The following is a 72,089-nucleotide window of genomic DNA, read 5'->3' as shown; positions in this document are numbered from 1 at the left end:
TGGAATATTGAGGGAAATGTTCCAGTCACCTGTTGGTAAAGTTCAGCCGTCAGACGCCGTTTCTGTTTGTCTTTCAAGTAGAAAAGAAACAGCTTGGAGATGATAATAAAACAATGAGGCAGTGAAGCTTGAAGAAACTTTCAAACAGATAAATCTTCCCCCAGGTTTCCTTTCCGAAGCAGTCTGGCTAATTTCAGAGCCATTTTTCTCACTTTCTCAGTATGCCTCTCTCTTTCTCTTCCTCCCTCATCTCGTTTCTTCCTGGGAAAGGCTCCAGTTAATCGCCAGGGGCCTGAGGGCCATTTGCTTCCTCCTGCCACTCTGGCCTCCCAGGATGCCCCAGATGGATGCCATTCTGGGTGTTCACTGAAATCCTCCCAGCTGCCCACTTCCTCCGCTCACAGAAAAAGCCCTCGTCGGTCCCTACTCGCGCAGCCTTGGGACTTCATTTATCGAAAGGGCATTTTTCATTTGCAATGAGCTCACGGGTGCAGTGGTCACAGGCGAGTTGAGGTATACTGATTTCTTTTCTCGAGTTGGTGATGAGCAACACAGACAAAGTAACACCAAGTGAACCTCTGCTTCTTTAACGGAGGATTTTTACCACAAAAAAAGAAAAAAGAGGCCAGCAAATGCTAAATGTCTAACTCATCACAACACAACCCTGTTGCTGATGGCTGTGGGTGGTGAGTAATCAGATCAGATGTGGATTGCGTGCATCCAAAATGCGGAATAAGCAAACATTATGCAACATATGTCAACAGCAGCAAAGCAAAAACAGCTGGTCTGGTATTCATGACCCTGTACTCAATATTCAGTGACATTTTAGTAAAAAGGACAAGGAGGTACCCCTGTAGAAAGTAATCAATACAGTTTTAACATGCTTAACAGCCGTGCTCCATAACTCAAGGACAACATGTGAAATACTGGTGAGAATCATTCTTACCATCACATCACAGAACAGCCAATCATGACCGATATGGTCACAATCAATCACACGGAGACCAGGAACATACACAACTGTAGAGATGTACTTCTTCAATTTCAGAGTGAACAATTCAACTGTTTACAATGATCAAAAGCAGGCCACTTGTGTGGCTCGAACTAAAACAGTTCATCATGTCTGTGGGTGGGTGGATCGACCTCTGGAGGAGAACCGAAGCTGAACTGTTTACCCATTAGTGTGATTTTTTTTTTTTTTTTTTTTTTTTAAGAAATAATGTAATTCATATGAAACACAAGGTGTTGAGTGGAATTAATTTTACAGCATAGCAAGGGATACCAATTAGATTGCTTATCAAATACTTGGCTGTTAGCCATCACAGAACAAGATAATGAGGAGTTCGAGCCAAAAAATAAACAGAATGATCATCTCAGCAGCACTTTCTGTAGGTTTTCATTTGATATTAAGACTCTGTCAACATTAAAGAAAAGACTTAATGTTGAATTTATCTGTGTCTAATTAGAAGTCTTGTGGTTCTGTAAATATTCAAAATCAATCAATACTCTGTTATAATTCCCATTTTTTAGTTAAGTTTAATAAGCTCAGCGCTGAAGATTTAAAATCTATTCACATCCGAAATGGAATTTTTAGCTATTGAGATTTTGAATCAATCCCGAATTTCCAAGTATTGATATTTAAGCCACGCCTGCTCTCACCACTCACCTGAGTAGATTTTTGATCGATTCTCTTCATTGTCTGATCCAAACTTCTAGGCAGGAAAACTTCAGTGACTCACATACTGATAGATTGTGAGCAGCCTGAATGTCCCTGATTGCTTTTTTTTATTATTATTATCCTCTCTTCCTCTTATATTGTTATCAGTTCTTATTCAACATATATACAACATATAATAATTCAACATATAGCAGTTTATAGTCACCTACAGTTTCAGGTCATCACTACACTAACTTCTCTGTTTTCAAGTCTGAAATTCTGAAATTCATTCATAAGGTCCTCCAGCCCCGCCCAGTGAAGAAAAGACAATGTCAGTGAGTGAGTTAAATGTAATTTTTTCCTTTTCTTGTAAGAAATCTCAGACATTCATATTTTTTATCTATTGAAGTTACTGGTTGAATCTCAAATGTTAAACTTTTAAGCAACAGAAACTTGAAAATGTTCCCTCTTTGTGAAAAGACTGCCTCTTGTGCTTACCGTTTTAGAATCACTTGGTTAACCTTGCTTTGCTTTAAAGTAATATCACCATTTTTCAGAGCTCTTTCTAGCTTTTATGGGAATGTAATTAATCCTGGAGTTGGCACCCTTTGTTACTAAATAGTAAATGGTGAATCATCACCCCAAAAATTGGGATTGATTTGAATTGTGAGTTGTTCTAAGATTCACAGCCCTTCTGGTCAGGATTGCTTCCGGTTGCATCCTGTTGCAGGCCAGTGGGCCGAGTCCCTGAGGTTAGCTGCGGTCAGAGCAGATGGAAAAGGAGTCTGAGTAATTGTTCTTCAAAGGCACATTTGTACCCAAATTGCCTGAGTGCTTTGATATAGCAAAGGGTTTGAGGATGAAAAAGCCTGTTATTCAAACTCTCAGAGGATCTCAAAGTGAAGCCGACTCAAAGCTTGGTGATATACAGTAGACAAGAATGCATTCAGTTGCTTTTACTGAGGGTTGAAGGCTGAAATGTAATGTTCTGGAATTGCTTATAATACTTGACAGAATACATCTTTCAGGATAATCACAATGGATTTACTGTTTGATTGCAGCATTTTTCTGCAATGGTGGCATTGCATGCAAGTGCCCTGTGCACACAAAACGCAACGTGCTGCACAGGCTTAACACACATTAGCGCTAACTACAGCAAGCAGAGCATAGCTTATTTCAAACTTGATATAAAAAAAAAATCTTGAGTGCCTTCCTTGGGTCTTTTAAGACAGTCTGACTAATAGGCTTTTTGTTAAGATTGTACAAAGATTTTTTTTTCTTTTCTTTTCTTTCTTTGCTCATTATGCCATCAGAGTGGGTGGCTTCAAGTCCGGAAATGTAAATGTACCGGTGCACCGACTGGTCCTGTGATAGCCCCTCTCCATGACCACCACCAGCAGAGAGGGGAGCAAATAAACTGCTTTATTTTCAGTCCAATAAATTTGTGTTCTGTAGAGGGGAATCAGCTGCCCCCGTGGTGTGTGTGGACCATCCGCTCTTTTGCAGTCTCCCTTGATTAGTGGTGTCTTAAAGCCACCCACACACAAACAGCATCATGTGAAGAACTTCGAGGTCCACTTTAATCTTGCAATTGCAGCCCACATTTCAGCTTTTTTTTTTGTATGAATCCAGCTCTGAGAAAATATTGAGACATGAGACTGATAAAAAAAAAAAAAATCTCTGCAAGACAGCTGTTATATTGAAATGAAAAACTTTTGTTTTTAAAGTGTAATCTCAATTAACACACAGTGGTGGCCCGTCAGGGCCTGCAAGGCCTTCTCTGCTGGGCTAAAAAGTATCTGAATTACAGACTGATGTAAATTATATTTTGTCCATAAATACTTATTAAATAATTCCAAACGGTATGTTCCAGTTCCTTTCATAGTTTTCTCGTGGTTGCGCTGCCTCCAGACATGTTTTTTTCAAATAAAATCATTTAACCAATCAGATTTCAGGCACCATCTGTTGCTAGGGTCAAAGAAATCTGCCTGAGGCCTTCACAGTCCGTTCCTGATGGCGCAGTGAAGTCAAGTGAAGCGTCAAACAGACAGTTGCTTTAACCAATCAGATTTCGAGTTGGCGACTCAGCGCCTTCTAGCTAGCGTACACCAGAGGTGGGAGATTGAAGCCTGATCAAGTCATCTCCATGCCATGTTTTTGCCCTCACCATGAACCACAGACAAGCTGAGGAGCAGGGCTGATTAGATCCACCTGGTGTGAGACATGGTCAGAGAAAAAAATATGGCATGGAGATGACTTGATCAGGCTCCAAACTCCCACCTCTGGCGTACACTAATGGTGCGTTCACACCGGACGCGTTGCAAGCGTCACGGGCGTTGCTTTTACATTCAAAGTCTATGGTGGACGAGCTTCAACGGACCTAACGCGCGTCAGGCGATTTTCGAGCGTCGCTTTTGGAGCTTTTCAAGCGTTAGCGACGCGCTTTACACGCGTCACGCGTTGCAGGCGTCAACGCCTGAAGTTGGGAAAAGTGAACTTTGGAAGCGTCAACGCAGAGTGTCATCCAATCACAGACGAGCACTCTGGGGAAGACGTCCCTCCTTGTGACGCACTGATGCGGGCCAGAAGGTCGTCAAACTGGGCCTGGGAGAGGCGGACGTACCGCTGAAAGCGAACCTCATCCTCACACAGCTCCTGGAGCAAATGGTGAAATTCGCCAAATTGCAAACGCCGCTGCAGGATGGGAGGAACCCAAAAACGTCACACAGGTGCCTGACGATGCCGTTTTGTTCGCTTTCTTTATTAAATAAAGCCAAGCCAGTGTCCCGATGGGATCTGCCATTGTCAACATGAAGACAGGACACAGAAGCTCCTCCCACTTCCGCCAGTGAGCTGCCGTGCGTCGCGAGTGTTGCAAGCGTCGTGTGTAGATGAACACACGTCGAATTCCACACTTTACATGCGTCAACAGCATATCCAGGCCTTCTGATTTACATTCACCAAGAGATACAGTAGGTGGCGGTATGCACCTAAGTTGTTGGTCACCACCTGCAATTATTCCAAAGAAGAAGAAGAAGAAGAAGACCAGAAGAGAATAAAAACTTAAGCCAGAAATACCACAGGGCAAGCTTTCAGCCCTGGCTTTGACAGCAATCAAGAAGGATCTGCTGATGGAACTGAAACGCACGGATAATCTACATGACAGAGCAATTGAACTCTTTTTGAGGCAGGAAAGGAGGATGGGTTTTGTTTACAAATAATCGGGATTTTGGTGATTAAAATGTTCCTCTTTTCCTAAATAATATTGCTGTTTTACTAAGTTGTTGATGCTTATTGTATGTGCACAGATGTAGTAGGAGATTTGTACACTTCAGCAAAGGCATTTATTCTGGCTGCACAAGTATGTATCTGCTGTGCAACAGCTCTTTATATGCATATCTGTATAATAAGATTTTTTTTATAGATAAAATAGTTATTGAGAGGTGGGTTGGTTCAGGCGGGTCTGTTCTGAAGGCCTTAGTGTGAAATGCACGGTCCGCCACTGGTAACACATATCTTGATAATCACACTAACCAGTCTTTCTTTGTCACCATCACAGAAAAACACACTTTGTGCTTTAAAACAAAATGAATAGAATAAATGAAAATTTGAAGCTGATCTCCACCTTGATCAAAAACCAATCATAAGCTCACGCAACCTTCACTTGAAGCGTTGATGCCAAATGTGACATTTTCCTCTGCTTACCTGGTAGAAACAAACCCATCATAGACGGTGTTGATCTCCTTGGAAAACTGTAAGCGCAGCACATAGGCTGCTGGGGGGGGCCCGCTGGGAATGACACCATGTCAAGCCAGCTTTCGATTGGAGTTGTCAGTGAGAATGAGCGATGTAAAATGCCGATGTCAGAGAGCCCTGTGTTTAGCTTGTCCGTGCTGACAGGTTAGGAAATAGAGCGTGCTACCTGACCAGCATTAAAGAACGGCTGCCCTCCAGTGCGGCGGCAGTCACATCTGCAGCCTGATGATAAACAAGTTTTAATGCTGTCAATCACCTACTGTACAACCTGCACCCCATTTTTTTTTCCCTCTCCCATCCTCTCTTTCACTAGTTATGGGTTTGTGGCATTCCCTTGACTATTAAAAATACAATTCAGTCACAATGTGCTTATTTGCCTGAGAAGAACTTATTCTTGTACTTGGCGGTCAGAGTACAGGTTGACAAAACACACAGAGGTGTCGTTGGAGGAAAATATTTCCACGTTTGTATGCCATATCTGTTTTAATGTTCAGAAAGAAGTGACATGTAAAATTAAAATGATATTCTCTGATAATATTTTATTTCTATATTATATATTTTATGTCTTTCATATATTTTTTATTTAGGGAGAGTTTATTAGAAGTTGTTAACTGCAGATCAATACTGAAGCTGGCTAAAGGTCCTGATTTCCAAACATATAAAGTTAAAAAGGGGGAAAAAAAAAAGAATTGTACTTGTTTTTTAAAGTTTGTTCTTTCTCAGGGTCTTACAGGTCTTACAGTGAACGTGTGAGGCAAAGTTTGACTTAATAATACTTGAACAGGGTGGTTAAACACTGATCTGGCCACAGTTCTGGGACTCCAGACTCCATCACGTCAAGGTGGGAATTCTTTTTCACCTGGTTTTCTGTACGTCTCAGTAAACATATATTCATTTTATTTACACTATGGAAGGAAAACGTCGAAAACAAGTTCTAATTGCCTCTTAGTTTCCCAAAGGAGACTGCAGAAGGAGTTCCCCCATGTAAAAAGGGAACAAGGCAGACAGGAGGTAAAAAGCAAACAATTGTAGCTACACACTTTTACAAGACGTTGACAAGGAAGAGTTTCCATTAGTCATCTGACAGAATTGGGAAAAATGCCCTTAACTAGTTATCCTAAGTTATCAGTTTTTATATTTGTGTGTATGTGAGAAATCAAATACCATTTTAAGGCATATGTGTCTCCTTTTTCAATCCAGAATGAATGTGAGGAAAATGTGAAATGAAACAAATTAAGCCATAATCTCTGCCAATGAGAAATCACTCCTCTTTTCTGCTTTGATTTTAATATTAATCCTGAACACTTTGACATCCGATCAGCGAGGCTCGTGAATCTGATAGGGAGCTCTCAGTGTGAAGAAAATTCAAGATGAAGTTCTTCAAGAGTTGGAAATATAATATCGCCATAGTTTTGGACCTAACTTTAACCTCCAAGATGACAGTGCTCATCCAGCTGCACTTCTGAGAGAAGCTTTAATCTTTCAATAAGTAAGAAAAATTTGCACCACATGCGACGTTCCCTGATCAATTTATCTAAAGAAAATGTGATGATGTAAGATACCACGTGTAGCTGAATCCAGAATGGAAGTCTGACATTTTGAAGCAACCAGATGCAGTCATTGTGTATTAACTTGTGGTCCAGCTGTTATTTCCATGACTGCATAGCTAATGAGTGGAGCCTGCAGCTCAGTGTGACTGAAGACCAGAGCGCTCACCTGCCACAGTAAAGAAGTGTAAAATTCCACAAGAGCTGTGATGTTTGGATGATCAGTGTGTGATTTTCCAGCATGAAGCATGTCAAGTTCCTTTACCTGGATTGGAGAGCAGCTGAGCTTAAGCAGTTCTTGTAGACCGGGACAGCTTTGTACCAGAGTCATCACTGGATAATCACGTACCTGTATGCAGACAAATGCTCTCTCTCGCATAAAATGTGCACACTTTTATAGTGGCAGCAACGCATCACCCACATGCGGGCGATATGCAGTCTGTCGGCTGAAAAGGAGCAAATCCCAGTGAGCTGCGTCACACTTTCATTTTTAAAGCTTTCAGGTCGGACTTCCTATGAATCATCAAAAAACTCTTTTATGGCCAAATTTTTCACAGCCATCAGAGAGAAAAATGAAAAGCGGCTCATTTGAGGCTGTTGCAGCCCTGGTAGTCAGATTCAGCGGCCGTACTGGAATCTTGATGAGATCAGACACTAAAATGGGTGGTAAGCCAGAATATAGTCAAAATACAGGGGAAGGCTTTAGTGGGTTTTGTTAGGATTATATTCCTTCTTTCCTGAGCTTTGTCTGCTCCATTCTGAGTAGGTTCTGAAAGAATACATAACCCTCCTTTCATAAATCGCTGCTCATAGCTATTATTGTTTAAACCTGCATCAGTTGAAGACTCGAGTCGAATACACAGACTGTGACTCATCTTTTTCAGCACAGTTAGGTTCTGGGATCCCCACATTTAGTGCCATTTGGAAAAATAAAAATGTATCAAGACCACACTGTGGTTCCACATATTTAAAAAAAAAATAAACCCCTCTTTGACCTTGATTCGCAGTTTTTGAAGAATTGCATTTACGCCCCGTAAATTTCACGGCCCGATGCCTCCAAAACATTCACAAACTCATAAATACATTCAGTGGCTATTAAGAAAGCACCATCAAGCAGGCAGAGACAAATGGTTGTTATTAACAGCGCAAAGTCCTCCATATGTTCTGTTGCAAAATTAGAATTCAGACATTATGAAAACACTTTATCTGACTATTCAGATTTAAGCTGACAGCGAGTACGTGGAACGGCGAGAACCCATGAATGGGATGTGAAGGCTTGGCTTCATGTTTGTCAAAGATACGGAAAATGACAATTAAGGTTGACAGGTTGGCCAACAGTGGAAAAGAAGATTAATGACACTGTTTAATTATTGAGCATGAAACGGTTATCAGTGGAATAGCTTCATGATGGGATAAAGGTCGACCTGAGACCTTCAGTGAACTGTTCACCTGAATTCCATTAGTGGTTCTCAGCATCGCTCATGTGATTGTGTCCAGATAGCAGACATTGGTCTGGATTTTCTAGGCAGCAATGGTCTGCCTCAAAAAAAAAAAAAAAAAAAAAAACAGCAAACCCTAATTTTTTTTCCCAAAGTTCACAGTGCATCTGATTCTTCAGTACCTGAAGTAGGCTTTACCCAACGTGGCTAAATGAATGGTTCAGAGGAGCCTATCTGGAAGAATGGCAGATGAAGAGCAGCGATCCAGCCTCACAGGAGGAAGTTAATATTTATGTTCCCGCTTCAAGGAGAAATGCATATTTAGCTCAACATTGTGGCAGTTTGAATATTCAAATGTCTCACATTGCAAATACAGCAAACATACTGTTGATCATAGTTTTCACAAAGAAAAAAAGACATCTTAGTTCTTACATCTGGGATTACAATATTTCTTTCCTGTTATTGTTTAAGCAATATCCCACTGCCATTTTTCCCCCCATCAGTATCCCTCCACTTCCAATTGGCTGTCCCTCCAACCTTTGTCATCCTTGCTACACATCCACAAAAAATATTGGTCTTGGAGTAAAATACAATTGCTGCACTATATCCATTTATATTACTTGACAGTACCTACTATAATATCTCCCAAATCAAATAAATGTCATCATTCATCACACGTGCAAGTCTCTTCTGATTTGCAAGGTACAGGGAAATCCAATTCACTTTGCTTTGACATCCATCTATCAACATCATATTTTCTAATTGGACTTAAAAGGTTAATATTTTTAGTGTGTCCCATGTGCTGTTGTATTTCATTCTTAGCTGGGGACTTTTGATGTGATTTCAGGTCAGGATCAATATGAGGACACTGTCAGGTAGGAAGACACAATGCAGATTTCTCATGGACAAAAACAAAAAGAAACAGAAAACTGAAGACAAAAGCTGTTGGTCAACACCAAGAATCTTTAACTGAATATTGTTTTTAGCCATTAAATATCTCCATCAAACACCAACAGATCGTGATCACTGAGAAGAAAATAAATATTTCAACAATTTATTTAATCTGAAGTTATAGCCAGCAGTCAACACAATTCACAATGACAGGGTTGCAGTGCAGCAGAATTAAGGTGTCAGCTTCCAACTGTCAGTCCCGTGAATGTCCGCGATTGTTCCTCGGTAAAGTTACACTGCTCCCTTGTATCAAGTTAATCAACTGATTGATCAAGTCTTGAGGAAAGTTGTCCCACTCGTCCTCAAGGGCTTGTCAAGCTGTGCACATTCAGATGCCTGGCAGCCGCCCGGGGTTGACACGCCAGCATCAGCATACCAATGGCCCCGTCTCCACTCTCACTGCATCTCGTCTTTCCACCATAAATTTTATTCTTTCTCCCCAAACCCAAGAATCTCTGCGTAATGGCTCTTGGGGCTCGTCTCAGTTAACACTGCTGCTATCCTTTTTATTTCGAAATTGTTGGGGTTGACAATTAGCAGAAATATACCAAAAAACAGGAATGAATTTAAAGCTTAAGACTAATTATAATGTACAAATCAGACTGACTAGATGAGAGTATATACTGGAGAGTTGTTCCTCTGAGGACTGCTATTTAACACTAGACGAAGCGAGTGTGTTATCTTCTTGTTGATGCTCCTCAAATGTATTTGTGTTGATCTCTTTACAGTCACTGCAAGTAAATGAAATCTTATTTAGTAAGTATGTGTTTCACCAAATTAAGTGAGAGCTACCTGGCTGAAGTGAATAGAGAATGTCATCATCACACCGTTCAACCTGCCAATCAATCAGCAGTGACTGGTGGCACTGGATAAAGGGAAGGATCTTCGCATGCTGGCTGACTCCTGAGAGAGCGATTTCAAGGATCTGGACCAGGTGTCTCATTACTGAGGAGGGTCATAAAACCCGGAAATCCTCCTAACTTGATGCTTAACGTAATGATCCAGCATCATTACTGATGATCCTATTGTAATCTATCAAGTTCAGATCTATTCACAACGCTACTTTGAACTGCAGCTGTGTGGTCAAAGGATTAACCACACTGGCTTCCACATTCATTTGGTTCTTTCACCTTTAGTTTAGTGTGAAAGTATATAATCTGAAAGTAGAGAGTGGCAACAGGTTAGAATATGTGGAATATATATTGTAGGCAGTGAAACAAACAGGCCTCATAGGATGCAGAAGCATATTAAATAATAAGATGGGCTGCAGGAGAAGAAGTAGGATCAAATCAGCTTTACTTCTCCCTTTCCACAGTGCATGTCTGCTGTGAGTGACATTTATGCATGCACTGTGATCAGCTGTGTATCCATGTACGGTACATAAATGTGTTAAAGAACACAGTCACGATCTGCATGTCTGAAATCATCAACATCAATATATTTATCAAATTGTGCGTGAAATGCAAACCATATTCTGAAACAGGCAGAGAGAAAATAGCAAAGGACGGATCCATTCTTTTTTGACATTTTGAGTTTTTCTATGTATTTTAAATTCAAGTACATTTTCAAATTGGATTACCCAGTTGGTGCATACAGTGAGTATAAATAGATAAAGGGGAAAAAAGATATAAATAAATAAAAAACTGTGTTGATGGAGTATGGTATGGGGAAGCTAAACTTAATTTCCAGAGATACTGAACGGGTAAAATCATAAAAGGCTTTTCACACACTGTGAAGAGCACAGCGAAGCAGATCAGAAACACTGGTCCCCGGGGACATGCAGTCATTCTCGGTGGAGGTCACCCAGCCTGTTTGTTTTCCCTGCTGCACTGTTCCCAGAGTTCTCCACCATTTTGAATTAAACCTCATACGAGAAAAACATTGCCGATGTTTCATTTTGTGCGTGTTTTTGAGGGCATGCAGGAATCTAATATACATGTTATTAGAGATACTAATAGTTCTAGCCCCTGAAAGGATTGAGTTTTATTAAAAAATAATGAATTAATTAGGCTAATAGATCAACTGGCAGCTTGGAGGGAGCTACAGCAACATCAGAGATAAAGCAGAATTATTATTGCGAGCATGAAGAGGAGGGATTTTGTGGGGTATTTCCTCAAGTCACGTATCAGCTCTGATTATATCAGATATTGAAGGCATTCTCAACGGCGTTTCCTCCCCTGAAAACCTGTTTACCTCTTTGCAACACGAAGGAGGAAAGCACTCTTAAATATTCAGACTTTCACTTTTGAACATCTTGTGAAACTATCACACGTTTCTGTACGACCAACTTTATCTGAGCGGGAGGTTCGAGCAGAGCAGCGCTGAGCGGTGCGATCATCCAGCTCTCATACATCTCTATCTAACTGGGGTGAAGGCAGAGACAGAGATGACAGTTCCACGTGCACAAAATCACCAAACGGGTGTTTTTGGACAGCGAGGGAAATCAGAGTACCTGAAGGAAAACCCCGCAGGAATAGAGAGAACACGCAAACAGGCGAGAACCTGGGCTCTTCCAACAGTTCTGCTCTGGGATATATGTCAACACCACGTTTCAGTGTTACATCTACTATATTCAATATGTTTCAATACCGAGGAGGTGCCCAGCACATCATGATTGATCATAGGCCATTTTGTTCTCCTTATTTTTTTTTTTCCTCTGTACAATCCTGCTCCCTGCTCTGAAGCAGATACACTCACCCCTGCAAGCCCCAAAGGAAAATCAAAGATGTAGGAGCTTGTGGACCAATAAAAATCGGAAAGACAGTCTGAGCAATATGACTTGCTTTTCACTGCATATGAGCAATGTGCCAGTGAACGCATGATGTCCCCTTTAGCCAGTGACAATGATACAGAGAAACGACGTACTCCAGTCAACATCCAGAGCCTGGAAGGACCAAAAGTCTGGAGAACAAGGTAAAAAAAAAAAAAAAAAAAAAAAAAAACTGTCTTACAGAGATGTGCAATGATTCCCAGCCTGCATTTGTTTCTGAGAAACTGTTCGGTTGTGATTCAGCGAGTTCATCATTATTTTACGAGAAGAGTAAAAGCCGACCCTGCAATCTGAAAAGGGACTATTTCCAACCAACGTGTGACTCAGACTGTGTTCAACATTGGCAGAGGTCTCTCATGCCCGCTTCCTCCATCTCCAGAGATTGTAATGTGATTATTGCCGCCTCGTTGGTCATTTGAGTTGCCAGGGGAATTGCAAAGTGATGCACACCTCTCCAGTCAGTACACGGGTACATTTCTAATTAAATATCCTCTCCGAGTATGGCTAACACTGAATAATGTTGCTGGTGTTTTTACAGTTGATTTTTTTTTTTTTTTTTTGCAATATTATTATAGTTCCCTGTGTAAGCATATGCTTAAGTGAATACAGATGGCTGGTGAAGTCTTGGCAGGTGTATGGCCCAGTGCTCTGGGTATTTGTAGTCAAGAATGCTGTTAAAGATGCACACACCTCTGCATATATTCATGATCCGTATTATTCTGCTGCTTTCAAGCTGGCGTGCCTCAACATATACGCAGAGAGAGAGATAGAAAAAAGAGGCGATTAGCAGCATTGGATGACTCTGAGTCACATATATTGAAAGTCCTCAAGGCATTCTGTAAAAGTAGGTAAGGTAAAAGGTAAAAATGTCACTGTCACCCACACGGAAACAAAATGTAGGCCAGGGAGAAAACCCTTTTTTCAGTGACTTAGTCAAGCTTAGTCCTTCGTTTATTTGTGAGCTCCGCGGTCCAGTGAATTCACACAAATTTGACACGATGTATCTTTTTGGGGAGTTCATTTTGGTCCCTTCACCTACTGTGTTCGAGTCAATGAAGTAGAAAGAACAGCCTAAATAGCATTTCTAAAAATAAACCAAGGCTGTAAATTGAGGCATAGCAATTCATGTCTGACGCTCTCAGATAAAAACAAGTAATATTTTGTTTTTGCTTCGTGGGAGAGAAGATAACAGCATGCTTTCATGATAAAGCGTGATCAAGTGCACCATCAAATGAGATGATTATGAAGGATGCAAAACTGCGTCTATTATTTCCTCTCTCCCATTATGCTTTTGATGCTTATCAGCAGCGCATTATTGACTATTGTGAGAGTTCAAAATGGTCTCGGTCGCCATCCAATCAGCAAAAACAACATGGCTTTCAACGCAGTACATTTTCCTGACCGTTGTGCAGCCAAAAATAACTGTATTTCACTGCTATAGGGTGGATGCCACAATCAGCGCGCTGCGGTTCCTCGTGTTGTCACAGGCTCAGACAGAAGAGCCAATGGTGCAGAAAGGTTCTGGGCTGATGAACAAGCACACAACCCTCTGATTACAGCGGCGCTCTCTACTGTTCAAGCCTTTGTGTCACTCTGAGACACAATTAGTCTTGACGAGCAAAGAGTCCTCTTGTGTCTGCCTTTTACCTGCTCCCATTCCTGTCCTCTAATTCAATTTACAAGGAGCAAATATGATTGCCATGTGGATTCAAGACAAAACTGATCGTACTGCTCCTCTGTTGTCTTTTGGTAATTGAGTCACAGACGAGCGACTGTCCGCCTCCGACATATAATAAAGACACACACGAGATACTTTGGTGCTCAGGATATCGCCACACAGCCAAGCATCTGGGCGGGCAAAGGCATGTTGTGTTAATTTTTCATCAGCTTTTGGATGCATCAGTGCTGGATGGCAAATGGGAATCATCCCCAGCCAATGCTGCAGTTTTTGAACAGACATCCTCATCAAACACACATGCAGGCACACACACACACACACACACACACACACACACACACACACACACACACACACACACACACACACACACACACACACACACACACACACTGCATGCCTTCTGGGGACAGTGCATTGGGATACACGGCTTTCCTGCATCCAATCTTTAACTACTAATTGCCAAACTTGTCTCACTGTGAAACATAAAATTTGAATGATTTTCTCACAGGGGGTAGAATTTCATCCCCAAGCCACAAATTCACATAATCTGACTGTGAAAGCAGATTTTAGTAGTCCGAACAGTAACTTTCACCTAAACATGCATGAACACGACCTGGAGCCCTGTTTGAGTGAACATATCATGCACTAAAAAAGCAGAGTATTTTTGGCTGTATTCAAAAACTAGTTCAACCAATTGGAGACAAAAATATTTCTAAGTGGAAATGTGGTTGAACACACACACATGCATATGTACATGCTTTATAATGACAGCAAGCTTAGCAATGACACTGTTCCATACCTCTTTAGAAAGTTATACAATGTTGTACAAGTGATATATTTTGAAATGGTTTGTTCCCAGTCCCTGCTAACCATCAAATTCCAGCTGGAGGGAACCAGTCATGACAGTTCCTCACAGAAACTGTAACCTATAGCAAAAACCCTTTAACCATTGAACAACATTAAAACAGAATGTTCTGTGCTTATTTAAAAAGACACAACCTAATAGATTTCAGTGCATTTAGCAGAACTTCGTTCCACAATAACAGCATTTTTGAAGTTTTGTGTTGAAGAACGAATGAGTGGAAAGTGAAGGGAGGAACTGGCAGACACGGACAATCTAAAAAAAAAAAAAAAAATCCTCTTTTTTTTCCAAGTTAACTCCGCCAGCAAATCTTTGATCTCTTCTCAGTAAGAGAGGACACTTTCAAGGACGACGCTGTGAGGAGGATTCAGTCGGAGCAGCTTCAGTACTATAGATGTGTCAAGTACCACAAAATAACTATATTAAAAAAAACAGTTTTGGTGCGTCACATCTACAAAATATAATTTTGTGTGTCAACCACGCATGATAAACAGCAGAAAAAAAGATAAATCCAATTTTGGGTTTTTTTTAAATTAGCAAGCCATGATGATAAAGACTTGATCTGCAGTGATCTTGGTGTCTAAACAGCCGAAGCTGACATTGAAATATGTTCAGCGTTTTTCATGAAACACACGTTTTTAACACCACTGTAAGGCAACAGTTTTTTAATATGATTTTAGTGAAATCTAAGTGGAGAAAATTCCTCCTTAGAGTACAGTCAAATAATATTAATGTTTCATGAGGGCTCACTTTACTGCATGACAGCTACTTCAAAAGGTCCTGATAACATTTAGAAAGCGAAGCGTTCAGAGACATCAACACAAGTGCTGATGTCGAATCTCTACACTACGTTCAGCCTCGGTGAACCAGATGTCTGTGTGTTGTCCAGTCATTTGTTTTACACTCGGCCTGATTGTTTTGTCCTGCTCGTCCTCTCTCGCTTCTCTCGTTGCAACAGATTGTTGACCTTTACCTTTTTAGAGTGTGCTCTTCATACACAACGTGTTTGGTAAAAATGCCCTTGTAACCGTGTTAAAGATGCCTGATCAGAATTACATTGAAGTGGTGTGAGATAAACATTTTCTCCTCGTTCACTTCACATGGGGCGGGCCAGATTTATTCTCCAGAAGTGATTCTGGCTTTTATGAGGCTTTTCTCTGTCTTATAATCTTAAGAAGGGTGTTGACATTGACCTCAAGTGCAGAAAAAAAACACTGTATTTTATCATTGTTGTGAAAGGCGCAGCTAAAATATGAATACAGCATGGAGGGATTGATGCTGTTTGGCTGCATGTATCAAAAATGATTGACAGTAATGGAAAAGCTGTATAATTTACAGCAATATTAGTTGATGTTTACAGCGTTGCTACTGCGGCTATTTTCTGTGCCACCTACCTCACACAGCACTCCTGTAAATTCTGGGAGGACTGTGTGAGATAGCCGGAGCTTGACTGACATCTCTCTCTCACACCGCCTTGTTAGTATTGTTCCACTTGTTACTACAGGACTGCTTACACATTTATCACACTGGTAGTGTCCATGGACATTAATACATGACGTTTACATTTCTGAGCCTGAGGAGATGTGAAATCAGCTGGTGTAACAGAGAGCGCTGGTGTGAATAAGCCATTCATTTTAACCATAATGCACTATACAAACTGTGTCAGATCTCCAACTTGTGTGGTTAGCAGCAAAGTGATCACTTCAAGCGGTTACGTTGAGTACACACGATAAAACCGCCCACTTGAGGGTCCAGTCTGCTCCGAGGGATGACAATACATGATGTAAAGATTTCAAAGAAGGCCATCACTGGATTTTTTTTTTTTTTTTTAACATTAAAACAGTAACTCGTGTCTATCACTGGGGATCATGCTGTTTCAGTTTAGTCTTGCTTAATGGGATTTCAGGGTAGAAATGGAGGTGCTGTTAGGAGTTTGTGGAGGTAAAAGTGTAATCAGACGCGTAAAAACAATCAAAAAAGGCAATGTAACGCATATTGCCAGATGTGATAGCAGACGACAATAGTACGGTCTGAATGGATAGATCCATGAAAGATGGTTGCCTTGGTGATGAAGTAGTATTACCATGAACATCATATTGTGAATCTGTGATTAAAAAAAAAAAAAAAAACAAAAAACATGCTGAAGGCTGCAAAATGCCACAGATAGACAAAATGCTTTCTGGACAGTTTACTGTACGTTGCAGCAGGATGTATTGTTAACAGTGGCATAGTGTTGAGATTCCACTTGCTCTTTATTGAAATGTAGAACTTGTTAACGATTTGCAAAAAAAAAAACATTAAATGAAATATAAACTCTCAATTTTATTCAAATGGCTTTGATCTGTCACAAAGTGTGAAACCATTTGTAGTTTTTATTCAAAGATTGTTTTGCTGCATTTTGATCATCTGTCGTACCCAAGATCAAACTTGGCTGTACACAGTCCCTGAACTAAAATGAGTTTGACATTCCTGATTTAAGACCCATACTTTCAAAGAAACACATCAAATATTTAAAGGCAACATGGCCGCGAAATGGTTTGATTTCACACACAAAGGATCTATGGCCCAGTTTTTTTTTCCACCACAGTCAATTATGCAAAGTTAATAAATCATTATGAATAGCCTCCAGAAAGGAGAGAATTTGAGAATTATCAGTATTAGACTAATTATTCTGCTTTTCAGGAATCAAAAATCGAGCTTCTCCCCCATACCGTTCATCTCGCATTCAAATATTCAACAAGCGAAGAGCATCACACACCTGACACGGCTCATTTCGGATTATTCTGATACTGCGCCGGTATTGCACTGCCGAGTTTTGATGTCACCATTTCTGAAATGCCAATGAAATGCACACGGAATATTAGGACAAATGCCATATTCCCTTCACGTTCAGAGGAAGCCCGCTCTAAAGCTTTGACGTGGAGCCAAGGTCACCACTGCAAAACAACAGGGACCCGTGGATTTGCTGGCATGTCAAGCAAGATTTAGAAGATTGCACGAAGCAATTACTGCGGGGTCGTGGAGCTCCGTGCACACAGTAAGCCGACACAACCTGATCAGGATTATGATGCCCTAATTTCCATAAATCTGCCATTGCCACGGCGGGAGGCACGGATGACTGATTGTAATCGCAACGAATTTGTGACGATTAACAAACCTGCCAGGTCAAACCGCCAATCAAAATGCACTAACGCGGCAGCCTCTCATTACTCTCACACTTTGCGCTAACTTCTTTGAAATGCAGATGATGTTACTTTACAAGCATTATTTTTCTTAGTGGCCGCGATCTGAACAGTGAGTGCACCTTGTGACGTCTCTCCAAGGACTGCTGCAGTTCCAGAGGAAACGCAGCAGCCCTTTCACAAATGCTTCTTGTCACGCCGTGGAGCTTGATAAATACCTGATCAATCATAATCAAGAGGACAGTCTCCGGGAGACCGACAGGTAGTATTAACCTTGCATTGCAGAGGTGAGGCTTGTTGCAGTAAGGAGTACTTTGTTTGCAGCGGAGACACAGGACAGTGAACATAATAGAAGAATGAAGTGTGGATCCCAGATTGGCACTTGGCACAAATAAGGACAGATGCAACACAATGCAACACGCTATCTCTGGACAAGTGCACTTCTGAGACAGAACCACGTTCCAGGAAGCGCACTCGTACATGCTGCACTATATATAGAACAGTCTTGCAGCCACCGTGTTCCTGCATGGAAAAGGTTACTTGGGAAGATAAATGTGGAACAGTTGGAATGCACTGGACCAACAGTGACCTGGGTGTGTTAATGTGGGCCATCCGTTTCACTGCCAAAGCAAGAGTTCACATCCATCCATTTGTCAGACGAGGAAAACCGCATTCACTGCTTGGGGATCGGCTGCATAGATACATTATATTTTACATGTATCACTTGGAACGCGATCCACCCCGTATTAATTAATTATTAGCTCTAGACAAATGCTATCTCCCTGTGCCAAACCCACAAAAATCTTCTCAGCGCAGTTTTAAATCACCCCTAACTTTTATGTTTCTCTCTCATAAATAATGGCTTCTGCGGGGCCCTGAATGAAATCACAAGTCACGTGCTGTTTTGGTACTAAAACTGTTTGGATATATGAGCTGCCAATGTCTATTATCAACAGTGGCGTCTGTTCCTGTGCACCTGTCTAACGGGAAATTCCCCCGAGTCGAGTCTCTGATCCTTTCCCCAGCAGAAATAATGGGATTGTAGACGGCTGCGTATCAAAGGAAAATGCTTGGTCTGCTTTGTTTCCGTGGCTCAGCCATATATTGTAATATTGGCAGTGCGCATCATTTGAAAACCTCAATGCTAATGTCGTTGCTCTGCAGTGAGACAAAAATATTGATTTAAGAGATAGTTTTTAATCCACTATCATTGTTCCACTGCATTGTAATGTGGCATTAGGAGGGGAAAAAAAAACTAAAGGATATGTTTTTCTGACAATCTGTTAAGCAATCAATCCTGGATGATGACAACGGAAGAAAAATCAAGGTCGGGACACTCGGCATACTAACAGGACAGTGATTTGTCCGTGCACTTAAAAATAATATATCAGGCGTATCCGTCCATCAGACAAGTCGCGAGCAGTTATTGCGCGGTACGTGCATTTTTCACTCGGTCGGCGGCGTAAAATATGGAGCCGTGACACAGAAGAAGACTTATGGAAGTAGATCAGACTAATAAATACTGTCCAGCAGAAGAAAGGAGATGGGTGTATCAATTTAATTCACTTACAGTACATAATGCTGGAGAGGCTGTCACTGCCAAAAGCGATGTCAGTCTGGAGTTTCTGAGACTGAGATACTGAAAAGCCTCGTTGTGAATTTGGAGAGAGCTCAAGCTGTGTTTCAGAGAAATGAATACAACCCCTGGCATAAATCTTCCATCTTTTATTTTCAGTTAAGATGTAGTAACTCAAGAACAAGCCACACTCCAGTAAATCTTTTTTTTTTACAGGAAATCAGCACCTCCATCCTGAGCCATCACGACATATGCACTAAAAAGTGTCCTTAAAGAGAGGAAGACCAACCACCAACAAAGGAATTCAGTACCTTTCTTTTAATGTTTTCACTGACCTGTGTGCAAACCAGCATGTCTGAACACTGCGGATCATTTATCTTCACAAAGACTCACAGAGTTGCCCGTGTCGGACACAAAGGGACTGGGCCACATGTGAAAAATCTCAATCAGTTCTACTTTGTAAGTAGCATAAAAAGCTGCAGGTAGAAAGATGTGCTTACCTCTAAACTGTGATTGATGTGAACTTCTTGCAAAACAGTTGTGGATGGGACAAGAAAATATAGAATATATATGGCATTTCTGGAATAATACGGGCTTTGGTCTGGTGAGTGTTACATGTGGCCAGTGGTGCATTGTGAAAGACGCTGTCATACTGTACGGGAAGATGTGTGGCAAGGCATTTAAAGGCACACACTGAAGCAAACAAAAATATGCACACACTTATTTCCTGCCGTCCTCCGGGGCTCAATTTACCATATCACTGTGTTATAAAAAGCATGTTCTTTGCCTCGGGGCTGTTTCAAACTGACAAACTGGTAAAAGAGCAGCAGAGTGAACACTTACATCATCCACAAACTCAATGACTCTGAGGCATAGCGCGCACCGTTAACGTATTTCAGCAGAAACTTCAACAGCAACAGGGAAACTGTTTACTTGGAACGCCATACTAATATTGGAGCAGTCAGACCGGCTTCGGCTGCACCTGCGAGCGGTTACAGGAAGCTCTTTGTGGTGGCTATTCCCACCGATTTTCTCTTTGAGTTTCCCTGCCATGAGTCTCTCCAGAGAAGTTTCAAGTCCCTTGTCAGCAGGTTTCCCCTCCCAATTACTGTCACTGCAGAGGCTGTGCTCTGATTCAGCGATTAATACTCTGCAGCACTTCCCTGGACAGTGACCCACTCTCCCCTGCTACCTCCCCGCCGTCTCTTTAGGGTTCACGGCCTGTCTTGGAAGGAGACTTCAGATACACTTCCATCTGCAAAGGAACAATAGCAAAAAGCTTTTTTGTTCCAAAACCAGGAGCTCACTGAGAAGCTTTATCCCCTCAATATGTTCTCAAAAGATTTGTATAGTTCTCCTGTCCATTTTCTTTTGGGCGGTTTAATTTAAGCCTTTAGATTCCAGCTGAGGATGTGCTGTTCAGCCGCTGTGTGCGAAAAATATGATCTTCTGCCCAGACGACTGTAATGGAAGACGTGAAGATCTTGTCACATTTTATTATGGGTGATAAGAAAGCAGAGACAGTTTCGGGAGCAGTCGTATTTTACCTACCATCTTCATGCAGTCACAATATTTCTGATTCACTGACCTCAAAATATCACTCTGAGTCAATTACTCAATTCCACATGCAAATCAATTAAAGCACATTACTCCCAATATGCTAATACACTATCTTTGTGGATCAAGGAAAAGTCAGTGCTAAATTTTTTTTTTCCCCTAAACCGGCAATGTCTTGAACAGTAAACAGTGCACATAATTATAAACTGGTATTGAATATGATTAATCAATAATTTATTTTCTAAGAGCTTTGTGTGATGGCCTCCGCTCAGACAGACGGCACGGAAAACAGAACACACTGAAACAAGTCTGACTGCAATTTGCTCCCTTTATGACAATAAAGAGGATTCACGCCAGTACCGTCTCCAATCCATTCTACATGCTTCATAATTGGAAGACTGAGAGCATTTTTGTTTCCTTTGTCCTTCTGTTGCTGAGGACTTGATGTAAAATCAGCGGCTTTCTTCATGGGTGGAGAACTTTAATTAAAATGTTGTGAAGAAAAATCGGGCTACATTTCAGACTTTGTTAGTGCCGGTGTCCTACATAATGGCACTCGATGATAGATGAAAGAACAGGAGAAAACAAGTATGGTATTAGTCTTAGATGACCCTTCCTTTCACAAGGTTAATTTTCAGAAAAAAAGTACAAGCAGATTGTTTGGGGCCATCCATCAGATATGCGTTATGCAATGAAGTCTAAAGGCAACACATGGCACCCAGCGCTCTTCAGCAGCTAGTTTGTCTCACATTCGGTTTAACGTGTCGTGAATGTGAGAGTTGAAATGAGGCAAGATCAAGCAGAAGATAGGTGTCAGTAACAAGAGCGTTATTTCGACTGGAAACTAAAAAGGTCATTTTTCAGAGATTTTATTTTTTTTTGACTCAAAGATTTTTCTTCTTCACAGATGGAAGGAGAGGGTTGAAAACATTGGTATGCTGATGCTCGCGTGTCATCCACGGCTGTCATCCAACATCTGAGTGTGCATAGCTTGACGAGCCCTGAAGGAAGAGTGGGAACTTTCCACAAGACCAGATCAATCAACTGATTAACTGCATGTGAAGGAGGTGTGCTGCCTCATGCAAGGAAAGCGGTGGACGTACACGATGCTGACAGTTAGAAATCCATGTCTTCACCTTACTGCAAGTCTGTCAACTGTCATTTTCAATTACTGTACACTTACTGGTTCCTATAATTTATAGATTTTACATGATTTGGACTATAATTCATGAGCAAACAGTGTGTAATTTTTCATGTGAAAATATCTCGGTTGTATTTAGAAAAAAAATCATGGCATATTTGTCTTCTGATCTTTTCTTTCCTGATATTTTAATTTGGTTCGTTGACAAAATGGTTGAATGAAAATTAAAAACAGGCAAAAAAAAAAAAAAAATTAAACCTGCACTAGTTCACATCTACTGAAGTTTAGTTGTGAGAAGTTACTTTCTTTCTTGAGGGAAAGGCTGATTAAAGATGCTAAACAGCGATGCCTTCAAGCAAGATTTTGGCTGAAAACCAAACTTTGCAAGCAAACGAATCAAACTAAGAAATTGTAAATGCTGCAGCTCTTCAAACGGGAAGGTGTCTGCATCACTGCAGATTTTCCATCTGTTTATGGTTATTATCACAGGTAATTTACAAAGAATTATCATAGAAAGGTTTTACAAAATAACCCTGAAAGAAGAAAGAACTGATACGGTGGCCAAGTTATGCATCTACTGAAGCAGGTGAACCGTGCCACAATGGAAACCGTCCCTCATTAGCATTGCAACTGAAGATGCATAAATAGAATAAATGTTTCATACACGAAAACCTATACTGCTTTGTGTTGGAGACCTTTAGTTGAGGCAGCTGACTCATTTATAATAGATGTATCCGTGTTCGTGTCGTTTATGTTGCTCTGCTCGTTGAATAACAATTTCCAAGTTCCCGGAGATACTGAGAAGATCCATCTGCGAGAGGAGATCCAATCTTTGCTGTTCTCATGACAAGCAAATATTTAAATTGGTAGTGGGTTTCTGAATCTCACAAAAATGCTTTTCATTTCAGACTCTGAGTTGGAAATAAATTGAAAAAAAAAATAGACATTCATCATTGCCAACGCCATAACACCATACAGCATGAAAAAAATAAAATTGTTGTATGATTAAAATGTTCCTTTCAAAGTGGTTCCACCAGGACTGGCTACATAGGAAATATCATCTTTTCCAACTACGTTTTCCAGTAGAACTGCCGGCAACATTTTCAAGCTGAGCTGATAACTAAATACAGAATGAAGTGCTATTGATAATTTATTCATGTTCCTATTCCTGGCACACTTACATGGGATACTGTGGAAAAAAAATGCACCGTACATACAGATAGGCTGGTGACAAGCAGTGTGAATATTCTTCAAATAGACTGTCGTCTGGTAGGAATAGAACCGAGAGCCATGGCATCCATTAGAATTAGTCTAATATCTACTCTTCAAAGCATATAACTTGCAAACAGATGGAAATCCAAAGGTACAGATTTGTAAGGTAGAAACAGCCCTACCTCCTGTCTTGGCTTCTTCATATGTGTATATATATATATATATGAGTGCGTGCTGCAGTACATTTGAATTGAAAATGTGGCTGGAGATGCTACGTTCCCTTGAAACATTGATTCATTCATGCTTAATATGCTAATATCGTCTATACCTGACTGATCAAATTAACCTGTCATTCTAATGCCTGGCAAGAAGCAGCGCTCACTAACCGTGGAGGGACGCCATGAAGTTGGACTGAGATTGTTTCCTCCCAGCCAGGCCCACATAAAGAAATGTAGGTTCTGGACCATCAGGCTGCACTGATGCATGTAGGCGCCTCCTCTGACAGCGAGTCCCTCTGGCTCTGACGCTCACTTCCACTGCTTGGCGGTGCAACGCTGAGGACCGCGCATGTGTGCGCATGTTTGTGTGTGTATGCAGGGAGGGAATCGTGGGGAACAGCTTCAACTGGAGCACAAAAAGCATCCACTGTCATATTTTGTGGCTCCAATGAGGTCTTGTCCTGAGATCTAAATCATGTTTGAGATGATTAAAAGTACATATAACTTCAGATGGGTGCTCCGGTTACTACACAAGCAATACACACTCAACAAACCCGCAATGTTCACAAAAAATATCAAAACACTTAGAAAAGGATTCTGACTACACTGATACAAAGAGTCCTGATGGCATTCTTAGTTATGTACCTCTGTCTCGCAGTGACAGTAGATTTCTTTAAGAAGCGATGCACGCTATTAGTCAGCTAAGTGAATAAACATCTGCGTCTTGCTAGTTGGCAGCAGAAATGTTTGTCAGTCGAACCATTTCGTTTTTTTTATCAGGGTGTTTAATTGTCATGCAGCTGCCTGCCACTAGTCAGAGAAACAGAGCCATCCGACAGCTGTCCCATTGGCAGCGCTCGAGTGCTCTACAGTTAGAAAACACAACAGTGGGAGTTCAGAGAGATGGCGTATCCCAAAGAAAAGAACAAAAAAAAAAAACAAAAAAAAAAAAAAAAACAGCACATGTACACGGTACTGTTACATAGAAAATGAAAATAACGACAACAAAATGCTAAAATCACCGCATTTACTGAGATCCCACCTGGTTTGAGGAGATGCTGCAGCTCCTCATGATCATGAATTCACAACAGAAGCTTCCACATGACTTTGTTAAAGGGAAGTTGAAGGTTGTTCTTCTATACATAATTGTTCACTTGTAATTATAATATTCTATTTGATTTTTAACTTTCCACACTGGCCTCTTTTTTTTAATGCAAAAAAAAAGTTAATTTTAAAAGATTCAAACTGGCAAAACAACCTACTGATCAGTACACAGTTCAAAGTTTGGTGTGCAGCTCAGTGTTGGAGATTCCAAAATAAAGCAAGGTAATTGTAATTAGTGTGATTACCAGTGCTGCACCATTTATTTTTATTTAAATGAGTTGCTATCTCTCTCATAGCATGCTCATCACCTCTGGCAGCTCCAGTTCCTATCTTCAAAACTTTTTTATTGTCTGAATTATCACATCAAGTAAACAACACTTGGGCGTATTTGGATTGAAGTGGTAAAGTCATCATTTTTTTCAGTCATGCCAATAAGTAGTATTCTTAAAGAAGAAACTGTCGAACTGAACTGAACCAAACGGTAAGGTGGATTCCATCTGAGAACGGGTTAATTCGCTGTTACACAGCAGGGGGCATGGGCCATAAAATGAGAGTTACTGTCCTTTCATGAGAATGTCAGTTTTGTGGAGCTACGATCTGCTCACAGTGAAGCTTAACATTTAAGTTTTAATCATCGTTTATTTAAATTCACACAGACACAATTGATTGCAAATACCAGTTCAAACAATCTATTTGCACCATTTTTCAGATGATAATCCTCTCCCTCCTGACTGATATAGGCTGTATTTAATAAATGAATAACACTCAATCATCTCCATTAAATATTCCACACATAAGCATCATGTTTCCATACTTGACATGATTACTGGAGCCTTTAGGGTTTTTTTGTTTTTGTTTTTTTTTTGTGCAGAAAACAATGTTAAATTGTTTGGTAAATCCCACATACTGCATGCGCCATTTGTTGTTCATCCCTCAAATGAAGGCTTTATACAAAGCACTGTGTAATTGAAGCGACAAACATACCTTGCGACAATGTCACACACAACGGTGCCCCGTTTGCAAACCTCCCATGACAAACGTGCTCATTTGAAGGAAAATGCGACCCCGCCTTTCTTAGACTCTGCCGGAGAGTCAAACTGTTGCGATACACAGAAAATGACCGTCGAAAAGAGCTCGTTCAAAAGCGAAATCATCTCACACAGAGACCAGAAACCTTCGTAAACAATTGTTTTGGTGCCAGAAAACAACATTGAGACATTTAATATTCAAACCTTGCTCTTTGCTTAAATGTCAACGTCAAATACCTCAGTACACTTAAGGCTTATTCAGCAGAACAGGCACGAGCAGCGTGGCATCGTCGCTGCCTTCCCGGTGCAAAGGCTTCCATACAACCTTTAACAGCTGAGAGCGCAACAATAGCTGTAAGCCGCTTTCCATGGTGTCTGACTCAGTCAGACTGTGTGGGACAGACGAACACTTATAAGGACATCAGTTTCTGAGGCTTAAGCTTCACACAGAGATTTTCTTTAGCCGCTTTTATCTCACCTCTCTTTGTCCCTTTGGAGACTTACCAGGGCTAAGCTATTCCCTGTCATGGTTGTCTGTGCAGTGACATCTAAATCTCGTGGCATTGTGTCACACACATTCTCAACCGTGCACTTAGAGCCGTTGCCCGGACATTTACAGACGTTTAACCCGGTGGTGGAGCAGACGTGCGGGCACGGTCAGACCGGACAGGTGTGACGACGGCCGAAAGTCTCCAAACAGCGGCCGAGAGCGGAGCACGCCTGACTAATGTGAATGTTGTCGCCCTCCTCCAGGCACATCTATCACGGTGCCCTGATAAATGGTGCTCCTCTACTGCAGCAATTTCAGCAAACCGGGGTTGAAATAAAGACATCCCACTTTGATTGTCAAAGGGAATTTAGGGAGTGCTGTTTGAACTGAGGCCTGTGACTTCTGGGATACGTCCAAAGATCCCAGGTTGGGCAGATAATAAGAAGAGAGGAGGATGAATGGATGGCAGTAGCATCTTGTTTTTTTGGCGAAAAAAAAAAAAAGAAAATCTGACAAAGCAGTTATTTTATGATAACAGATGTCTCTCAGGTTTTCGCTTGGAATCACTTCAAAGTGTTGAAACCACAAAATCAATGCCATTCCCAAACGCATGCTTTCAACATCAAAATCAGTTGTGAAGAAATTATGTGAGACCGTTTTTAATTAAATCCCTTCTTCTATTTTTTATTCATTTTTGGGTCAAGGCGTTGATTTTGACACCACATTTATTTGACTGTTTTCTGAATGTTGGTCTGAGTGGATGATTCGTTTTGAATGTGATGTTCGCCCCTCATACAGTGTTATGCAAGAGGAAATGTGACAACCTATTGAATATTAGTGGAAATTATACAATTTCAGTTTGAGTTTCACTGAAAAGTGGTAATGACTTCTCTTTTTGCTAAAATCACAATAAACCAACATCACACCTGTTATTTAGTGACTGAAACCTAAATAACTTTTATTCATCCACCTTCGCTTTATCCCTATCAGGGTTTCAAGACTCTGGAGTCCAACTCAGCTATATGTTCTGAATTAACTTCACATACATGTTTTTGAACTGTTGGATGAAACTAGAGTACCCAAAGAAAAATCTGTGCCTGCATGAAGATGCAAACTCCACACAGATGGGCCCGATCTGGCTTCAAACTCAGGACATCTTCCCATTGTGAGGCAAGAGCGTCGTCAACAACCCGGGACATTATAAATAATGCATTTTAAATTAATGTGCCTTCGAGTTGTTTGTTGTGGTCAGCTTCCCTTTTCAATTACCAATTTATTATGTTAGTCCTACAGCTCATAATAGCCTTTTATGGTCAAATATTTTATCAGCTTGAATTATAAATGATTGTAGAAATTAATTGCGACTAGCTCAGTTTCAGCTGAGGAAGTGCGTAATTTGTATTCATTGTGACTCAGTGCTGACTTCAGGAGATGAAGGCAGGACTACATGAGAGGCGTTGGGAAGTTTGTATTGCTTTAATAGAAAACCAACCATCTTGTCTCAGTCTGCTGACCTTGTGCTTATCTTTCTTGACAGAACACCAAAGTGTCTTGCTTCTCACCACTGTCAGCACAGGATGTGCCTCAACTGACTGCAAGTCTATCAGACAGATGCCAGTTCAAACTTTTTGTGTATCATCCATGTTTTGTGTCGAAGTTCTTGACTAATTTAAAAAATGAACAGAGACAACAGGATGGAGGAAATTGACTGTATTTAAGCTTGAAAAGGACAGCACAGGATTATGAACAACATGCAATGTATAGACTTGTCTTTACAGCTAAAATATGAAGGCATTTCCCACAGTCGTCATGTAGTGTTAACGTCCAAAAATGGCTCGAAAGATGACACACAAAACTTTGCCAGTTTAGACAAAGGAGTCTTGTCAACTTGTATCAAGAGAGAGAAACAAATTTTGATTTAGCATTTATAGAACTGTCATCAGAGCAGTTGAAAAACATTCAAAAACTGAGCGGTGCTGTAAATGACATGTTGTGACAGGAAGAAGTAACCAGACTTGCAGTGTTCATACTGACAATGAAGCAGAACTGGTGCCACAATATAATGACAGAGGATGTTGTTCAAAACTTCCACCACTGTCTTTTTTATATATATATTTATTGACTGAACTGACAAATCCCAAACAAGCGGAGAGCTAAATACACTGTTTATCAATGTTCCTGCATCACGCATATGAGAAAAGGCTTACAGCTTCTCTCCCATCCTATAATGTTAACGTTCCCTTTCTTGTCTCATCTTTGGATTGATATATTGAGGGCAAATTTGAAATTGTTCACCACAGGTACTTCTTGTTCAATAAGGAATGCAATGAAAGTCAAGTTTGTGTACAGATGTACTCTAGTATCATGTGCCTCCACTCCCACCTTCCACTGTCCATAGTTCTGTCAACAGCTGAATTTTGTTACTCGTCTTGGAGTACATGAATGTGTTGCTTTATGCATTTTAAAATAAATGTGTGACACTGAAGTAAAAGGGGCAGATAGTACAATCGGGAACAGTGTCCATAATGAAAGATGGATCACAGAGGATTGGTCAGTACATGAGGTCTAGAGCACTCAGAAAGAAAAAAAAAAAAGAGAAAATTCATTTTTAAAAAAGGTGATTTGTTACACTCACTCCCACTCACGCCCCCGAAAGCCCCTACCCCAGCCTCTGTGGAGGATACCAGTTCATCTCCAGCAGCAGGCTTTCCTGGAGTGCTTTTCCAGGTTCTCCTGTATTAAACATAGAGCAGTGCCTCTACTATTCCAAGATGCTGTCTGGACTCTACCAACATCTGGTTGGTGGCTGTCTTTGGCCCGGATGAGGCTTTCCAGCCCCATGATCTTGCACTCCTCATCACCGTAGGCACGAGGTGAATCTGCTAATGCCTCAGGCCTATCTGGCAAGGTTTGCCCTGGTGAACAGTAGATGGATGGCAAAAAAATAAAAAAAGTTATTCTGAAGGACTTTTTCACATCTCAGCGATTGGACTTCTGCTGTGTAACTGAGAAGTGTTCACCAGTTTTGAACTAGGTGTATTTGATCCGGGTCGCTTTCACACATTGTGTGTAATGGTCTATCGACCTCTCAAATGCAAAAAAGACTTCTAAAATTACTTTTCCAAGTTCCTGTCTGAAGTCTAAATATGACGGCACCCTTATCCTTGGGGACCTTCATGTTCACACTTGCTGCCCAGAAAGCCAAATGGCGAGGGACTTTTTAAATTTGATTGACTCTTTCAATCTTGTGCATTTGGTCTGGGCCCACACCTAAACGCAAACACTTGCGAATCAGCATTTTACAGAGGTTTTAAAGGGATACTTAAACATTTTGGCAAATTGGCCCATTTAGCGCAATTCCTAAGTCATTTCGAACTGCATACTTACTTTTTTGTGAGGGCGAGCTGTTGTTTATTCAGAGGTGAGTTGGGGAAGGTTTTCGGGACGGACACAATGGAAGTGAATGGTATTTTTGTTCCCCTCGTCAAACTCATCAAATACAAAATCCAACAACCCCAAAACACTTTGGTGGACACGTTATAATCCGCACATTCACTACGTTATGAAATATTAATGCAAAATTACCAGATTGAGTTGTTTATGCGAAGATTACTAAGACGGAACTACTTACTAAATATGGCGTCTGGGCGTAGTGATTTCAAAAGAAAAAGTATTTCCCAGTATTTGCTACAGTGTCGTAACACTACAATATTATTTGTTGGTGTTCCACTGTGTTTATTTTGTTTGTATTATCTTTATCTTTTATCTGTAAACTCTGCACTTTTACATTTTACTGATTCTCCTGTACAATTTGATCCACTGTGGTTGTTTATAAGTGCTTTACAAATAAAGTTGCTATGTCATGCTAATGCTGTGGTTTGCTACTCATACATAAAAATCAATTTGTCTCAATGTTTCTTGTATGAAGCCTGACCAATTTTTTTTTTTTTAAACTATAACTGTGTGCTGATGTTTGATTCAAAATAACCCTCGGAAAATCATCTCACAAACACTCAACTTGTCTCGAAAACAAATAGTTAATGTTTTGAACTACGAATAATATATTAAGTATTTCATATTTGAGAGACCTTTGCAAGAGTAACAATTTTCATCACTGGTTAACTCCTTTTCTTCTTTTTTCTGTTTTGAGGCATGCAATTACACAAATTTTTCAATATTTCCCAAAAGCAACCCCCCCACCTTTTTAATTATTCCCCTCAGTGAACAAGTAAATAATTATATCTTAGTGACAACCTACAGCAATATTCGTTGTTCTCCTTCTGAGAAATATGCAGTGATAGGCCCGAATAAACATTATCGGTATCATTGTCATGATTTCCCCCCCTTTCTATCGCTGTGTTACTTTTGTATTCAGCTCCACAGACCTTCATCTCTCCTCTGTCATCATGCCTGATTAAAACTCGCACTGTGTCTGCCGAAGCCGTCATTCATGTCATCTGCGAGGACAATCCTGTGATTTCCCAATGGTGTCTGCAGCCGGGACAATGCTCCTACTTAACAATTTCTCAGATGGATCAATTTATCTGCGTGAAACCTGAAATGGTTCCACAAAGCAGAGAAACTGATTTGGTGGCTGAGAGAAGTGACACACCTGCCTGATAAGATATCATAGCCACATGGAATTAGAATTTAACCTTTTTCCAGAAATCAGAGAGCTTTGGGAGTGTTGCAAGGAGGCTGTAATGTTTCCATATTCTGACTTGTAAATGGCATCCAGCGGTTCTGGACGTGCATTCTGCAGGATCAAACCTGCTGCATTATTATCGGTAAATGCTCAGGTCATAACCATATACCAGTCTTTGTTGATTATCTTATTAAAAAACAAAACAAAAAAAAAACACATTGTTACAAAAATAAAAAAATATGCATACTCCTTCAACACCTCTTAGTCTCCCTCCTCGAACACACCTGCCCCTCCCCCTTTCTGAAGGGCAGTGACCGCAGATCATGATACAAAAGTAGATGGCCAGTATTTTGAACTGTCTCCCAGGTTGCAACAGAAAACATGTTAGAGGTAAGTGAGTGTGACACTGTAACACTAAAGGAGTGAATGCATGTTTGAGAATTTCAGGTTCTCTAAATTGAACCAGTTTTCCAAATGTGGGATTCTAACATAAGCTTTTTTCCATCTTTTGCTGCAGCCAGCTGAGGATGTTGCCATGTGGGTCAAGCCGAGGTATCTAGACTAATAAACAGGTCTCTCAAACAGCACCAACAGTTAGCCCATATTGATAGCAAGCCTTGATGATGTAAATGGTACGCTCAATTGATGTGTGATTGTCGACCTCAAAGTGTTTGTTTTGTTAAGGACTGGTCACATGTCCAGAGTGAATATCAACTAAATCTCACATTCGGACTCACTGATTTGACACATAAATCAAAGAGCGCCCTCACACAGATTGATATGTTTGAGTAGGAATGACAATCATACAACTTTTTTTCAGTTCAGCCATGCGATCATGTGCAAAGGAACTCAGACCTTTCTAATATTGAACACTCTGATTCCACAGAAACAGAGCAGGAGGATACTTTACAGTTGGTTCGAAATAAAGAAACATATTTTCTTTAGTTGCCAGTCTGCTCAGTGGAAGTGTGTCTCTTGAATGGTTTAAACAGTAGCTTTAATCTGTTGTGTCGTCTTTTCTTCAAGCAATTGTTGCTATCATTAGGGACTGAGGGCATGGTGGCCGCAAGAAAATCTGAGAAACAGATTTTTTTCTGCCCTCTCCCACTTGAACGGCATGCCCCCGACATGACCATATATAGGTACAGAGTGCGGCCATTCAGCTGAGAGCAGCTGTCATTAAAACTCTGAGAGTCAGTTCATTCATTCAGTGACTCTGAGAAGCTTTTACATACTTTTACACAGTCAACAGTGGTTGGAGCTTCGGACTTGTGAAGACATGTGAGAGGCTCACGACTGTATGAAGAGGCAGAATATTTTACTGGGGCAGGTGTGGAACGTTCAGGGTTCTGGGTCCTTGTTATGAAAGGATGCTTGAGGATGCCATCAGGAGTGATCCTCTCTTTGGCATCCCAGTGGAGCATGGCCTTCATCAGATCCACACACTCCCTCAGGTCATCCGGGTCTTCGTCCATATCAGGGCGGTTTTTCATCATCTCACCCAGGGGTTCATGTACAGCAGGGGTCGGCAATTAGCGGCCCGCGGGCCAAATGTGGCCCGCCGAACCGTCCAATCCGGCCTGCGAGAGGATTCCAACACGCGCGCGCACAAACGCACGCATTACCCCGGGCCCTCGAGCGGACGCACGCACCGCTGTTGGAGTGCGATATCTGTCATTGTGTTGCAATAGACAATCTTTGAAAGATGTGTTGTTTAGTTGTGGTTTCCGGTTTGTCAGTGAAAAATAAAGAGGAGTGGAACCACGTCTGGTGAACTGAGAGCGGAAGGGAGTGCGCTGCACCGAGCTCACCGTGTGTATTTATTCTCCAGTAACGGTGTGTTTCCACCGGGCGCGACGCAAATTTTTCGGGCGACAAGATTACATGCAAAGTCACTGTAATGACACGATTGTCGCTCAACCTTGAGCGGCCAGCGGCCGGCGGCGAGCGTTTCCAGGGAAAAATCCGCGCGCCCGTTGATTTGCACTGCCACTCGCTGCCGCCCGCCACCCGCCGCTCCATTGCTCGTCGCTCGAGTTGAAATAATTGAACCTTTCAAGCAAATTCGCGCCAGGACAGCCTGTCAGCGTGGAGGTCTTCACGGACGTGCTGACGGAGGGCAGCAGGACTCGGACCACGCAGAACAGTTGGCATGATGCCAAGGCGAGCGGCGTGCGCAATCTCACTTGTTCACTGCTTCTGGTGGAAACCGGGCGTCAGCCTGAAGTAGCGCTGGAACCGTCCGTCGTCCAGGCGCAGCTCCTGCAGAAGACGGTGGAACTCACCGAGCTCAGACCGCCTCCGTAGGGCAGCATGCATCCAGAAGCAATGCTGGTGGCTCACCGCAGCCGGAGCTGACTTCCTCATGTCAAATACAGAGCAGCGATGGCGGTAGGCGGATCCATCTCAATCTCAATCTTTATTTGTAAAAGCACTTCTCATATTCATAAAAACTTTCTGAACAGTAGAAAGTCATAAAAACAAAAAAGAACAAAACCCGCACCATCGATCAGTATGCGCGCGCGCACACACACACACACACACACACACAAACACACACAGACACACACACACATACACACACAGACAGACGGACAGTCGGGTGCACACAGGACCATGGGACAAACAGGAGAATCCTGCCCACTGCTGCTGTACAGGAGACGGTGATGAGGAGGCTGTGATGTTTCTGCAGGATGTTTTGTGTTGCATATTTGTACCAGCGTGACGCGTCGCCCGAATGAATTCACACACCAGCGATAAAACTCGTGCCTCTAGCGCGGCGCGGTATCATTTGTCGCGCGAATGCAGTTGCGTTAAACGCGTCCGGTGCACCCCCCCGACCTCTGAGAGGTTGTTTGATGTGATCAACAAACATGATGTTGTCCATCTTCAGATCATTGTGAATCACACCGACCCTCTTATGCAAATTGAAGGCTTTTTTTTTTTCCCTTTCAAAGTAAAATTTTGCTCAAAATTACTCTACACGATGTGGATTTTATTAGGCCTCAAAGTTTCAAGTCTGAATTCCTGCCTTGCTCCAGCCCTCATCCATCATAATGGGAAAGAAAAAATAAAGTCGCCTTTTTCCAGCAACTCAAACAAGTGTTGAGTGTGACCATACCGTGACTCTTATCAACAAACCGAGCACAAACGTAATTTCTTTTCATGCAAAACTAAATCGCACACTTGTGGATGTCAGAACGCAACACTGGTTTCAAAAATATTTATTGCAGATTTCAGGAAGATTGCTCACTGGCACTATGAAAAGCTTTTTGAACCTGAAGATATAAAAAAGCATGAGGCAGCTGATCTAAAAGCAGCTCACACTCCTCTAATGAACAAAGAGTACCAGTAGCCTGAGCTCTCTGTCTGCTGTGATTAGTTCACCAATTACTGGTCAAGGCATGCCAACAAATCACACATGGTCTGACAGCCCGTCATCTCTCACAGCACGCTGTAATTATAATTCAGTATACTTTCATTTCATCCCATTCTGTCAAATCAATGCCATTCCTTCACTTACATACCTAGAGTTCACTTTCATTAATAAAGCTTCTGACAGTTAAAATGTATTTACAAAACTATACAAGAAGTTGCACAATCCAAAATTACTTATTTCCGGTTGGACACAGTTTTTTTTTCCCTGCTAGTTCTGTTCATTACCAGAAAGAATTTTATATGAAAAAAATTCAGATGCAGTTAAAGTGCAGACTTCAAGGGGCTCAAAGGTAATTGGTCAAAATAAATACAGTCCTGAAAATAACTAAAAAATAAAATGTTCATTTCTTACAGTTTAAAACCTTTTGGTGGCAATGGCTACCTCAAGTCTTGGACCCCTGGCCAAATTTTAACCTTGAGCAAGTGAAATGCATGACACAACTGTATTGAGATCAGGTGGGTGACTTGGTCATTCAAGAATATTCCAATTCTTTTACTTAATAAACTCCTGGGTTGCTTTGGCTGTATATATTGGGTCATTTTCCATTCATATTATCACATGCTGTCCAATCAATATCTGTGTTTGGCTGGATTCGAGCAGACAGTCTGTTTCTGAGCACCTCAGAATTCATCCAGCTGCTTCTGCCCTGTGTCACATCATCAATAAACTCTTGTGACTCAGTACCACTGACAGCCATGCACACTCAAGTCATCATGCAGTCTCTGCCATGTTCAGCGATGTTTTGAATCATGAACCATTTGAGACCTTCGCAATCATTTTTTCTGGCCATTATTCTGGTAGAGGTTGAGCTTGGTTTCATCTGTCCAAAGAATGTTTTCTTCAAACTTTTTTTTCCCGGTAAAATCTAAAAAGCATTTCTATTCTTGTTTCAGATGAGCAGCTTGTACCTTGCAGTTAACCCTCAGTATTTACCTCCATGCAGGCTTCTCTTCATGCTCGTCTTGGATATTGATATGCCTTCCTACTGGAGAGCGTTGGGTGTTGTGAAGAGGTTTCTCGTCATAGTGGAAATGATTTTGTGATCATTTGTCACTGTTTTTTTGCGCTGCCATGTCCCACAGAGATGAATTCATGCTTTTGCACACTTCTGGTTATAAGTATGATGCACATAAATGAAAAACTGTCTTGTGTCTTGAAAGATACCAAACACCAAGTGGAGCACAGTTGAGCTTAAGGTTAAAATTGTACAGGACAGAAAAGGCTTGGCCCTGCTGAAGTACACAGAACAGTACATTGACAAAAAAAAATTCTGAGAAATTGATTGCTTTAATACTACATCACTGGCTAGACATGAGGAGCAGAAGAAGAAGCAGATGAATGTATCTGGAACACCTCCAAACATTTGCAGTCTTTCACACCCCTGCATGAAGACAGGGGAAACAGACACCCTGTTCCACCAGCTCTTTGGTCTTTGTCACACTGAGCTGCAGATTGTTCTGCTCGCACCAACTGACAAAATTGTCTGAAGATGAGAGGTGTCAGTGCAGTGGCTGAATTCCAGAGGGTAGAGGGTGAAGAGAAAGGGAGGGGCCCAGGTGTGGCTGACCAATCTTCCTGACACACAGTCCTGCAGGTGTATATACTACTGCGCTCTGCCAGTCAGGAAGTCAACAATCCAGGACGCAAGGTGGGCCGTCCAGCTTTTCACCCAGCAAAGCTGACCTGATGGTGTGAAACCACTGGAGGAGTCAAAGTCTGTCCAGGGCGCAGATGCATTTGAACAGGAAGACGGTGGCATCCTCTATCTCAGTTTGCAGTTGGTAGACAAACTGAGGAGTCCAGGTGAGGCTTGAAATGCATCACAGTGTTTATTCTAATGGCCACTTTTGCTGGTTTCTGCTTTCACCTTAATATAGCTTATTAGTATAAAATTCTGATGTTATCCACAACACGGTATTATGTTTATTTTAATCTTCCCAAAACTCAGAGGCATGGTGTCCCTGCGGCTTCCTTTGATGAGCCACCATGCTGCTGCACCAGCCTCAGGTCAGGAGCAAATAAGGAGATTAATATCAACTCAAACAAATTCAAGATCCTCTTATGTTGTGTTCAAGTCTTTTTCTGTCTTAAATTTCTGATTGTTCACTGCTGTGGTGATATACAAAAGGATTCTTTCGTTTGAAAGACTAACTGAAAAAAGTTAACATTGATTACCTTTTTCTATTCAGGACTTTTCTGTTTATATTGCTGTAATGTTAATTGTGCCTAAATAAAATTGAGATATAATTGAAGAAAAAAATGTGGAAATAATACATTGATCTTGTATACATTATATTCAACCTCTTGATTGGCAAAGGATTGGAGATGATCTCAATAACTGAATGGTGAATTCTGGACAGGTTGCCAGTCCATCACAGGATAAACACGAAGAGTGTCACAAACGCTCCCACTCACACCTATGTATAAATTAGACGCACCAATTCCCTTCAAGTATATCTCTCTGGACCGTGTAGACTATATGAGAGTAATACATGATGTTTTATTCATTATATATGTACAATTTATATGCATCTTATTCCTTAGGCTCATCTGCAGATGATGATGCGATGCCTCCTATCTTCTGGTCTCAAGGGGAAAGAGACATATCTGATGAAAGGCTGTCCAACTGTGCAATCAGAAATTGCTTCAAGGGTTTGTATAGCATTGAAGCATTTATCATATCACACTATACAAAGAAGAAAACAAACACTTTGTGTCCTCACTTGTCTCCACAGCAAGATGGAGACAAATATTCTCTGGAATCATCTGTGTTATATTCGACACATCAGTCACACGCCTGAACTGAATAATGAACAGCTAGAAAAATGAACGGAGATGAACTTGTCTGCAACTAAAGGCCCATTTTTCAGAGCATTTAAAGTAAAAAAAAATCTTGCTTTTGTAATTTCATTTTAGAAAAGTTTCATTCTTATATGGCAACATTTTGAAAAAGATTTGAAAACTCATTAGTACAGCCACGGTGTACACTTTCAAAACGTTTTACCCCATTTACACAGAGATGGAGTTAGGAGGTTTTCAAAAGCTTTCATTTTCAGTGGCTCCAAGCACCGTTTTTCTGTTAACAGACACCTAAAATGCAGCTAAATGTTTCCACATTTACTTGCAAACCTTAAAGAGTCCTATTCAACAAACTACTTGGCTCATTTTGGAATACTGAGCTTAAAATTTAGCATGTCAGTAGGTCGGAACATCAATGCGTTGTGTAAATAACTGTATGGAAGTTTCAAATGTATTTTAAAAATTTAGTTGAAGTATATTGATCAACCTGTGAAACTTGCAGTTAACCCCTAATGACAATTCAGCATTTTGTTACAAGTTACTTTTCATTTTTATTTATTTATTTATTTGTTCATTTTGAGAAGGTGTGTAGAAACTGGATGTTCCTCTGCAGGGCAGCAAACAGAACCGATGATGTCCAGGGTGAATTTCTTTCCTCCTTTCGCAGAGACACTCTACAGATCACTAGCTCTGGTGGAGGTAGTCATCTGTTTATGATACACTCTGCCAAACTCACCACCTGCTGCAGGTCCTGGCAGGTCAGCAGGTCGGCAGGGCTTTTAACTGGACAGGAAGCACATCTGTGATGCTTCGGCTTTGTTCATACGTCTTAACATTTAGACTGAACGCATTTACTCTAAATTCATCGTGAGAAATCAAATGAGTGCTCCGTTGTACTGTTTAATTTGAAAAATCGTTTCTGCTTTTCATCGAAATTAAAGTTTTTGTGATTATAAACAACGAATACTGAATAAGACAAGGACAGCAATAAGAAATGCTGGAATTTGTTTACCTCATTAGTAGCGGAAAGTTGTATTGAGTTTTTTAAGGTGTGGTCAGAGTGAGCAGAAAAACATCAAAATTTTAACATACTTTCTATCTGCAGAGTTGTTGGTATTATGAAATTGTGCTAAAATGCAGGTAAGACTACTTAAACTAGCTCATGAAGCAGAGACACAGGTCAACCATATTTTCTCTTTTTAATATTAAATGTTTAATTTAATTTTGGCGGTATTGACATACAGTATCTTCAAACAATAAGGACAAAACAATGTGGACAAAAGCAACACATAAAAAAAAAGCACTAGAAACGTTTCAGCTAATTGTTGAAAATGTAATCATCTGTTTTTGAGTGAGATAACAGTTTAAACCAGCTACCTGGGAAAGTGCTTGTGCTAACAGTTTTTAGGAACATCAATCCAGGACAAGTTTCCCAGTGTAAGTAGTTTTTAATCTACACACTGAGTTTCACCGCAGTCCAGTCATTGTCTTTTTTTTTTTTTTTTAATCTCCCAGTAGATACTGGTAAGGTGAAATCGTGCCTCCATGAAGACAATGTTTATCAAAGCAAACAATCTGTTATTCGCAGCTCTGCAGCTGGATCGCTCTCATCCATGAACATGAAGAGGTTCCCTGACTTCAACAGTTTCCACAGAGCACAACAGAAGTTTTACTGTCAGCAGCAGCTCAGAGACTGCTGGAGTTTACTGAGGTAGGTCATCTTTCAAGTCGTCTCTCTCCGTCTTACCTGATCCACCACGTCCTGCTTCCTGTAAAAGTGACTGAGCATCAAACTACTCCCATTGACTGTAATGCTCCACTGGGAAACAGCATAAAGTGATTTACAGTCCTCTGTTACAGTGCGACCACAGAGAATGTCGGCCGAGTGTGCCAAACTAATGAATATGTGTAACTGACCTGGATGAAAATGTCAGCCTCTAGCTTCAGTTAGAGTGGAAAAACAAGTGTTTCATGTTTGATTTCTACATGTACAATTACTGCATTAATAGGAAAACAGCAAAGCTGAAATGAACTCAGTAATCCTCTACAAATGTTTGCTTTACTATCTATTCAAGTGGCTCCTGCTTTGTTAAACTTCTGCCTCCCAGATTCAGGACAGAGGATGTCTCTGTTTTATGTCCCATATAATACAAGTGGGTGGTGCACTGGTAGCGGTTGGTGCGAAGGATTGAAAATTAAACTGTATTTCAGCAGAAGGGATGCATCAAGGATCCTTCTGCCCACTTTTAATAGCCGTCCACTACAGGGAAGCTGCAGCCATCCCCTCTCCTTGACAGTGTAACAAATCTTCATTGCATCGCTGCTATCGCAGACCTTTCGCCATAGCTGTTGGAGTTTCACAATTTCAGGTTAATGTCACATTTATCACAGTGAAAATTAGAAAATATACTACCAGTCTGTAATGGCCAGGGTGCATCCCTGGACAGCAGGCAAGGTGAAGATACAGAGCAATAAATTATGGATTTAATATCGACGAATGGTCAAAATAATTGATTTTAACCAGACTATAATTCCAGGTGAAGGCATGTGAGGCAACATTTAAAAGATGCTCACACAGAGTTTACTGTAGCCGTTTACATATTTGAAACCAGCAAATTGTAGTTGGATTAACTCTGTGTGTGTGTGTGTGTGTGTGTGTGTGTGTGTGTGTGTGTGCACGTGGTCATTCTTGTGGCTCAGTTTAACTAATAATTTACTGGTACAGTCCAGTCAATACTACAATAAAAACCACTGTGAAGAATCTCATCAACAATGTAATGACTCTGGCAGAGAGGCTCGGCACATATACACAAGTGGTGAAGTTTATTCCTTCTGCATTCTTCTGAGTCCTCTGAAGAAATAATTACATTTGAGAGTTACTGGCATTGTTCTCTGTTGTTCTACTTTCTTTGTTCCACATGACGACAATACTTGAAAGCTAAAATTTGAAAATCCAGCTCACCACATATGTGTTTTTGCCACTTCAGTGAAACAGTTTCACACTTTTGTACTTGAAAGATTTTTGCTCAACTGAACTGTATGTGATTTTCAAGCTTTGAGTTTGTTCTTCATATTGTTTGTTGGGCCAAATCGTACAATAAGAAGGTTGTTTGATGTTCATTTGTGGCACCAATTGTGTAATGATTATTTAAAAAATACATTTCACCACCTTGAGATGAAGAGACAATAGATGTTTAAAAGGAAAAAGCAGATTTTAGAAAGCACAGGTGTACCCGTGCGTCCCACAGTTAGGCTAATCTCTACAGTAAAAGTCCGCCACAGTGTCATGTATATTCCTCTGAGGCAGGGGTGGGCATTCCTGGTCCTCGAGGGCCGCAGCCCTGCATGTTTTCCGTTCTCTCTGCTTCAACACACCTGAATCTCATGAAGATTCATGGTAAAGTCCAGTAGAAAGCCATAACGAGCCACATTGCAATCAGCTGTGTTGAAGCAGGGAAAATGGAAAAAATGCAGGGCTGCGGCTGTCGAGGACCAGGAATGAGGGCACAGCAGACCTCTGTGCAAAGCACGCCCAGTCAAGAAGGTAAAGTCAACGCTGATTTAAATGTCGCAGCATAGCAACCCGTGAGGTCGCGTGAAATGTACATTTTTCAGCTTGATGTGACTCAATTTTTTTAAATTGTATGCGAGTTTGATTTTTTCTAATTCGATGCAATTTAATGCTGTGCTATATACTAAGTGTAACATGTATTTTCCACTAAATTCATATTCTGACATATATGCTTTGTCTTTTAGATACTAAAGATCTGGACTATTCAAACAACACAGGTACCCAGGTAAGAGGAGGTTGAGATTGATACACACACATGTTGAAATCGATGTGAGAATACAAACACAAGTACATACATTAATGTGTGCATGAGTATAAAATTGTTCAGCCAGAGTATTCAGCCAAAATCACCCTTACAATTATTTTTGGCAGGCGTTTTAGACCTACAAGAGTTGAGAATTATCTGAGAAGAGGATGATTATGATGATGAATCCATTGTGTTGTAATTCATGTCTTTTGTGACCTTTTGATTCCAAACATTATGTTGCAGCTTACAATGAGCTGGACTTGTAAAAGATGCAGTGAGGTTCTGCCAACAAGAAGTGATCTCTTGAAAAATTATAGACTGCATCATTGCAGTCAGTCATTACCCTGTATCTACCTGGAATGTCCATGCATCTTCAAAACCTGGAACAGTATGCATATGCATCTATCTCGATACCATGTGGAAAGTCAGACACCGAGACCCGAGGTTATCATGTCTTTTACATGCCTGTTGTGTAAGACACAAGACTTTCCAACAGAGAGACAGTACTTTGAACATGCTGGCCATCACCTCAAAAGTAACGAGACCGTTGACTGTATGGCCCAATTCCAATTTTATTTTCCATCCCGACCTCTCGCCCTAGCCCTTAACCTTTCCCCTCGCCCTACCCCCTGAAATGGAGTGTCTAGGGGAAGTGACTGAATCCGCCCCCAAGAAATGGGGCAACCCTCCGAGATCATCATATGTCATCAGTAGTCGCCCGTGACGTATTAAACTGAAGCTGGAATTGTTTCAGAAAGCGCTCACGATGCCGTTTCCAGCTGCACTGATATTTCATTTATCTGTGTGTTGATGGTGTGATCACTTGTGAGCTGGTATAAAAGGATGAGATACTGTTATGTTTACACATGCATTGTAAACGGAATATAAATGCTCACAATTCAGACGGCATAAATTAATGATTGTGTTTCATTTCCTTATTCTAGAGTGATCGTCCTGCTTCTTACCGCCGGCTCAACATCAACGTGCCCGAACTGCGTCTGTGGTTCAATGTTGAATCTGAGCTCAAGCAGGACTTTCGTCTCAGCCGAAAAGCCATGCAGGGCCTGCAGAGGTTACTGCAGAGGGACCAGGACCATGGCTGGGGTAATCAGCTGGAGGTGCTGATCTACACGTATTGGCTGGCTCACGGCCTATCCTACCGGGTTGTGTCTGCTGTGTTCAGTGTGCCAAACACAACGGTCCACCGCACAGTCCACAGGGTCGCACAGCAAATTTTGCACAACCTGCAGGGTGCCATATTTTTCCCTAAACCAGAAGATCTCCCAGCAGTTGGACAGGGATTTGGCAAGCTAGCAGGGAGCCCAGTATTCAACACTGTTGTGGGTGCTATTGATGGCTGCCACGTCCAGATTAAACCCCCTCATCATCACAAAATTGACTGTTTAAACTACAAGGGATTTTTCTCAATAAACATGCAAGCAATCTGTGATTCATCCAGTAAATTCCTTGATATCTTTGTTGGATATCCTGGTTCGGTACACGACACACGGGTCCTGAAAAACAGCAGCTTTTTCAGAACACAACACTACCCTCCTGCAGGCTACATCCTCCTGGGTGATGGCGGCTATCCCTGTCTGGACCAACCAATCGCACTCATCACACCGTACAGAGAGCCCGTTAATGGACAGATCCAAGACTTCCACCATTCCAAAGTACGCAGCATCATAGAACGAGCATTTGGCATGATGAAGACGAGATGGAGATCCACACTATTCAAGGCACTGGAAGTCCGGCCCACATTTGCTCCCTTGGTGATTGCATCATGTGCGTTTTTGCACAATGTGTGTATTGAAAATGGAGACATGCTGGAACCAGATGCAGATGTGTTGCAGGATATTCTGATCCCCCAACCTCCGCGTGAGCAACTGGCACATAATGAGAGATCTGGAAATGCTACAAGAGACAGACTGGCTGCCTTGGTCTCTGGCCAGTGAATGTCCCGTAGCAACAAAGCTGTGAGACTGACAGGTGTGTGTACTGTATTATACTGTAGCGATTACATTTTTTGTTGTAGGCACAGATGCAGTTTTATTACATCTGTCTCAGGTTTTTCTTTAATTATTGTTTTTACATTTGACATTTTGCACATTCATACACATCCAAATCACCTTAGTGATGGTTGAATACAGATAATTGTGTTTTGTAGAATAATTTTATAATATTCTTTACATCATGCTTATTATATTATGTTATTTACTATTGTTCATGTAATGCATGTCTCTGTTAGTTATAGTATGCTAGTAGACACAGGTGTAGAAAAGACATGTATCCTTTTTCTGTTCGCCAGCCTGTCATTTTTCATTTTTACGGCAGCCTCTTGGCAGTTGGACAGTTTGTTTTTTTCTAAAGTTAAGACGACAGGTCAATTGTCTCTCTGTCTCCCTCTGGTGCAAATGAGGCTCATTGGATAAGAAATGTGACACTATGATTTGTTGCACAACACCTGGCATTTGGGAAGACTTGATGGAGACTTGACGGAGACTTGATTGAGGCAGAGAGGGCCTCCCAAGGGGTCACGGACATTGACCTTTGTAGGGAGGGGGGAGCAATTGTGTCTTGACGAAGACTCAACTAAGACTCAACGAATGGTTTTGAACAATTGTGTCTTGACGAAGAATCAATTGAGAAGCAACAAACTCCCAAGAAATAGTATAAATAGATGGAGCGGAGAGCGATCGGCGCGTCAGTTCTTTGGTCGACCTGGCTGCCAGGAGGTTCTTTTGGGAATAAAGTCCTCCTTTTTGCATTCTGACTCTGACTCTGCCTGATTTTTCGAGGAGAACTACGATGGAAGACTTCAAGAACCAAGAGTGGATATACTTGAAGATTTTACGTTTTTTCTGGAATATATGTTTGTGGGGTTTTTTGCACCGTGACTGGCCTAGGATACTTTTTTAAATAAAATTCCACGACAGTTTGTACATAGTTTGTCTCTTTTTTTCATTTTATTTTTGTTACCTTGAGTGGCTGTAAAAAAAAAAAAAAAAAAAAAAAAAAATTCCCTCTTTGAAGGATGAAAGGGTTCTTATGTTGCTTATAGCCCAAATGTACAGTTGTCACTCATTTTATTTTAATACTTTGTTTTCTTTTTTAATAAATCTTTTCATATCTCTCAGAATTTGTAATTGTGGTTTGTTTTAGAAAGTATTTTAGGGACGGGATGACTCCCAAATAAGAAAAAAACTGTGTGCTTACAGAAAAATGTTAATAATAACTCACAGAAATTACAAAGAATGCATTTTATTATGCAATTGGCATTGCTGGCAACTCTCCAAACATTGTTTGGCTCCAAGATTAATAAAAAAAACTATAAACATGTGAAGGTGTGTAAACATCAGACATCAATATTGCACATTAACAATTCCCGGATAGTCCAAAGGAAGCCTGTGGAAGCTAAACTTTGAAGAACTTGTCATTTTATTCAGACAAAGTGGGAATACGCACTGCCAGACCATGTTTGCAGCCGAGTGTGAAACAGCATGGATGAAATCAGCTGTACCTTTGTGTCGCATGGCTATGACGTCATCGAAAGTTTGTTTACCAGGTCAGCTCTGGGTCAGCTGACCCGCCTGAAGACGGTAGATGAGCTGACTTTATAATACTGGCGATGGATGAAAAAAATATTGCCGAAATGAGCGATTTTGCAGAGATTATATCCCGCGCTAAAGCTCCATTGCCGTGGCCCCCGCTAAGTGCGGCTAAATCGGTTGGATCTAAATAACTTCTGAAGGACTCCGAGCTGCATGATGTTTGTCTGAGTGAGTATATGAGCATGCACAGACCTGTAAATAAGGTCTAGGTGTCAAAAAACCAGGGTTGCCCTTTAAAGAAGAATGGTTTTACTGTTGATAATGCCATCTTCACATCTTTGGTTGACAAATTAAGCAACACCAGCCCTATGAGGATGGCTTTCGATAAGTTCGGTCCTCTGTCATCAGCTTTTAAGAGAAGGCAGTATTTCACTCGAAGGTTTAACGTCATGGAACCAGTTGACTATATTCTTGATCCGCATGGAAACAGGAGCTTTCAATTATGTTCCAATTCTACAATCCTTGAAACAAATCTTAAGCAATAATGATATCAGGGAAAAGTTCCTCGCTGAAGATGGATGTGCAAGTTTTCCTACACAGTACAGATCATTCCATGATGGTGCCATCTCTAAACAGAGTGATTTTTATTCAGAGGAGCGTAGAATCTCTATATTCCATCCTGTATTCAGATGATTTTGAGGTGTGTAATCCAACATCTCGAAAAAAGCACAAGATAACCTCTATATCCTGGATATTGGCAGATGTCCCATCTTGTTTTCGATCCACACTCACCTCAGTCTATCTTGCACTTTTGTGCAAAGCGGATGATATTAAAAGGTTTGGCTACTCTGAGGTTCTCAAGCCACTCGGACATCACTGGAACAAGATGGTATATTGATTCCCAACCTTGAGAGAACAGTCAAAGGAACTGTTTTTTCTGTTATTGCTGACAATCTTGGCGCACATGCATTAGCTGGCTTTGTCGAAAGCTTCTCAGTGCCATACATCTGTAGCTTCTGTCCAGGAGAGCTTTCTGAATTTCAAGAAAAGGAAGTGAGATCAGGTGCTTTTCCCATCCGTACAAAGGAGGATTATTCTGTGCATATTCAGACCATAAAGGAAAACTCTGCACAAACCCATTGCTTTGGGGTGAAAAGACTTTATCACATTCTCCACTCAAAGAAGTATTGGAGGAAATGCCCATGAAAACTGGACCCTCATCAGGCTGCTACCACTACTCATATGACAGAAGATACCATTAAATGACCCGACATGGAGTATCATTATGTGCCTGAAAGACATAGTTGAACTTGTGGTAGCTGTAACCCAAACTGAAGCAAGTCTCTCATATCTCGACACAAAGATTTCTGAGCAGCGACTCAGATTACTTGCAGTGTTTCCTCAGGTGAAGTTGATTCCCAAACACCATTTTCCTGGAGCCCTATCCAGCCCTCATGAAGGCGTTTGGACCACTCACTGGATTTTGGACAATGCGATTTGAGGAAAAGCATCGTTATTTCAAGAAAATTGTGAGGCATACCTGAGAATTTCAGAAACATAACCCTTTCTCTTGCAACCAAACATCAGTTGATGATTGCTCATCATTTGCATGCAACTACAACAGCTCCCACTGTAAGTACTGCCAGAGTATTCCACGTGCCAGTAGATGTTTTGCATGCAAATGTACAAGAGGGAATAAGACGAGTGTCTCCGGGGCAAACCAGTGTACATCTTTCCAGCACTGCCACACTTTATGGAACCACGTACTCAAAAGGCATGGTTCTGGCCTGTGGCTCTACAGCCAGACTCCCAGACTTTGTTGAAATTCTGCAGATAGTAATTCTCAGACACAACGTCCATTTTGTGGGCAAAATTTTTATTTCCTGGTATGACGAACACTTTCGAGGATTTGAGCTGGAGAGCACAGAGCTAGTCGTTTTTGTGGAGCAGAAAGCTCTAACTGCTGTGTATCCATTGTCAGACTATAAAGTTGGACCAAGGCGTATGGTGATGCTCAAGCGCCACATCTGTCTGGAATAGTAAGTATACATATTTGAAGTTGTAGTTGTAGTAGGATCAATATTTTCACTTTTTTCCACTCGTCTGTACAACACACTTTCATACAACACTATACAAACAACAATTGAAAAATGGTTGTTTTTATAGTTTTTCTTGTGTGCCTTGTGAAATCGTATGAATAGTGAGAAACAGAGGCCGGTCCCAGCAGATTACATCACAGTTAAAAATCAATTACAGTGAACTGCACTGCATTATCTTTGTGCTGGGATATTAGCTGATGTTTATCATATTTCTCTCTCAATGGACAACACTCTCGCGGCTGCGTCTTTCTGCGATTTTAATCTGTCTGATTAAGCCCTTTGCACTTTCTTCAGTTTGACAGAAGACATGTTTCATTGGGAGTTTGTCTGTGAGCTTTTTGTTTCTGTCCATATGTCTCTCAACCCAGCACTGTGTTTCATGTGGGAGGAATTATCTGTTCTGGATGTCGGTGGCTTGATTTAAGATGCAAGTTAAAGAAAATAAATGAATTAGTGTTTGTATTTTATATAAATAAAATGAGGAACGGTTCATAGAAACAAAATGTATTTCATTTGCTCATTCTGTTTTCCTAAAACCATCATGTAAACAAGCCAACATGCTTTAATCATGAGGTAAATCTCTGCAATACTTTATAGTTTCTTCTGTTTGGTAGCATTAGAAGAGACTGTAAGATCTGAAATGATACTTTTTCAAAAAAAAAGTGTTTATCAATAAAGTTTTTTGATTGATTAATTGATTGAAATTAAATCTTACAAGTTCTGTGCCCTGCATTCATTTCTTGCTGGATTCTTGCAGAAGACTTTGCCAACTATTGTGAATATTTGAATATTACTGTTACACAGTATTTGGAAAGCCTCATTAGTATAGCTTCCTTTACTTCAGTAAAAGTTGAGTTGTTTCTGGCATTGTAGCAGTGAGAATCAAATATTCGACCTTAATGTGACACTTTGAGATCAACCAACAGCCACATGCAGGCTGACGTACTCGGACTGAGTGGTCACTGAGGGACTCGCATATTCTCATAATAGGGACCTCTGGGCGTCGACTGTTGACACATTCAACTTGCACACCGTGTCACAATGCCTGACTTCTACTTTCACATTGCAAACAGACAGGTAGGGTGATTTGAGGGATGGCGCGCCCCAGTGAAATGTTTTATTGAAAAAATATAGCGATGGATTGCCACTCAGAGCCCACTGCCGGTAATTGTTTCATCTGCATTGCTGCACATCAATGCGGAGCCGGTTGGACGTCTCCTGCTGAGATATGAGGACGGTTTTTATCATTCAGGCAGCAATCGCCTCTGACTGAAATACACAGCACAGTGGAGTCCTTTTAGCTGTAACCTGTGGTCTGTACCACCATTTCAGGCATACCTGCAACTTTTTAGTTATTTGTTTTTTACATTTCAGCTCAATATAGAATAAAATATCAAACTGTGCTCATTCACGGAGGCTGGCTTCCTCTAGTTTCCAGGACTTCCTCATGACTGATAGACCATATCAGAGGCAAAGGGCAAGAGGATAAGCGAAGTTGCCGCTTGTAATGGAGGTTGTAAAATGTAAAACAGCTCTGTGATGCATTCACTGCCCTCCATAAAATCATACTCCTGACAGTGGCTACAATGAGCTTCCTCTCCAAGTACACTGCCTTTCAATGGAGTTATTATATCAGCTACATGTAAACATATATACAAGTATCTTCTTATCATCCTAATGTGTCAAATGTATTGGACTTTCCCTCCAGTCTCCATAATTTGTATGATTTAGTCTGTTCTCACGGACATTGTGGAGCAGCGGTAATGACAACACACCAGGTTCAATGACTGGTTGTTTATCACAATTAGATTTGGTGGTGTGAACATCTCTCTAACTATAATGGATGAGCTGAGCTATAGGGCACAATGTTGGTCAGCAAATTAACATCCAGATTCCTCGTCTATAATGTCTGTCATTAATCTTTGTCGGTTCTTGACTCAGTCCATAATGAAGGGGTCATTCTAAAGGCTACGTTATTGCAAACATATGCCGTCCATTACCTTCACTCATTCTTTAAATGAACGGCTTCAAAACATCAACAACAGATGAAAGAAAAATTTGTCATTTGAGGAACTGTTACATTAAATCAACACCAAATGCCACCGAAAGCCATTAAGTACAAACTATGGCACAAGGAGTAGTAGGGAGGTAAGGGATTTATATTGCCAGATAGGTTTCATAATACCAATCAGATCTCTCTCGCTCTCTCTCTCTGACACACGCATACAATAAAAAAAAAACCCTCACACATCACTGCACACTGGAGTCTAACTGCATCTCTCCTTTCTCTTAATAACTGCACCAATTTTATTGTTTTATGTTAATTGTTTTCCGTAATTTGTTTTAGATCATTTGAGGACTTGAATGTCTGTAACGTTGTGTCTGCTGGTGCCCACTCTTACAGGTCGACCTTGAGAATGAGACCCAGGGTCTCAATGAGACTCACCTGTATAAAGGAAGGTTAAAAAAAATAGATATAAAACTACCAAGTCCAAGGTGAATATGGACTGCGAGTCATGCCACTTTGCCATTATTGTTGTTGTCCATCTGCTCGCACATGTACAGAAGAACTATTTACTAACACCATGGTGTTCATGTGTAGTGAGAACATTTTCATTGCCTACATGGAGACGGAGCCTGGGAGAATCTATAACGTGTCCTTTACACACTTTTACACAGCAATGGGAGTTTGAGTATTCTCAGAGTTTCACTGTCTGAGCCGTTTTATAAAAGTGTTGTTGTCCATGGCTTGTGCACCCCTGACTTGAAAACCAAGCCACAATTAACATTTTGCATTTTCAGTTGACATCATTGTTGTATAAACAGGGCCTGAAATGTCTGGACTGTGGGACAAAATATAGCACGCAGAGGAAATTCACTCTTGGGCATGTAAAGTAAGAATCCTGTCCTTTTTTTTTTTTTTTTTGTCTTCACAGCAAAAGAATATATCTTACCAAGTAAGTCTGTTTAATATTTTGTCATTCTGGCTTAGAGTTGGGAAAAAACATTCTGTTAATTTATCTTTATTCGGCTGGAGAGTCTCAAAACAAGGTATGTACACAGTACAATTTGCAATTTCTCTTGTCTTTTATTAAGAATAATTGCATGTTTAGATTGGAAACTGGACATACGTAATGAGTAAGTTAATGGTTTGTTGCTGTCTGTTTTAAGAAAGATAAATATCATTAACCAGAGCGGGTAATTCCATCACGTTTCAGGGGGTTTTATTGCCATTTCTGATTGGGGTCATCACAAGCAAAGCACAGCTTCCAATACACCACTGAAGCTGCGGATAGAAATGTGCCTTCAGAATTTCCATAATATGAAATACAGTCATCCTATGATTTATTTTTCAAGCTCAAAAATAGATGTTAGACTTTAACTGATTTTTTTGGGAGTGATAAGTAATCTTTCATGCGTGATACCACAAACAGCAAAAGATTTGTCTTCTCATGGCAGCTCAAGTGTGCCGAAGACTTCAAGCATACATGGTGCCATGAAGCATTAACGCAGGGAAATATCGCCATGTCATATTCCTAAAATAAGTAGAAAGTACGGTAAGTCAAAGTTACAAATAATTGTTTCAATGTATTTCTTGAAAAACTGGGGAGAATAAAAGGGGGCTTTGAAGTACTAATTCTGTTCACTGGAATAACAATATTAATATTTTATCTTGCTGTATTTCCATGGATTTTTTGGGGGGGAGAAAATGTGGGCCAAGTCTTGTGTTTAACTGAAGGAAATAAAGATCTGTCGGACTTGGTTTATTGAGACCTTCTGGAAAAGAATATACTTCACAAACATTTTCTTTCTCTCTTCATAGGCCAATGTTGTGTTTTCAGACAAAAAGGAAAGATGATGACTAATGAAAAAGGCCTTCGCAACATTACAGTGTGATTGAAAAGAACTCAATGGGATTTTTTTGTGGGTCATAAAGAAAAATGGGCTTCATACAATTCTTTATCCAGTTTGGCTTTTCATTGGCTTGTGTTGCTCGATGGGAACAGCGGCACATTTAGGTCGACAGCGGCAATTTTCTAAACAACTTTTTGGGGGTTGTAATTAAATTCACCATAATGGAAGATCTCTAAAAAAAAAAAAATGGGATTCTGATCTTTCATGAGAAGCAGATGTATTAGGAACCGTTGGAAATGTGTCATCATTAACTTGCTCCAATACATTATCAGATGTGAAAGGAATTGTGTCATTGTGACGATAAAGCAAATACAGAAGCTAGAAAGGCATGGAAGAGAAAGAACAAATCTGTATTTTAAGGCAGCAGGATAGGAACAAAGTGTGTGGTATCTGTTCACCAGAGAGGCCTTACATAGACCAAGTATTTATTTATTTATTTATTTTATTGAGATTCAATATCATTAGTTCACCAAAAATATATAAATTTATAAAAACGCAACATGACATTCACTGTTTTCAATGTCTCTTGTGTATTGTTGCTTCTCTTTGTTCTTCACACACGAGTCCTTCTCAAGGTCACTCACAAGCATACCATCACAAATCACACTGAAATAAATGAAAAACTCAAACAAACGGCACAAAAGCTCCCTCGTCTTGTACAGCTACCCTTCAGGTTCACACACACACACACACACCCACCTGTGATGTGTGTATGTGTGTGTGGCAGCAGTGTGCACTGTGACACAGGAGGAGCCACCCGGCATGTACCTTTTCAATCTCTTATTTTTCTGACCAGGAGGTCATTTTCACACATGCGCACACAGTGATTCATCGCAGTAGGGCGCAATGATACTTCCAGTGTACATTTTTCACCACTATGCAATTCTTCCCAATACATCCAGTTCAGCACTTGGGTTGGAAAAAAAAAAGAAAAGAAAAAAACATTATCTGACAATAGCCGGCACATCAGCAGGGCTCTGGGGTTTCTAGTGGAACAGCATTGGAGGTGGCCACAGAGCGAAAGCGAGTGTCTCACCTCTAAAACAGTGAAGTGACCTGTATTTCACTTTTTCAGGACTGTTACACCCCAGACAATGTGCAGTGTGAGTGTAGAGAGGTGAAATAACCAGATCATGAATTCTCAGTATGAAAGTGACGAAAATAAAATATTTATTTTGCTCAACAGCAGTGCTAAGGTTATCGACAACTCGTCTGTTCTCACAGTCTATGCCAAGACAAAAGGAAAAATCTCCCCGAACAGTTTGTCTGTCCTTTTATTCCCCGTGCGCCTGATTGGCTGGAGAATGAGGCGGCGCCCTGATCAACTGTTAAACACCACAAACCAATCAAAACACTCTGGCTTCATAGCATGATCAGCCAGACGCTTGTCACACGGTAACAGCTTCTTTTATTTATTTATTTTTAATGTGGAAAGCTGAGCAGAACTACAAATTGTAGATTTGATAAAAAAAAATTTCTTACATTCAGACATTGTTTGACTGTTGATCATGCACATGGGTTTTCATCGTACAAATACAATAATTATTCTACACCTGTCAGTATTGTCCATGTCGATAGCTGGAGACAGACACTGTGATGGCTGTAGAACGGTGGCTGGATGGAGTCCAGCAGACAGTCATGAAGTGACCGTCAGTGAGATTTCCCTCCATTTCCCGTCCCCATAACATCTCTAGGAATCGGAAATAGTCTTGATAATTAATTACTCAAAACAAACATAGAAACAAATTAGCTTGAGGTGATTGTAACATTTGTTTTTGAACTTTTGCTGGCGTATTGTATAATACATCAACAATTTGTAATTAGCAACTTTCATTTGATGTTGTGATTGTGTTGTTTGTTGTCCACCATTGTAGCAGCCCGAATACAAAACTTTGTCTCATTAGACCAAAAATTTGAAGTTCATAGTTGAAGTAAATGTTATGTTTCTGTTAAACGCGAAATGAAAACAGTTACTTATTAGATGTTCTGACTTTCTGCATCTATGAGAGCTAAAGGGGTACAGCACCTTTTTGATTTTAGAGTTTAATTTTCCATTATGGTGCCACAGCAAGAATGATCAATCAATAAGCCTATTTATGACAGATACTTTAAGCAAGCTGTCCCAAAAGACATGATCAACAAAAACCAAAAATTCAAACCTGAAGCACAGGGAATGTGGAGACCAGCGGAACAAACCGACAGAGAAACACAGGCAACACCGAAACACAGGATGAACCGACAAAAACACGACATACAAAAGAAGTGCGGCATTTTCTGCAGTCACCAGGTGAAGACAATCACACTCAGGCAACGGAGAAACACAACAGAGCAGAGAACAAAAACAAGGCATGCAGAGGGGCAACCAAGGAGCCTGAAATGAGAGAACATAAAACAGAAAAATCACGGGAAACAGAAAATGTGCGAGACTGAATAGTAAACACAATGGTGGCACGAGACCAAAGTCACATAACATGAGAAATTTAAAAAAGGAAAAAAAGATGGAATGAGTACAACAGTCACTTATTCCTGCTGCCTTCTGCAAAGTTATGGCATCAATTAAAATTCCATATCCCATCCTGTACCTTTAGATTCTTTCATCCTCACTAATGACACTGCTCTCTACCTGGGCGGCGCTCTCCAGGATATTTGCTTTGATAGATAAATATGACCAGGTTTTAGCTCCTCAGCTTTATATTTAATCATCTAATAATGAACTCATGAATTTCCTGTTGAAGAGATAATTGTTGATTGAATCAAAGAATCAGATGATGGCATCAGGTGGTCTATTCATACAAAAACAGTATCAGAGGTTCCTATTGTTCAAGTATATCTCCCGTTGGCAACCTCTGGGTGATATTACCATCCATCCACTCTGCAAAAGAAAACAACCATCATTATAAGTGAAATAACTCCTGCTGCAGAGGTTATAAAGCATCTCTGGTTGCAATTTTGGAAATGATGGAGTTGTCAGATTATGTGTCCAGGCTGCAGCGGGTGAGGAGAGAAACATGTTTTCTGTTGTATGTTACCTATTATGGGATATCTTTGGATAAAAAACACGCTGATTTTGTGAGATGCATACATTGTTATCCATTATGAGTGCTAGTTTAACTTTTAAAGTCCAATAGTGAAGGAAAAAAAGAGTCAGAAAATCAACTAAATTCTTGTTCCTGCAGCTCTTCAGACACCATCACAACCAGCAGATCTGCTAATCTGTTCTGTAGAATCATATTCCCATTGCATCCTTATCTTATTCAACTGCATCTTTAACACATTTCAACCGAACACAGTCACTCGGTCTCTGGGAGACTGATCAGTCCTGTAGCTTCTCAGTGTAACTGCATGATTTTCTGAGAGCAAATCTGCAGTAATTTTCCAAACAATGTCATTGCGATTTCACAAATTGGCCCAAATGACCACTCACCAAAAAGCATGTTTGGTAACATTATCTGAGTCGCTCTACTTTTTTAGCTGTGCTTCAAACATTTCTGAAAAATGTTTTGAACCCAGTTGGTGTAGTTTATTTGCAAATCATCTTGCCCCCTACCTGGGGGAGAGATTTAGTTATGCTTGGCAAACTGGCTATGACTATGCTGATGCTTGAAATAAAAGGAAGAACATAAAATCTATCTTCACATCTAAGAAGTCATAAAGTTACCCTTTTCCTTTCCTTTACCGTGAACAACATTCACATGCATTGTGGCATTTTTTTAAAAGATGTGCTATTATCTTTAAATTGTAAATGGACTACACTCACATAGCGCTTTTCCTCTGCATTAACAGACCCCAAAGCGCTTTACACTGTAATATCACATTCACACACACATTCACACACCAGTGGAGGCGGCTGCCATGCAAGGCGCTCAGTCTGTCCACTGGGGGGCAATTTAGGGTTCAGTGTCTTGCCCAAGGACACTTCGAAGCAAACAAAGTGACTATCAGACATGCAAAACAATAGAACGTTAATAATTAACTGTTAAGAATCCGAGTCATGGATGACAACGGGATAATGATCTGAACTTTAAAAATCCTGTGTTACTTCAAGGACCACAACCTAGAGTCTGTCACACTTTCTGCCTTTAACACCTCAAAAATATATGTGGGTAGATTAAGAGCATCCTGTGCCTGTGAGATAGGCTAAAAATATCACAGAACTTGCAGGGGGAAAAAAGTCTTCTCACAAGTTGTCTGAAATAAAAAGTAACAGTGCATATGCTTCAGAAATCAGCATTGTACAGTTGAAATGTATCTTTGACTATCAGTACTTCAGCTGTTAGCGAAGATTCAATCAACCATGCTTATGAATAGTTATACGCGGAAATTAAAATGTTTTTTTCAAACGTTGTAGCAGAAAGTAACTGTTGAATCCAGCACTTCCCTTTCAGGCGTCGTTTGGTGTGAACAAAAGTCGCTCCGCAAACAGTCAGGTCATTAATTCACATCATGCAGCGGCTTTAAGTTGCAAATGACAAATCACCAGAGTAACTCCAACTGTTGGTGATAAAGAGCTGAAATATTTGAGTTATGTCCCCAAGTTGTTTGTAATGGGAATCCCGCTTGCACAACTGTCTCTCATTAGAATACTAAGCCGTCTAATGGGGGGCCATTTGTCTAGAGATGCTAGGTGGGACCTAATGGGCACAGGATGTGAATTAATAAACAACACTCCCATGGCACATGTGTGGACAATTAATAGTGCCTAACAAGACAGAAGATAGATGGGGAAGCAGGCCTGGTGATGGACTGGAGTTTAACAAAGTTGAGTGTTTCGGGCAAGTCCTCGATCACCCTGCTAAGAGAGACGCATAACTTAAAGGGGATGCGAAGCTCGGACAGAAAGCTTTTAATCATAGACGGCAGTCGCCGTGAAAGCTCGCTGATGGCGAAACACAGCTCATTACTCTCGCGTGGTTTTAATGCTTGCAGTTCGGTTCAGCTGTTTTTGTTCTTCATGTAGAGGGAAAGAAAGTAAAATTTGAGTGTCTGGATCGTGTTAAATGTGTTAATCTGACTGTTCTGTCCAGTCGACTGACAGCACAGCCTTCAGTAAATGTATGTTGACACCAGAAGACGCATATCTATCAAGAAGAGCTGTGCGAGTTCCTGAAATGTTGGTGCAGCCTGATATGATCATCGGTTACAGTTAGACGTGTTGTATGTTGCAATCAGGAAGATTTGGAAATAAACAAGTGAATAGTGTGACATGAAAACAACGCTGAAGGCTAATGCTGAAGCTGACAGCCGATTTATGAAGCTGATCACAGAGAGACAGCAGCTCTTCTACTCTATTTGTTATGGTAAGCTGACTCAAGTCATGTATTCACAATGCTTCAAAGGTGCATTAAGGACTTTTTCAACTTTAAAAATACTTATTTTCTACCATAAATATGTTACAAATATTCAATGATGTGTACAGTGTGCCCTGACATATTCATTGTAAGTACCACTAACAGTGCTTAATTGTCACTTGAAAGTTATTGAGTATGGATCTTCCAGAAAGTAAGAAAAGACCGGCTTCTAGCTCTGCCACAACTCCAGCACAGACCCCACCAGACAAAAGAAACTTAAATTTTACTTGAGCGCTACTAAAAGAGCGAGGAAGGAGTTCCCCTCTTCCGTGCACGTACATGGACGCAAAAAACAGACACGACCGTTCCACCAAGCTGCAGTTACGCCCAAGGCCTGCAGAGGCCGTTGTTTCGCATAAAACGTGAAAACTCCTTAATGCACTTTTAAAGGGAAAATGTGGCGTTTTCATGCTTTTTAGACAATATTGCTGGAAGTAAGTGAAAACTGTACTTTGGGAAAACAGTTTGTATCAATTTTTCGGTGCTAATAATCTTTCTTTTTTTTTAATTGCAATAAGTGAAGGTCTGAGACAAAATTTTGTTCATTGTTATGCTTTTGCTCTAACACAGTAAATTAGAGATGCGATTGTTGTCCTGGTATGATTTTGTATTTATGTTCATCCCTGCATATCTGGTTGGCTGGATCATATTCATGAGCATGTTAATTAATATTTCTACTGCTTGTTAGCAACTTTTTTTCTATTTATTTTCATCTCCTGCTGCAACAACGATGACTTTTACATACTGCAGAGTAGAAGAAAAGTTTGAGACGGTTGGGAGTGCGGAGGTCATTCATATTCATAGACGGAGGAGAGCGCAGTGCATTCCAAAACACAGAGCCCAGTCGGACTTTGGTGATTCAGCACTGAGCTTGTTCTCTATCAGATGAGATGACAGACTAATGTTGATAGGCCTTGTCCTTGCGCGCGCTGCTACTGTACAACGCACACAGGCATGGCGACACCTCGCTCCCCAGGGCTTCCCCTTGGCTACGCCGCGCAGTCGGAGTGACAGTCGACTGCTGCTGGTGGATTATCCTCCGAGGGGAGAAGCAGAATTGGAAATGAGAGTCTGAGTGAGAGAGGTGGCCATTCTATTTGAGGCAATAAGGTAGCAAGTTTTTTTTTTTCTTTTTCTTTTTTTTTCTTCTATTTATTGACGAATCGCCTCCCTCCTGATGAGGTTTGGCAACAGAGCCTGTGCCAGCGATGAGGCGAGGTTGAATCTATAAAAATAAAAAAGTGGAGAATCCATCACAGGTTGCACACACGATTGCACTGACCATGTTTACTGGGGTTACGACAGACTGCATGCAATACAAAACAAGTTTGGTTATCTCTCATGAATATAAATAAACGTGACAGTTTTCATGTTATTTTGATGAATTTGCATTGACCCTGCAATTTATTGGTGTCCCTGCGTTTTGCCCTGTGAAAGCCGATATTGGCTGTTGTGGTCGCTTGACAGTTGCAGAGAAAACACAATAATCTTATATTTGAAAAAGATAATCCACATTTATTTTTATAGCCATTCATCATAAGATGCATACATGCACCTATTAAACATTCGGCGTACGAGTTGCATTGGGTAAAGCAACATTTAAACTTGCCAGCTTTGCTTCAGAGTATCTTAAAGCTAGCGGCACACAGAATAGCACAGAATCCAATATGTCTTCCAATAAGATTCACTGAAAAGCCATTAGACCCACTGTGCTCCTTCTATCGAAAACCCTAATGGCCTTCTGTTTGGGACAGGTGCTCCACAAATTGCTTCCTCTAAATGATTAATGAGAGAAGATTTATAAGAGGGGCAACCCGACTGTGTGGGCTATATGTGTGGGAGGTGTGTGTGTGTGTGTGTGTGTGTGTGTGCACACAAAGGTGGTCGCGGTTGACAGGGCAGTCATAGGCAGGAGACTTTTAAACTAAATCTGCTTTAACTGATCTGTATTCAAGCCTTTCGTTCAGCCTATTAACTGAGTACAGGTAGTTGCAATCGAGGGTTGTTCAACATCAAACTAGCTGCAAAACAAACAAAGCGTGCTTATCTGTTCAGTTTACGCCTGGAATTAGATGGAACTTTCACTACAAGGACACACAATCAGAACAGCATTGTGGAGCAAAGTACCATCCACTCTCACAAGGCACCAACATGGCAGAAAACAGAATGACTTGTGTATCGTTAGTGTGTGTCCTTCAGACGAAGAAATGAATCAAATATGCACACGGATAAATTACATGTTTCCAAAAGATTTTTTTTTGCTTTAACAACTTTCAGGTCTGAAAAACAAGAAGACAAGAACTCTTTCAACCCCTCAGTAAATTCTTTTGCTTTAACCTTGGTGTGCTAAGTCCGTCTCATGCATTTTTCATTGGTGCAATTCACACAGATGATGTCAAAACAGCTTGAGTGAATTTCAACATCAATGGACTGATGATGTGTTTTTTTTTTCTTGTGAGAAGTCACAGAAATCCCCTCAATACCATTTCCTTACTGCTAAAAAGGCACTCATCAATTTGGCATGGAGGCAAATGAAGACAAAGAAAAACCAAAAGAAGGCATTAACGACAGGCTTTGAAAATCTCTTCCAGGAATTGTTAACTTTAACACCACAAACATTGAAAAAGTGAATTATTGAGGCGAACTCGATCAAACTTTGATAAACAAGATACTAAGCTGATGTCTTCAGCTCTTTATCCAACCTTTGATCTTCACACCTTACATAGCAAACAAGCACGAAGGTGAGAGTTGGGAATTGTTTTTTTTTTTTTTTTTGCAACCACAACAAATAAGCTGTGATTGTTGAACGTAAAAGAATGGAAGCAGCTCATCCATCATGCCTCGTGTCCCAAGCAATATTCAACTAAATGTTTTCAATAATTTTCTTCTTACTGTTGAGACAAAGAGAAATAAAGAATTCAGACCCTTTGTCGCAGGTGTATTGAATAAAGTACAAACCAAGACATGTAGGGAAATGCTGTGGCAAAAGTTTCTATCCCAACCAGACCGTATCATGGAGATGCCTTTATGGACCCCGACCTTTAGCCCATCATTCACCGTTGGAGTAAACAAGAAAGGAGATTGCGAGCCGGGCCTTCTCATCTGGCCACAAAATCCACCAAAGCACTCCAAAACCTTCCGCAAAGCCTTCTAAGAAGTGTGGAAGCTGTCATTGCCGCAAATGGGAAGCAGCAAGGAAAAAAGTTTTTACTTCATTCCATTCCTTTTGTTCATGAAAATAGAAGGTATCAAAGATAGTTTATCTTTTCTACGTTCGCTTCATTAATTTAGATGCTTTTCTTTTTTCTCTCTGTTTCGTTTGTTTTACGTGTTGAAAAAAAGATAAAACTCAATATTATCATGTCTATATAGCTGAGTGCTTGTATCCTCCTGTTTCAATGCTAATTACAACAAACTGTAAAAATATACTTTAATATATATGTAGAGTTAACGTTGTTTCTCAGTTCAAACACACGTCTAAGGTGCTTGGTCGTTAAATTCCAGATCTTCTTATTGTTTCAAATTGAAGATGATACTGTTAGATGTTGTTTTGATTCCACATGCAGTTTTTATTCTAGCTAAGGGCTTTTTCTGTTAAAAGAAAAAAAAAAGCAAGCATGGCACATCTTTATCTCTAGCCTATAACAGTTGCATCTATCACATTTACAATTTGCATAATAGCTTATTTCAACATTTTAAAATGCTGTTTACACAGTGTTTCTAGTGAAACTGTGCTTTTGTTTCATAAAAGTTTTGTTTATGCTGCAAAGTTTTGAAAGTGATGTTGGCTTGTATGGCAAGAGCAGAAAAGTTGAAAATGATGCAGTGAGCATGAAGGACCACGAGTAGATCCTGTTTGTTTTTGTCATGAAACTACAGTCATGCATGCAGACAACAAAAAACATTAACAAAGGAGAGACTATGGATGTCCAAATACTTTCCATATACCTCAGGAGGCAAAATTCAAAGAGATCGAACTGAGAAGTAGAAAGAAAGGATTTCATGAAGGATTCTTGCAGCAGCAAGGAGACAAGTCACTTCACAACCTGGTCTGAAGGCTGTCCTGAGTCGACTTTTACAGACTGAAGTAAACAACGGTTGGTTTTGAAAATACACGCAGGTGCAGGCAGTGAAAACACAGAAGGTTCAGTTACTCCGCGGCTTTCTCAGCTGAAGTCCAGCAGGAAGTGATGTGAAGGGAGGTTCGGCTCCTCCACTTCTTCCTCAGACAGACAGTCATTTAGTAGTGATCCACTCGTGCCGGTGCACAATGATCAGGCACCACAGTGTGAAGCTAATCTGTCAATTCTTCATAAATGTTGAAAAATACATAAAAAAAAAAAAAAATGAACTCACATTAGAGCTCTTGTAATTCATTCATTTTGGACCAGGGCTGTGTGGCGGCCATGCCCACAGAAATGTCAAGACAGCAGTACCCTCCAGTGATATGTTCAGGTTGCCCGACAGGCATTTTGTTTAAGGTAATTTAGTGTAGAACTGCTTCTAAATGTGCATGTCTCCAATTCACAGACATGGAGTGTGTGTTCAGAACTCTTTTCACTTTGAAAAATGGGGCTCCCTGCTGGGACAGCGAACACGGCGAGATGACTGCGAGGCAGCAATGATTAAATTTAGAAATTGGTGGGCTTACTCTGCCAGGAGTCTTCACATTACCATGCTGCTCATTGAGAAGGAAAAAAAAAAAAAAAAGTGCCTTTGAGGGATGAAATATGAATTCATGCTTATTCACTTGTCCTCACAGCCATATGCTCGCCAAACAGGGACAGAACCTATGTTTCTGCTGACAGATAGAAGCACATTATCTCCTAGCAATGTGGCGGTGATTATCTTGACCCGGCGTCCTCCCGCTCAGTCAGTGCTCCGGCACAGCGACGTGGGGCCATCGTAATGGCTCCCGAATCAGTTTCACCTTCACCGGCACCACGCGGCGCATTCAAATCACATGAAGAAAGCCAAGGCACAGATTGGTTCCCAGATTAGCTGCTTATCCCGAATATCTTCACTGCAACCTCCGCAGGCACCAATCAGTGAGGAAAAATGATTTCCTCCACTTTTTCTCAGCCCTGCTCAAGAAATGCCTACAATTTTATATCAGTTCAAAAAAAAGAAAAAGAACGGGAAAGACACATTTGTACATTATGGCCCATTTTGCAGTGCAGCCGCATTTATTAATTTGCAAGGAACTGTCAGTCCGAGACTCTGTTTGTTTATGCTATAGTCTTTTGATTTCATGAGAGAAATGAGTCACTGCAGGGCTCCATCAATGCTTGACTCTTGAATACACAGCGAAGGAGAGGGAACAATAGTTTTTTCAGTCGATGAGTGAATTTACTTAACGGTATAAATGTATTAAAACATTACCAGACTTGCATTTTTTTTTAACAGTCCCTCACGGGATCATTCAACCATTTGGTTTTCCACAGTTTGTGAATATTGACTATGAAACTGAGCTAATAATTACAAGGCCTGATTTCACTTCTCAGGGATGCAATATGTGAAAACACATTTGGAGAAATGGTTTTCTTCTTCCAAATTCAGATTTCCCTTCGGTGAGAGCACCTCTGTGAGTGAAAGAATGGAGTTAATTACACATCTCAGTGGTTCAGTTCTGTATCCTATGGTTTCTTATTAGGGAATCCAGAGTGTGTGCTGGGCTAACTTATAAAGTCATTTGTTTTTGGACTCATTTTACTTTATACAAAATTCAATCTAGCCAGAGGCTAATCATCCAACTGCATGCCCCGGCCGGACCTGCTGTCTCACCTAATGGTTTCAGTCTATTATGACTGAACAAACAGTTATAATCAATTGGTTGGCAGCAAATCGGGGGAATGATCAGACAGCAAAATCAGCGGCTTTGACGGGAAAGAGACTCTCTGATCCCCGCCTCAGGTTGCCAGCTCATTAATCAAGCTTTAATCACCACGGTGTCCATTGCTGCCCCGATCGCTGGCTGTCAAAAGCCCATTAGATTCTTTTTAGATTGAAAGGAAGTGTCTGGCCCATCACTTGTGCGCTCGGCCATCCCGTCACATCAGCAGCCCCTTTAAAACATCCTGTGAATCTTCCTGCCACTTGAAGCCAGCGGTGCCTTTGCTGGACCTCAGAATGAGCAGTTGTGTCCTTACGGAGAACACTCAAAAGGCTTGAGGCTGGAGGAATTATTGTGCATTTAACTACACTGTTAGAAGGTTCCTGTAAACTTTTCCAGTAAATGTCTCCTGAATTCCTGTAAATGAGTAGTTTGCAGAAACAATGTTGCTGTTGCTGTTTTCCATTCTTATTCACTGTAATAAATTCTATTGTATTCTTTATTATTTGAATTTGTCAGTTTACATTTATTTTGCATTTCTGCATACCGGCAATCGATGTATCTACTTAAAAAAAAATTGATGGGAATAAGAGATCTTCATTCTGAAGGATTACCTGCTTCATCATTATTCCCTTTGTTGGGAAAACTTCACCTCTTATAGAACCGTAGCGGTTTCCAAACCAGATGGAAATCTCCCTTGTGAGAGCCCAGAGAGATTTAGAAGTGCAGCAGCAGGACAAAACTGGAATTCAGAGGAATTCAGTTTCAATAAAGGAATTTTTGCTTCTTAATTTATGAAAGAAAACCTCATAATAAGTGGAGGACAGCACTAATATCTTTTTCTTTTTTTTAATTGAAACACATCTTCAGAACTGGACTTGTTGTAAGTTTAATTAACAATCTGAATGCTAAAATACCTTACAATGCAGAGTGTGAAATTTAGAATAGTTGCATACTATTCTGAATATGTTAACTCAGTTGATATTTCAAATGTAAAATATGAGGATGCTTACTCGTGTTACTACCTTTACAGTACAGCATCATCCCCATTATACTTTATCACTGATGATAATATCATGCACAGGAATAGGCTATATTGTTCTTTTTTTAATTTTAAGCGAATCATCTACAAAGTCTATAAAGTCATAATTTTCATCAGCAAAGGGTTGCAGTCCCTGTTATTCAGGTAGATTTCTTCTACAAACCACTAAAACTGTTGCATTTAGTTTTTTTTAACATCATTAAATGTGTCACTTCTGTCATTTTTCTTTTAATACCATCCCAGCTTTTGCAGTCAGAAGCTGTTACAATGTTTTTATGTTGTGGATGGTTTCCATGGAAACAGATGTCTTTCTAGTGTGTGGCTGGGTGAGTTCAAAAGGGGCTGTTACCTTGTTCTCAGACACATGATAGTCTGCAATAATCCAGGATAGTTCCACTGTCTGCGATCAGATTTCCCTCTCCTCTGTCACCTGAGCCTCCTCTTCTGGGAAATGCTGTGTTTTCCCAGCAGTTTACTCAATTTCCAAATTCCAAAAATTAGTACTACAAAGATAACTTTTTCTTATCTTTATATAATCACTTAATTTCTCCGGTGATAAAGGGACTGTTTTCAAAAATGTCATCCTGCAATAACAGTAAAAAATCAAGTAAAACTGAAGGCCAAAACAGTAAAGCCATCTGTCAGAGACAAGATCGCTCAATAATTTATTCTTTAAAAATTCTCAATAAGAATAGATAGAATAGGATATAAACAAAAATACAAAGTCATCCTAGTAGGTGTAGGTAGCAGGTGGTCTGATAGCCTTTCAGGGAAACAGTCTCCGGATAACACAGTCTGCACTTTTGCTTCTGAGTTTGCATGAATCATTATGTTGTTTCCTTTTACTTGCTTTCACTACACTCTGAACCCCCGGTGCCCCCGACTATTATTTGCCTCGGGCAAAAGGCAGCCCTGGGAAATGATTTCATGAGAGTCAAAGCTACCTTGAGGAATTTTTAGGTCCTCCTTGCGGTGTGTTGAGTGTGTCTCCTTGTAAAACACACACACACACACAGCACAATGCACACCCCCTGACAATGACTGTGCAAAAATTCAAAAAGACTGGCTTAAAATGGTGAAAGAAGTGTGCATACATTATTGGATACACCCATTCCTAACTTGGATCTGCTGAGAAAACCTGACAATGCAACTTCTATAATAATAATGATATGGACTAACTCACTCATGACAAATCTGTTATAATATCATAAATCCCTTTGCATTAAACCGTCTTTTCCATTTGGGAGGCTTTAACTGACTAGTGGGAGACTAATGTAAGTTATTAGATAAGGACTCTGGGATTACAAGCCTTTTAAGTAATCAGATATGAGAAACAAGAGTGTGTTATGTCTTCGACGGCATACACACACGGACAGCCCATTTCAGTTTTCATGTAAGTGTTGTCGTTTGGTTTCTGAATAGTGATGACTGGCACTTATTTTCAGAGCTTTGTGCTGCCCTGCATACAAATCTGAAGCGTTTATAGTCATATACGGCTGTGGTGTGTCTTAAATCCTTCACAGAATGTGGCTAAAACGCAGGATTGAAGGGTGATGCATCCTAACCTAATAGTAGGACAGAACTGGCACATTCAAAGCAAGGTAATGCTGACGTATGGCTGCTCCAGTGGCACAAAGGTCTGATTGAATGCATTTGATAACCCCTATTGATTCTGCTATGGTGTGGCTGTTTTATCACAAGAAAAATTGCTTCTGCAGACAAGCTTGGGGACTCAGACGTGACTGCAGTCCATGAGGTATCTAGACCTCCTTGCAATCATTCTGTCCATTTTCAGCATGCAGCACATTGTGCCACTGAGGATGAACCTTTTCAATGTGTTCAACAAATGCTGTATTACAAAAACCACGGGTCTACAAAATGTATGCTGTTGGCAGCCTTGTCATGGCCCCAGTGTTCTTGTTTTAAATGCAGCCGTCTCCCTAGTAATGGCTTTTGTATTGGAGGTCTCGTCACGCTGCCCTCTCGTCCAGATAGATTTAGTCACATTATATTTTCTTATAGTTCTCAGGTCAAGATGAGAGTTCACAACTCGTTTTGAATGATGTTTATGTTCAAGTAATTGTAATGCTGTTGTTTAAGCAAAGTCATTAAAAGATGGCGACATTTAAATTCAGAGGTTTAAAAAAAACAAAAACAAAAAAAAAAAAAACAGCCAGGACCACAGATTAACGCCTGTGTTAGTGAAAGCCAGTAGTGATCTGCCGTGGTCTATTTCCTTCCCCTGTAAACTGCTGTGAACTGATGAAAGCATCTTTTTGGAAGTGATAATGAAAACTTCAGTTTTTTCTTTGGCTGACGTTCCTGTTCAAATTTACAAATTTCATACCACAACACCCCGTCCTCTCCACGGATCAGCAGAAGCTCCCTTTTCTCTGTTATTTGTCAGTTTTGCACCAAATCCACCTGCTACTTGTCGGTGACTGTGTTTTTATTGACAATGATGGCTCACACTTTGTTATGATGTTTTGACAACTTGATTGAGCCGCATACATATTTACTGGGTCTGCTGTTCACACAGCTACCGCTCATCCTGTCCTGATACATTGAAAGATAGAAGAGACAGATGGCTTGAGACAGATAGAGATTGTTGGGTCAGTGTGAAAACATTTTCACAAGTCAGTGTTGGTCTTCTTTTCCATACCTGTAGCAGCGCAAAGTAAGTCATGAATGTGTCTCTTATAGTAATGTGATATTCTAACATGCACATATAGGTTCTAACAGCTTGAGTTATTATATATTAAAAGCATGATATATAGCTTGGAACCAAAAAGTGGAGTCCGATTTGAGGCTTCAGATAAATACCTGTTTGTGTGTGTTCTCTAAATAAAGCAACTTAAACCTGGAAGCAGCAGCTTGTGCGAAAACACTGTCATTCTTGGCATCAGGTTCCCTGAGTGCTGCTGGATTCACGTCACCGCACCCTCGACTGCACCTTTTTTCTCATTGTGGTGCGCAGCACGTCACCTAAACAGCCCACCAGTGCCTCCATTCCGTGCCATGTAACAGCATGAACATAAAAAAGCAAAATCTGGTTCATGACAATTTTTTATTCCTTTTTTCAAATAGCAGCAGTCACACTGAGAAACTTTATTTGTAGCAAGGTAGGTAAAGGATCAACTCCAGTGCTTCTGTTTTGAAATGAAGTAAACTTTCTCTCTCTCTGTTTCACTTTTCTTCTCAATGATGGTTGAGAAGTAGAGTAGATTCTTTGGTTTAAGTGTGCCTTTTTTAGTTCAGACCACTGCAGGAGCAGCAGACTAAGAAGCCTAAAACTGGATGAGGCCGGGTCTGTGATGTCAAAAAAAGAAAAAGTTAAAGAATTGTCTATTATGTATGTGCTACGAACAGATGCGTGTTTTTTTTTTGTTTGTTTTTTTAACAAATCTTGTTTTTATGACAATTCTACTTTTCCCTGATGATCTGAAACCTTTTTTTGTTTTGTTTTTTTTGTCTCTCCTGTATTTTACCAGCTGTCATTCATAAACTACCACAGTCCTCTCTCCTTTTCCAGACTACAAAGGTAAACAGACCAGTGGAAGCTGTGGGCTGGTTGCGAGAAAACAAATGAACAACATATTTGCCCACCATCTTCACAGCTGCCGCCCTCCCACACGGTGCATTAACACCACATGCAAACATTTAAGAGAAGAAACCAAGAGTTCCTGTTCTACTTAGAATGCTACTTCATGCTCTGCAGACTGTGCTTTGATCATGGATCACTAAACATTTTATAATGAGAACATTAAAGTTCTTTAAGTCTTCAAAGTACACAATTGTTTTCAATAAATTATGCATTTAATATCCCTTTAATGTTGCTGCAAGAGGCTGCAGTGCAAACACAGACAGCTGATCTGTTCAGAGCAGAACGCTTCAGAAAAATGTGGGTACAGAGTGTGGATGAGTCACGTACCCACACAAATGAGTGGAGAGTGATTCACTCACATCAATGGCAACCAAAGGCGGCTTTTGCCTCCTGCTTCCAAAAGCACATGACACACTTACAATCAATCTGGCATATCAGTGACATTAAGTGTGCTGTTTTCTTTAATGTTTACACATTACGTCCAACCCCAGTAAGTTGAAAGGCGATTACATGCATCTATATTCTATTTGCGGTTGCTTTCCACCACTTGATTTGTATTAAAATTGCACAAAAGTGTTTGTGACAGTATAATGAAATTCCCACAATTGTATATTACATCTTCATTTTTCTCCAATCAGTGTTTTATTCATTCAGTGATTGAGGTTGGAGAAGGAACATAAAGTGAACTGAAAATGATTCATTCCCACATGGTTGTAGGTGTTGATTTTGTGACTGACCTGAGTGGGTAAAAATGTAGTTAAGGAGCAGAACAAGTCAACCTCGTTGTTTGCATACGAAACATGCTTTGAAATTCCTGTCCGGCCAGCAGCTTTCACAGAGAAACTGTGTCTCTGTGCTGTATGTCTGCCGGGGAATAACTGAAAGTGTTTTAAGAGATGGATGAAACACTTTTCCTGGTTATTTTTGTAAAATCATGACTTTCTGACAGTGATTCTGTGATGATCGTAATATAGTTGAAGTCAGACTAATTGTATACATTGTAACCAGGCTTCAGAGGAGAACACAGTGCTGCCAAATGGTGAAAATCGACTAATTTCACCAATTGTGGAAAAAAAAACACACATTTCTCAAACATAGTACATTGAAAAAATACACACTAAATCACTTTGTTTTGTCAGCAAACATAAACATAATGGTTTTTTTTTTTTCCCCTGAAAAAATAAATTACATGGCAATGTTGTCTTTTCTGCATTGATGCTCTGATTTGTCAAAAATTGCTATGCTGTCTCTGACAAGTGTTTGAATGTTGTTGTGGATTTTTATTCTTTTTTTCTTATTTATTCTTAGTCGCTTTCAAATGACTGTGGATTGCGATGAAATTGGTCTTGGGAATAAATAAAGTGGTTAAATTCTGAATGACAAATGTAAACATGGCCTTCTGAGCCTTGAAACCACCGTCATCTGGCAGCCAGAATTCAGTGAAGCTCACGATGAATCAATTTCTACAGCTGGTTTTAAAATCTCCAAAGATAAATTTCAAATTGATAACAACGTAATCATCAAATCCACACCAAGTGCATTTAACACAATATAGCACAGCTCTCAATGCGTTTTGTGGTTGAAAATTTACAGATTGTTGACGGATCCTCAAACAGTAAAAGGCACGTGTCCTATAACTCCTGTATCATCCTTTGATTATAACTGTTTTGATTTTTTTTTTTTTTTTTTGAATTTAAAAACATTATATTTGTAGAGCGAACATGAGAAGTCCCCGTTTCCTCACGTGTGCGGGAGGAGATTGACAGTTTTTCAAGTGTTGTCTTTCTCCTCTGACAAATATGTCTTTTCTTGTCTAAAGGATGGATGGTTGGGAGCCAGAAGATGGAGTGAACTGGAGGTTGTGGGAAGACTGATGACTTTTAAAAGATCATAAAGAACCTCTGGGGGACAGCTCAGCAGAGGATTATTCAAAAGCGTTTTAATTTATTGGGTAATTCGAAGGGAAAGCCTGTCCTTATCAATGAACTGGCTTCAGTGGGAAAGTGAGGCTTCTGACATTTAATTTAGTTCCGCCAGAACGTCGAGCTTGAAATAACAACGGCAGCGGAAACTTTGAGATTGTGAAAAATATCTTCAAACGGCAAATTTGTTCAACAAAACCTGTCAGACAGTTTATATTCTTTCTTCTTTTCTTTTCTTTTTTTTTTGTGGATGTCTTTTTGTCTCAAGTGATGACCATTAAAATAAATTACATGATGGGTCATGAATGAAGAAAGGTACACTCACCAGCCATCCCATTAGGCATGTCTGTTCAAACACTCGCATAATGAATCTAACAAAGCTAACCAGCTAATCACATGGTGGTTTTTCAAATTATATTGTCATGTAGGAACGGTGAAGAGGAGTTGTCTAACTCACGCATACAGGGGGGAGAATTATGTTGACTGAGGCTGCAGTTCGCACGGGTTCACTGAAATGGGACAAAAGTAGTTTGGAAAAAAATGTTTCCTGGTCTGATGAGTCTTCGTCTCGGCTGAGAGTATGGTCTGACTCAGGTTTAAACAACATGAAAGCTCGAGTCCATCCTGCCTGATGTAATGGTTTGGGAATTATTTTCTCAGCACACTTTGGGCCCCTAAATATAAATTGAGCATTATTGAAATGCCACAGCCTGCCTGTGTTGCTGACCACGACCACCCTTTCATGTCCACATCGGACTATTTTATTTCAGCGTCTTCCAGCAGGATAACACATAATGTCAGAAATCTCCAACCGTCTCACACATCCTCATCCAAACATGACAACAACTTCAATGGACTCAAAGGTTTCCTAATTTCAGTCCGAAGAGCAGATTTGGGATGTCATGAAAGAGGAACCTCACATCATCTGCAGAAAAAGTGCGATGGCATTTTAATATGGACCGAAATCTGTGAGAGGTATTTGTTCCACCCTTACTGAGTCGCCACTACTAATTTTAGAAAGCAAGTTTTATTGAGACGATGACTGAACTGTAGATAGCATTCACAGCTACAACATTTAAATTCTGAATCTGCTGAAAAGTATTCACTGCTGCATGCAATGAGGACTTTCCTTTTTATCACAAAAAAAAAGCCTCTTTGATGGCATCTGTGATGGGAACCGTTTTATTTTTTTTTTCTTTTCTTTGCACTTGGGAGAAAGAATTTGAGGTATTTTCTTACATTGTTTGTCCAAATCATTGTGTTCCTGGTTGGGAGCGCATGACAGATAAATACAAGTCTCACCTCAAATTTGAATAATGCCTTCGCAAATGCCTCAGAGTGTGAAATTGACAAATTTCTTAAGACAACATCCAAAAAATCTGCATAACGTTGTATCAAATGTGCAGGCCTTGTTTTAAGCTATAAACCCTGGTCCTTCTTTCAAAGTCTGAAAGTATGTTGTGTTTTTACACAGTATAAACTATAATTTTCTCTATTATTCCAGCACCCATGACTTTGGTTTTACATTGAATTTAAGATGTTAGGAGTAATTTGTTTGATGATTTGCCATATTTCTTGAAAAATTGGCTTTTTATTTACACAGTATGAGTGAAAAACTTGGTAGGTGTGGGTGGATAGGCAAAAACTCAGATCAGCTCATGTCAGTGTTGATATTACATCCACTGTTCTGCTGTTTTATACAAGCAGACCAGCAAGAACATCACAAAACTGGCATTTAACATCTAAGACCACAAAAAAATGACCTAATAACCGCAGCAGCATAGAGTTTAGACAAAGAAACTCAAAACTGTGTGAAATCAGGAAAAAAAAAATATTGTAAGAGGAGGTTTAAAAGAGGTCACTGACTCTGCTGACCTGATTTCTTCAGGCAGCTCATTCCATATATAGCTCCAGGGCTCTGACTGAGTATGCTTGCTCACCTCCAGCTTCTTTTTTTCTTTTTTTTTTTTTTTTTTATATGTTGCAACCCAGGAATACATAAAAGTCCTCTGCCTGATGATCTCAGTCATGCACCGGCTGGTTTATGTGACTAACAGGTCAAATGTAGGAGATGGAGAAATCCCCACGGGACCTTTAACTGGAACAAGACATATTTCTAGTTAATGCTGAAATCTTTTAGTCGATGAAAACATATTTCTGGCTTCATCATGTTTCTGAGTAACAGTTAAAATAGTGTTGAAAAAAACTGCTAAATGAACCAGGAACAAGAGGGAACTTCGAATAAACCTTGCTCAGCATCCTACTGTGTCAGCAGCCTCAACATGTTTTACATAAACACGAATTTTGAGGTGAGAGTCATTTGCTAATCATGATTCGAAGCAAAGGTTAGACAGGAAGACACAAATAGGTGTTGTCTCTTTTAGGAAGGTTCTTACAGGATGAGACACTGACTAAAATTCCTAAATGAAAAGGAAATGCATCATTAGCTGGGTCACAATTGTACAGGGTGTGCTGCCGAGATAGCCTGCAGGACCCTAACTTGGATAAAGAAGGTAAAGGAGAGGAATAGATGATACTTTGAAATCACAACCAGTGCTTCTTCTAGTGGGGAGAAGCAGATATTTGGAAAATATAAGCCAAGAAATATACTCTTTATGAACACCACACCCAAGAGGAACAAATTATGGCATGCGGTTATTAATGGAGGCACATCAATTTTTATTCGATAGGTTTTAACAGAACCATTTTAATGCCAAAGACACCCACCCAGTGGCTGACTCTGTCCTACATAATACTGCGATAAGCTTTGCCAAAGGTGTAATTAAGGTCCAGAGGCACAACGACAGAGTACATTCTGCAATCGGCAGCCATTAAAAGGTCGTTTACCACCCCAAGCATGATGTTTATGGAAACTGGGCACATATTTTTTGGAATTCTAAGGTATTCTTGATTGAAGTCAATTGTTTAGATACTTTTTCTTTGAAATTTCATTCTTAAATCTGAGAAGTTTGAACTACTTCAGGTGTTCGCAAAACCGCAGTAAAGGACATCTTCTTACGCTACACTACCTCAAAAATAGTAAATTCTCAATTAGTAGGGAGAGATCACATTTATCAGATAATTACCATGTGTTTGAAACTATTTGAGGGGATGTTGCTGTGTTATCACATGTTTTCCAGAGCCTTTTGGAGTGGTAAATGACAACTTTATACAGTCAATAAGGTGTCCCTGTCCTCACTAGTAGCAGAAAGAAATATCTAACTACCTACATTATTATGTTGAGATTTCTGTTGTGTTTACTCACCCAATCACCTTTACTGTGTTACTGTCGTGAAGCGCCACAATCATGAGTGGGAACGTACATTTTAAACTTCCGTTGTTTGGAAAAGAGTCTTAATATTTTGTCAAAAATTCGACATCTGAATGAACGAGTCGCTCTTTCTGAAGACATCCACCCTACCTCATTAATATTTCACATTTAATCTGTCAATCTTCTAATATATGGAAGAAGGCAGCCCTTTTCCTGTGATGTAGTACTAAATATGTCTTCAGTGTCATAAATGCTTTTCCGTAGTCAGTGGATGATTGACAGTGACCTTGGCACAGCGGAGACGAGTCAAAGCCCACTCAGAATGAAAATGCCCATGACAGGCCTAATTAGTGAAGGGCAGAAGACAACCCTGAAGGTGAAGGGCTCTTCGGTAGATAAATGCAGGAATACTTGGAAGGGTGGTTGTACTTTTTTAGATATCTTCAACACTGAAGACAACGGTTCCGTTTCACGAGTCGAAGTCAGTTCTGCAGCTTCCACAACTTACACCGACAACAAGAAAGTATATTTACATATCAAATCACATAACTACACTGTATGAAATCACTTTAAAGCCAAAGAAAGGGAAAGAAAATGTATCATCTTGAAGACATTGAAAGTTTTTGTTTTTT

At 40.4% G+C, this 72,089-nt stretch overlaps 1 long non-coding RNA gene across 1 annotated transcript; it reads right to left on the bottom strand.

Moving 5' to 3' along the window:
- Nucleotides 1-34,796: 34,796 nt before the first annotated feature.
- On the bottom strand, nucleotides 34,797-48,624 carry LOC115403721 (uncharacterized). Its single transcript, XR_003933233.1, has 3 exons — nucleotides 48,614-48,624; nucleotides 45,560-45,565; nucleotides 34,797-34,924 (listed from the first exon to the last, which is right to left on the bottom strand). It is a non-coding gene; the product is annotated as an uncharacterized LOC115403721 (long non-coding RNA).
- Between the last annotated feature and the right edge of the window lie 23,465 nt (nucleotides 48,625-72,089).

The sequence above is a fragment of the Salarias fasciatus genome, chromosome 16, assembly GCF_902148845.1.
Source record: "Salarias fasciatus chromosome 16, fSalaFa1.1, whole genome shotgun sequence".
Taxonomy (NCBI): domain Eukaryota; kingdom Metazoa; phylum Chordata; class Actinopteri; order Blenniiformes; family Blenniidae; genus Salarias; species Salarias fasciatus.
Note: the sequence above shows the minus strand (reverse complement) of the source record. Positions and strands in the feature narration are given on the sequence as shown.